Source organism: Bombina bombina, chromosome 11 (assembly GCF_027579735.1).
Source record: "Bombina bombina isolate aBomBom1 chromosome 11, aBomBom1.pri, whole genome shotgun sequence".
In the NCBI taxonomy this organism is placed as follows: Eukaryota; Metazoa; Chordata; class Amphibia; order Anura; family Bombinatoridae; genus Bombina; species Bombina bombina.
The window spans coordinates 33221155-33285544 of NC_069509.1; the positions used below are offsets into that span (position 1 = coordinate 33221155).

The window sequence follows — 64390 nt, forward strand, 5'->3', positions numbered from 1 at the left end:
AGTGTCTGTACGTGAGAGTGTGTGTGTGTCTTTGTGTGGGAGCGTGTCTGTGTGTAAGTGTCTTTGTACGTGAGAGTGTGTGTGTCTTTGTGTGGGAGCGTGTCTGTATGTGAGAGTGTGTGTGTCTTTGTGTGGGAGCACGTCTGTGTGTAAGTGTCTGTACGTGAGAGTGTGTGTGTGTCTTTGTGTGGGAGCGTGTCTGTGTGTAAGTGTCTTTGTACGTGAGAGTGTGTGTGTCTTTGTGTGGGAGCGTGTCTGTATGTGAGAGTGTGTGTGTCTTTGTGTGGGAGTGTGTCTGTGTGTAAGTGTCTTTGTACGTGAGTGTGTGTGTCTTTGTGTGGGAGCGTGTCTGTGTGTAAGTGTCTTTGTACGAGAGAGTGTGTGTGTGTCTTTGTGTGGGAGCGTGTCTGTGTGTAAGTGTCTTTGTACGAGAGAGTGTGTGTGTGTCTTTGTGTGGGAGTGTGTCTGTGTGTAAGTGTCTTTGTACGTGAGTGTGTGTGTCTTTGTGTGGGAGCATGACTGTGTGTAAGTGTTTGTACATGAGAGTGTGTGTGTCTTTGTGTGGGAGCGTGTCTGTGTGTAAGTGTCTTTGTACATGAGAGTGTGTGTGTCTTTGTGTGGGAGCGTGTCTGTGTGTAAGTCTCTTTGTACGTGAGAGAGTGTGTGTCTGTGTGTGGGAGCGCGTCTATGTGTAAGTGTCTTTGTACGTGAGAGTTTGTGTGTCTTTGTGTGGGAGCGCATCTGTATGTAAGTGTCTTTGTACATGAGAGTGTGTGTGTCTTTGTGTGGGAGCACGTCTGTGTGTAAGTGTATTTGTATGTGAGAATGTGTGTGTCTTTGTGTAAGAACGCGTCTGTGTGTAAGTGTCTTTGTATGTGAGAGTGTGTGTGTCTTTGTGTGGGAGTGTGTCTGAGTGTGTCTGTACATGAGAGTGTGTGTGTCTTTGTGTGGGAGCGCGTCTGTGTGTTAGTGTCTTTGTACATGACAGTGTGTGTGTCTTTGTGTGGGAGCGTGTCTGTGTGTAAGTGTCTGTACGTGAGAGTGTGTGTGTCTTTGTGTGGGAGCGTGTCTGTATGTGAGAGTGTGTGTGTCTTTGTGTGGGAGTGTGTCTGTGTGTAAGTGTCTGTACGTGAGAGTGTGTGTGTGTCTTTGTGTGGGAGCGTGTCTGTGTGTAAGTGTCTTTGTACGTGAGAGTGTGTGTGTCTTTGTGTGGGAGCGTGTCTGTATGTGAGAGTGTGTGTGTCTTTGTGTGGGAGCACGTCTGTGTGTAAGTGTCTGTACGTGAGAGTGTGTGTGTGTCTTTGTGTGGGAGCGTGTCTGTGTGTAAGTGTCTTTGTACGTGAGAGTGTGTGTGTCTTTGTGTGGGAGCGTGTCTGTATGTGAGAGTGTGTGTGTCTTTGTGTGGGAGCGTGTCTGTATGTGAGAGTGTGTGTGTCTTTGTGTGGGAGCGTGTCTGTATGTGAGAGTGTGTGTGTCTTTGTGTGGGAGCGTGTCTGTATGTGAGAGTGTGTGTGTCTTTGTGTGGGAGTGTGTCTGTGTGTAAGTGTCTGTACGTGAGAGTGTGTGTGTGTCTTTGTGTGGGAGCGTGTCTGTGTGTAAGTGTCTTTGTACGTGAGAGTGTGTGTGTGTCTTTGTGTGGGAGCGTGTCTGTGTGTAAGTGTCTGTACGTGAGAGTGTGTGTGTCTGTTTGGGAGCATGTCTGTGTAAGTGTCTGTACTTGAGAGTGTGTGTGTCTTTGTGTGGGAGCACGTCTGTGTGTAAGTGTCTTTGTACATGAGAGTGTGTGTGTCTTTGTGTGGGAGCGTGTCTGTGTGTAAGTGTCTTTGTACGTGAGTGTGTGTGTCTTTGTGTGGCAGCGCGTTTGTGTAAGTGTCTGTACATGAGAGTGTGTGTCTTTGTGTGGGAGCGTGTCTGTGTGTAAGTGTCTTTGTACATGAGAGTGTGTGTGTCTTTGTGTGGGACCGTGTCTGTGTGTAAGTGTCTTTGTACATGAGAGTGTGTGTGTGTCTTTGTGTGGGAGCACGTCTGTGTGTAAGTGTCTTTGTACATGAGAGTGTGTGTGTCTTTGCGTGGGACCGTGTCTGTGTGTAAGTGTCTTTGTACATGAGTGTGTGTGTGTCTTTGTGTGGGAGCGCGTCTGTGTGTAAGTGTCTGAACGTGAGAGTGTGTGTGTGTCTTTGTGTGGGAGCGTGTCTGTGTGTAAGTGTCTTTGTACGTGAGAGCGGGTGTGTCTTTGTGTGGGAGTGTGTCTATGTGTAAGTGTCTTTGTACGTGAGAGTGTGTGTGTCTTTGTGTATGAGCGTGTCTGTGTGTAAGTGTTTTTGTACGTGAGAGTGTGTGTGTTTTTCTGTGGGAGCATGACTGTGTGTAAGTGTCTTTGTACGTGAGAGTGTGTGTGTCTTTGTGTGGCAGCGTGTCTGTGTGTAAGTGTCTTTGTACATGAGAGTGTGTGTGTCTTTGTGTGGGAGCGTGTCTGTGTGTAAGTGTCTTTGTACGTGAGAGTGTGTGTGTCTTTGTGTGGGAGCATGACTGTGTGCAAGTTTCTTTGTACTTGCGAGTGTGTGTGTCTTTGTGTGGTAGCGTATCTGTGTGTAAGTGTCTGTACGTGAGAGTGTGTGTGTGTCTTTGTGTGGGAGCGTGTCTGTGTGTAAGTGTCTTTGTACGTGAGAGTGTGTGTGTCTTTGTGTGGGAGCGTGTCTGTATGTGAGAGTGTGTGTGTCTTTGTGTGGGAGTGTGTCTGTGTGTAAGTGTCTGTACGTGAGAGTGTGTGTGTGTGTCTTTGTGTGGGAGCGTGTCTGTGTGTAAGTGTCTTTGTACGTGAGAGTGTGTGTGTCTTTGTGTGGGAGCGTGTCTGTATGTGAGAGTGTGTGTGTCTTTGTGTGGGAGCACGTCTGTGTGTAAGTGTCTGTACGTGAGAGTGTGTGTGTGTCTTTGTGTGGGAGCGTGTCTGTGTGTAAGTGTCTTTGTACGTGAGAGTGTGTGTGTCTTTGTGTGGGAGCGTGTCTGTATGTGAGAGTGTGTGTGTCTTTGTGTGGGAGTGTGTCTGTGTGTAAGTGTCTTTGTACGTGAGTGTGTGTGTCTTTGTGTGGGAGCGTGTCTGTGTGTAAGTGTCTTTGTACGAGAGAGTGTGTGTGTGTCTTTGTGTGGGAGCGTGTCTGTGTGTAAGTGACTTTGTACGAGAGAGTGTGTGTGTGTCTTTGTGTGGGAGTGTGTCTGTGTGTAAGTGTCTTTGTACGTGAGTGTGTGTGTCTTTGTGTGGGAGCATGACTGTGTGTAAGTGTTTGTACATGAGAGTGTGTGTGTCTTTGTGTGGGAGCGTGTCTGTGTGTAAGTGTCTTTGTACATGAGAGTGTGTGTGTCTTTGTGTGGGAGCGTGTCTGTGTGTAAGTCTCTTTGTACGTGAGAGAGTGTGTGTCTGTGTGTGGGAGCGCGTCTATGTGTAAGTGTCTTTGTACGTGAGAGTTTGTGTGTCTTTGTGTGGGAGCGCATCTGTATGTAAGTGTCTTTGTACATGAGAGTGTGTGTGTCTTTGTGTGGGAGCACGTCTGTGTGTAAGTGTATTTGTATGTGAGAGTGTGTGTGTCTTTGTGTAAGAACGCGTCTGTGTGTAAGTGTCTTTGTATGTGAGAGTGTGTGTGTCTTTGTGTGGGAGTGTGTCTGAGTGTAAGTGTCTGTACATGAGAGTGTGTGTGTCTTTGTGTGGGAGCGCGTCTGTGTGTTAGTGTCTTTGTACATGACAGTGTGTGTGTCTTTGTGTGGGAGCGTGTCTGTGTGTAAGTGTCTGTACGTGAGAGTGTGTGTGTCTTTGTGTGTAAGTGTCTGTGTGTAAGTGTCTTTGTACGTGAGTGTGTGTGTGTGTGTGTCTTTGTGTTGGAGTGCGTCTGTGTGTAAGTGTCTGTACGTGAGAGTGTGTGTGTCTTTGTGTGGGAGCGTGTCTGTGTGTAAGTCTCTTTGTACGTGAGAGTGTGTGTGTCTTTGTGTGGGGGCGCACATACACAGATAGTGTGTGAGAGATAGTGTTTGTTAGTGTGTGAGAGCTTGTGTTAGTGTGTGAGAGCTCTTGTTAGTGTGTGAGAGATAGTGTGTGTTTGTGTGTGAGAGCTTGTGTTAGTGTGTGAGAGATAGAGCTCGTGTTAGTGTGTGAGAGCTTGTGTTAGTGTGTGAGAGATAGTGTGTGAGAGCTTGTGTTTGTGTGTGTGAGAGCTTGTGTTAGTGTGAGAGAGCTAGTGTTAGTGTGTGAGAGATAGTGTTAGTGTGTGAGAGATAGTGTTAGTGTGTGAGAGATAGTGTGTGTTAGTGTGTGAGAGCTAGGGTTAGTGTGTGAGAGATAGTGTGTGTGAGAGATAGTGTGTGTTAGTGTGTGAGAGATAGTGTGTGTAATCACAGAGGTTAAAAAGTGCATTAATATAACTGCGTTGGTTATGCAAAACTGGGGAATGGGTAATAAAGGGATTGTCTATCTTTTTAAACAATAACAATTCTGGTGTAGACTGTCCCTTTAATAAAATGAATAAATAAACATTTAAAAAGAGAGGGAATGTATAATGCCATAGAACTCCCTCCCCATTCTACAGCCCTAGGCCTAGGCCACAATACACCCCAGCCTGTGCTAGAAGATGCTGCCGCGTGTTGGAGTTAGAACATATCTCGTGGATAATAAACTTCTCTTCTTGTAGAAGACATGTTAGAGCTATGAGAATACTCATGCAAGTCATTTTACAGGAAGCCGGTGCAGTTTTACTTCCTCTTCTGTGATTACGTGAGCTGCAGTGTTTTTATAATCTGTACGGATTTAAGTATATTCTGTCTACACAGACACCAGGGCATGTACCTCTCACCTCCTAATACACAGACACCAGGGCACGTACCGCTCACCTCCTCCTAATACACAGACACCAGGGCACGTACCTCTCACCTCCTAATACACAGACACCAGGGCACGTACCGCTCACCTCCTCCTAATACACAGACACCAGGACTTGTTCCGCTCACCTCTTCCTAATAGACAGACACCAGGGCACGTACCTCTCACCTCCTAATACACAGACACCAGGGCATGTACCTCTCACCTCCTCCTAATACACAGACACCAGGGTACGTACCTCTTATCTCATCCCAATACACAGACACCAGGGCACGTACCTCTCACCTCTTCCTAATACACAGACACCAGGGCACGTACCTCTCACCTCCTAATATACAGACACCAAGGCACGTACCTCTCACCTCCTAATACACAGACACCAGGGCAGATACCTCTCACCTCTTCCTAATACACAGACACCAGGACTTGTTCCGCTCACCTCTTCCTAATAGACAGACACCAGGGCACGTACCTCTCACCTCCTAATACACAGACACCAGGGCATGTACCTCTCACCTCCTCCTAATACACAGACACCAGGGTACGTACCTCTTATCTCATCCCAATACACAGACACCAGGGCACGTACCTCTCACCTCTTCCTAATACACAGACACCAGGGCACGTACATCTCACCTCCTAATATACAGACACCAAGGCACGTACCTCTCACCTCCTAATACACAGACACCAGGGCACATACCTCTCACCTCCTCCTAATACACAGACACCAAGGCATGTACCTCTAACCTTCCCCTAATACACAGACACCAGGGCACGTACCTCTCACCTCCTCCTAATACACAGACAGCAGGGCACATACCTCTCACCTCCTCCTAATACACAGACACCAGGGCAAATACCTCTCACCTCCTCCTAATACACAGACACCAGGGCGTGTACCTCTCACCTAATACACAGACACCAGGACTTGTTCCGCTCACCTCTTCCTAATAGACAGACACCAGGGCACGTACCTCTCACCTCCTAATACACAAATACTTTATACACAGACACCAGGAAATGTACCTGTCAGTGTATGTAGCTCTGACCTCCCCAATACAGAATTTAACCTACATCCCTTTAGCTACAATGTATTATTACAATGAATTAAGAAACAAAACACTACCAGTTTAAATCTACAGTAGAAAAAGGCACCAGTTCATTTTCTGAATTAAACTGCAAAGCATTATGTGAAATAAATACACGCCAGATGGTCTCTGATTTGCTGGCTACTGACATGTGCCAGATTACTACGGTGACTTTCTACTTTTGCACGGGCGATTCATAAGTAGCCTAGATTAGAAGCTTCGACCACTTGGTTGCCAACGTTATGTAATGAGCTCCAGTTTATTGTGGCAGAATAAAACAATATATAAGGGTGTTGCTAAGGAGTCTGAGATGCACAGGGATCTCTATAGCTGTCATATGGTCACTACGTATTAAAATAAACAGTTGTCTGTTATCCTGTATAAGGGATCTGTTAACAAATCAGCTTAGTCTAACAAGTATATTACACCAGGCTGTTATCCTCCCACGTATCTTAAACACAGTATTGCATTAAAGGACTGTTCTACATTCTGTTGTATCCTTCCTGAGCCAGTCCTGATCATCTGTAATTAAATGATTAACCTGCATTACCTACAAACCTGTCCTCATAATCTCAAGTCAGAAGGTTATCCTCAACCAGTCCTGTCTGAGCTAATGTTCAAAGGGAAAGTCCCAGCAATGCCCAAGCCTGTCCTGATAATGTGCAGTCAGGATGTCACCCAATACCCAGCACTATCTCTGCATTTACTGTTGATCTTCAGTCAGGAGGTCACTATACACTAGACACCCAGCACTGCATGAGCCTGTCCTGATAGGAGTTCATCCTATATTAGACACCCAGCACTGCATGAGCCTGTCCTGATAGGAGCTCATCCTATATTAGACACCCAGCACTGCTTAAACCTGTCCTGATAGGAGCTCACCCTATATTAGACACCCAGCACTGCTTGAGTCTGTCCTGGTAGGAGATCACTCTATATTAGACACCCAGCACTGCATGAGCCTGTCCTGATATGAGCTCATCCTATATTAGACACCCAGCACTGCTTAAACCTGTCCTGATAGGAGCTCACCCTATATTAGACACCCAGCACTGCTTGAGTCTGTCCTGGTAGGAGATCACTCTATATTAGACACCCAGCACTGCTTGAGCCTGTCCTGGTAGGAGCTCACTCTATATTAGACACCAAGCACTGCTTGAGCCTGTCCTGGTAGGAGATCACTCTATATTAGACACCCAGCACTGCTTGAGCCTGTCCTGGTAGGAGATCACTCTATATTAGACACCCAGCACTGCTTGAGCCTGTCCTGGTAGGAGCTCACTCTATATTAGACACCAAGCACTGCTTGAGCCTGTCCTGGTAGGAGATCACTCTATATTAGATACCCAGCACTGCTTGAGCCTGTCCTGGTAGGAGATCACTCTATATTAGACACCCAGCACTGCTTGAGCCTGTCCTGATAGGAGCTCACTCTATATTAGACACCAAGCACTGCTTGAGCCTGTCCTGATAGGAGCTCACTCTATATTATACACCTAGCACTGCCTGAGCCTGTCCTGGTAGGAGCTCACTCTATATTAGACACCTAGCACTGCTCTATATTAGATACACACCCAGTACTGCCTGAGCCTGTTCTGACTGGAGGTCACCCTATAATCAGACAGATACTCAGTACTGCCTGGGATACCTTATAGTGAACACCATCACTGCCTGGTATTGTCCTGATAACAGGTCACCTTATGTTATACATCCATGTGTGCCTGAGCCTGTCCTGATAACAGGTCACCTTATGTTATACATCTATATGTGCCTGAGCCTGTCCTGATAACAGGTCACCTTATGTTATACATCTATATGTGCCTGAGCCTGTCCTGATAACAGGTCACCTTATGTTATACATCTATATGTGCCTGAGCCTGTCCTGATAAAAGGTCACCTTATGTTATACATCTATATGTGCCTGAGCCTGTCCTGATAACAGGTCACCTTATGTTATACATCTATATGTGCCAGAGCCTGTCCTGATAACAGGTCACCTTATGTTACACGTCTATATGTGCCTGAGCCTGTCCTGATAAGAGGTCACCTAATATGTGACAAACACCCAATACTGCCTGAGCCTGTCCTGATAGCAGGTCCCACAATATGTGACATAACACCCAATATTGCCTGAGCCTGTCCTGATAGCAGGTTACTCAATATGTGACAAACACCCAATACTAACTGAGCCTGTCCTGATAGCAGGTCACCCAATATGTGACAAACACCCAATACTGCCTGAGCCTGTCCTGATAGCAGGTCACCTAATATGTGACAAACACCCAATACTGCCTGAGCCTGTCCTGATAGCAGGTTACTCAATATGTGACAAACACCCAATACTGCCTGAGCCTGTCCTGATAGCAGGTCACCCAATATGTGACAAACAACTTATACTGCCTGAGCCTGTCCTGATAGCAGGTCACCCAATATGTGACAAACAACTTATACTGCCGTAGCCTGTCCTGATAGCAGATCACCCAACAGGTCACCTTATGTTACACATCTATATGTGCCTGAGCCTGTCCTGATAGGAAGTCACCCAATATGTGACAAACACCCTATACTGCCTGATCCTGTCCTGATAACAAGACACCAAATATGTGACAAACACCCATTACTGCATGAGCCTGTCCTGATAGGAGGACACCCTATATCAGACAAGACCAGGTACTGTCTCAGCCGGTCCTGATAGGAGGACACCGTATATCAGACAAGCACCAGTACTGTCTGAGCCAGTCCTGATAGGAGGATACAGTATATCAGACAAGCACCAGTAATGTCTGAGCCGGTCCTGATAGGAGGACACCCTATATCAGACAAGCACCAGTAATGCCTGAGCCAGTCCTGATAGGAGAACACCCTATATCAGACAAGCACCAGTAATGCCTGAGCCTGTCCTGATAGGAGGACACCCTATATCAGACAAGCACCAGTACTGCCTGAGCCTGTCCTGATAGGAGGAAACCCTATATCAGACAAGCACCAATACTGTCTGAGCCAGTCCTGATAGGAGGACACCCTATATCAGACAAGCACCAGTACTGCCTGAGCCTGTCCTGATAGGAGAACACCCTATATCAGACAAGCACCAATACTGTCTGAGCCAGTCCTGATAGGAGGACGCCCTATATCAGACAAGCACCAGTACTGTCTGAGCCAGTCCTGATAGGAGGACGCCCTATATCAGACAAGCACCAATACTGTCTGAGCCAGTCCTGATAGGAGGACGCCCTATATCAGACAAGCACCAATACTGTCTGAGCCTGTCCTGATAGGAGAACACCCTATATCAGACAAGCACCAATACTGTCTGAGCCTGTCCTGATAGGAGGACACCCTATATCAGACAAGCACCAGCAATGCCTGAGCCAGTCCTGATTGGAGAACACCCTATATCAGACAAGCACCAATACTGTCTGAGCCAGTCCTGATAGGAGGACACCCTATATCAGACAAGCACCATAATGTCTGAGCCTATCCTGATAGGAGGACGCCCTATATCAGACAAGCACCATAATGTCTGAGCCTATCCTGATAGGAGGACGCCCTATATCAGACAAGCACCATACTGTCTGAGCCTGTCCTGATAGGAGGACACCCTATATCAGACAAGCACCAGTAATGCCTGAGCCAGTCCTGATTGGAGAACACCCTATATCAGACAAGCACCAATACTGTCTGAGCCAGTCCTGATAGGAGGACACCCTATATCAGACAAGCACCAATACTGTCTGAGCCAGTCCTGATAGGAGGACACAGTATATCAGACAAGCACCATACTGTCTGAGCCTGTCCTGATAGGAGGACACAGTATATCAGACAAGCACCATACTGTCTGAGCCTGTCCTGATAGGAGGACACCCTATATCAGACAAGCACCAGTACTGCCTCAGATGACCATATATTGAACATCTAGCAATGCTGAGATTGTCACTAGCTGTCACACTATGTTACACATCTATTGTGCTATGCTTGAAAATGAACCAGTCCTGGCAGTAGCTAGCAGACAAGACGTGCAATGACACTTGACTTCACTAGGGGGAAGTCGAATTCCTCTACTCATCAAATAACCAATAGGAAGCCCTGTTTTCACTGACCAATAAGAAGCGTTGTCACATGTACCGGCTCCTTGTGCAGCTGCTGAAACCCCACCTACACATTGTCCAATCAGAATCCTTATTAGCAGTGACGTTACGACAGGTATAAATACGCTCCGCCAGAGCTTTCTTTCTTCTTTCTGCTCCTATTTGTGTAATAGAAAGCGAGGTGTGTGCAGCGGTGCATGCTGGGTAGTACAGGGAGTCGCTATGGGGTTTGGCTGGATGTGCATTTTTAGAGCTAGTGGGGTGGGGGTTCCTGCAGGTTTTAGGGTACCCTCCATGCTTATAAAGTGCCTTCACATTGCCTGTGGGGCAAAAGGGTTGAGGCTCCCAGAATGCTCATGGGTATAGTGTGCTGAACATGTGAGCACAGGTATATGGGGCCCCTAAAGGTTTGTGCTTGTTGGGTTTTGGGGGTCCTAGTATGTCTATGGATGCCTGAGCCCATTCATTGCTTTTGGGGTCACCAGTATGTCTTGTAACTTTGGGGGTATAGGGCCTATTTTAGTGCTTTGCTGCCTTCCCATAACCATTCTCTGCTCCCTTTGTAGGATGGCCGCCGCTAACAAGGAGCGTACCTTCATTGCTATCAAACCAGATGGGGTCCAGCGCGGTCTGATCGGTGAAATCATCAAACGCTTTGAGCAGAAAGGATTCCGTCTGGTGGCCATGAAATATGTGCAGGTCACTCCCATTCCCACTTCATTTAGTTCTTGTGCCTTGGGCTGTAACTTTCCATCACTCTCCTTCCTCATTATTCTGACTCTATGGAAACTGACATTTACTTGTGACCTTGTCAGTCAATCCTGTCTGCCATAGGGCTATGCTGGAGAATACCCTTGTTATAACTAAAGTCTAGTGTCCTGCATTTCTCACCCACACCCCTCACTCTTTATAGTCCATTTAATTCATAACAGAGCTGACCCATTGGTGGCCATATGGGAAGATAGGAGATTAAATTTCAGTTCACGCCCGTGCCAGAAAGTTAACGTGGTTCTTCCTGTTTAATGCCTGCAAATCTATTAACCCTTGGCTGACGGGCTACTAAAGCACATGGAGTGTGTTTTCACAACTGAATGCCTTGTTTCTCTATCCCCAGGCTTCCGAGGATCACCTGAAGCAGCACTATATTGACCTGAAAGATCGCCCGTTTTACGCTGGGCTAGTAAAATACATGGGATCAGGACCAATTGTGGCCACCGTGAGTACCAGAATGTGCTTATCTGCATTAGATAGCTGGGTAGGATTTTACTTAGCTTGTAGAACTATCTAGAAAGGGAATAGCCGGCAATAAAACTAAGGACAGTGGCTTCTGGGATTTATCAAGCTTAGACTTAGCTTTTGACCCCTTGGCAAACCTTACACTGCACAGATGCACTAGATTAATAGTACTGACTCAAATTGCCATATAATAAGCTACATTTGCTGAGCAGAGTTGGCTACTATCATATGGTGATTTGATTGTCCTTTTGATTTCTCTGATGTGGTGGGATGGAGGGAAGTAACAATCTAGTAGGGGGAGATTGTGCACTAGAGTGCTGGTTGATGGTGATTATATAGCTGTTGGACAAAGAACAAGCCTGGTAAGACCTATCCATAGCCATGTCTTGCACATTGTCTTATAATGCCAGTTTAAAAACCTTTTGTTGCAGCTGTGCTTTGGATCAAGGGTACTTGAGTATAAAGCATTAATACTTTTACTTTATGCACATTTAAGTATCATGCTGTAAATAAGGTACATGAGAATACCACAACTTGTCATACTACTTTAACCTATGGGAAGTGCATTCTATACATGTTCCAGTCTCCCCTGGGGCCTTTATTGGTTGGCTTCAAATGTAGTTGAGACCTTTTTTTATTTCTGCAGGTCTGGGAGGGTCTTGGTGTGGTCAAGACTGGTCGTGTGATGCTGGGAGAGACCAACCCTGCTGACTCCAAGCCTGGCACTATCCGTGGGGATTTCTCCATCCAGGTTGGCAGGTGAGTAGTGAACTGACTAGTGGCTGAGCCTGTGCCACTGCCGGCTATGTTGGGTACTGTGCAACACTGCAAAATGCAATTCTATGCTGTGATTTGAAGTATTGCTTTTTATCCCTTGGTGGTTAGTGATGGTAACATACCTGTGCTTTGTGTAACAACAAAGGGGTTAAATGGTTAACTTGGCTAAATGCAAATGTATTTTGCACCAGGGCATTAGTGTTGGGGTAAGAACTGGGTTAGCGTATTTGCTTCTGAGGCACAAGATGCCTAGCGTCAGTTTGCTTTACTAGTCTAACGTGCATTTTGTCCTGAGTTGCAGTGTTTAGTTCATGTTCAGCTGTCATTGCTGGAGTAGATTCTGATCTTAAAGGGACATTACACTTAAAAATATTATAAAATTTTTATATTGCAAAGCTGTTTCATGTAATTTACGTTTCCTGATTGCTCTCTGATTATTGTGGGCTTTCCAATTTGAACATGGAAGTTCAGACGCAGCTATATTGCAGTCATTGGTTGCACACTAGTATGTAATTTATAACCCTAACTGTCAGCAGAAAAAGTAACCTAAGTTACAATATGGTGGTGCCCACTTATGTATGGAGATTTACTTTACCAGTTTTTTTTCTTTTTCAATGTTTAAACTAAAATATAATTTAAAAATTCTAAGGTTCATTTTTGCTCAAAATGCATAATTCAAGCAATTTGTTTAATGTTCCTTTAAAGGGACACTGAACCCAAATTTTTTTTTCGTGATTCAGAGAGCAGAAATTTTAAGCAACTTTCTAATTTACTCCTATTAAATTTTCTTCATTCTCTTGGTATCTTTATTTGAAATGTAAGTTTAGATGCCGGCCCATTTTTGGTGGACACACTGTTCTTGCTGATTGGTGGATAAATTCACCCACCAATAAACGAGTGCTTTATTTTCAAATAAAGAAAGCAAGAGAATGAAGAAATTGATAATAGGAGTAAATTAGAAAGTTGCTTAAATTTGCTGCTCTCTGAATCATGAGAAATAATTTGGGTTCAGTGTCCCTTTAATTCCTGCTTTTTGCATGAAGCAAATCTTTTCTGTAAGAACAAAGGCCCTAACAAGTTCTTCCTATAAACGACTTCTCTCTAAGCTACAATAGGCTTTAGAAGCAAACTCCTAGTTCATAGGGCTCAGAGTCTCATAAACAGAATATGACCCAATCTTAGCAAGTTGCAAACTTGCTTTCATTTTAGTAAGCCGCCCTAGTATCTGCAGTATTGTAAACTTGATCTTGTATACCACCTAGTGGCGTCTCATAGGAATGCAGAAATCTAATCAAGCTGTAACTAGGCAGATACATAGTGATTAATAATGAAAGTACTTTACTATGCATAATCCTGATTAGCCTTCCCTGTAATTAATCTTAAACATTTCTTCCACTGCAAGCAAAGCAGCTGCGGGGGTGCATGCTGAATGATTGAGCCATGACTCTATAATGCTTAGTGATATGTGCTGAAGCGGTTAACACCTGGGCTAAGGGCTGATGCCTTATAATGAACAATGCAATATTGTGCAGTATGTTCCTTTAATGCCTTCAGGTTATTGACACAAGTTCCAGTCAATGCAGAAGTGAACTAGATTTTATTTTGCTTACTTGTTCCTTAGAGGACTACACCCCAAATTATTAAAATAGTCATGGGACTCGTACATCAAATACTGGTTTGCCTTAAGGCTATTTAGCTGAATAGGAGACAGGTGGTGGTGGTTCGGTTTCCTTAATGCTGTAACATAAGGCAAACGGGTAACCCTAGAGCATATTAAATAAACCTGCATTTCAGAAATTCAGATGGACACTGCCCCGGTCTCCTGAACAGACTTTTTGCTTTGGTCACTCAAACTTAAAGGAACGGTCTACTCCAGAATTGTTTAAAAAGAGAGAATCCCTTTATTACCCAGTTCCCCGTTTTGCATAACCAACAGTTATATTAAAGGGATAGTCTAGTCAAAAGGACTTTCATAATTCAGATGGAGCATGCAACTTTCTAATTTACTCCTATTCTTTGTTCTCTTGGTATCTTTATTTGAATGTAAACTTGGGACCCGGCCCATTTTTGGTTCAGAACCTGGATAGCGATTGCTGTCAAAATGTAGCCACCAATCGGCAAGCACTACCCAGGTGCTGAACTAAAAATGGGCCGGCTCCTAAGATTAAATTATTGCCTTTTTCAAATAAAGATACCAAGAGAACAAATTGATAATAGGAGATTAGAAAATTGATTTAAAAATGCATGCTCTCTGAATCATGAAAGTTTCATTTTGCCTAAACTATCCCTTTAATACATGTTTTACCTGATTACTTGTATCGAAGCCTCTGCAGTCTGCCCCTTATTTCAGTTCCATTTGACAGACTTGCATTTTAGCCAATCAGTGCCATCTTAGTAACTCCATGGGTGTGATCAGTTTTCTATATGGCACACGAACTAACACCCTCTAGCTGTGAAACTGTCAAATGCATTCAGATAAGAGGGGACCTTTAAGGGCTTAGACATTGGCATATGAGCCTCCTAGGTTTAGCTTTAAATTTAAATACCAAAAGAACAAAGCAAATTTGATAAAAGTAAATTGATAAGTTTTTTTTTTTTTTTAAATTCATTTGCCTACTTTTTTTTTTTTTTTTTTAATGCAATTGTCCATTTAACCACTTGCTTGCAAAGATACACGATGGCTTAGTTATGTAAACCTACTTCCCCTGCCAGGAGGCTTCAAGTCTGTAGGCATCTGAGATGCAAAGAAATATTACTTTATAAATAATATTTCTTCACATGGGGAACCTATGTCATGTCTCTTTAAGAATCTTGTAGATGCTCAATTTACTGCAGCGATTGGTGGCTTGAAGTCACAAGACTGCTTGGAGGATGTTGACTTACTATTTAATGCTGTTTGTTCCAGCTGTAAGATCGTCCCACATTCATTGGCTCAGAGTTAAGTTGTCAGGTGGTATAATACAGTAGCTTAGATCACAGTGCTTTTGTATTTATATTCTGATGTCGTCACTGCTTGGCTGCTGTTGCAGAATTAGCCCAGGTTGCTTTGCCATAGTTTGCAGATACGTTGGTGCTCAATACCATACATTTACGTAAGGCCAAACGCTTTTATCTGTAGATACGCTAATCACAAATACTGCAGCATCCTGCTGACCCTGCTTAATCTTCCCACAGGAACATCGTTCATGGCAGTGACTCCGTCGAAAGTGCCAAGAAGGAAATCGCCCTTTGGTTCAATGAGAATGAGTTGGTAGAATACAAAAGCTGTGCAAAAGACTGGCTGTACGAATAGTGATGCTTACTGCTTTTCTACTTCATTCCGTTAAACCTCCAAATAAAGTATTAAACTAAATCGTCTATTGTGAAGTTTTTTTTATCATCTAGGGCAGGGTGTCAGCTCAAACCTTCAATCTATTGAGCTTGCGTATTTTACAGGTCGGTTACTGTAAAGGGACATTTGTGCTTATGAAGAGCAGTTGTGCTGGGGGGGGGGGAAGCTAAATAAAAACGGTTTAAGCAAGTAAATATTAGCCAGAAGAACTGATACTACAGTAGCAGTTTAAAGTGATATAAAACTGTGATCTGTGCATATCCTGAAAGGGCTATTTAAGTAAATAGTTTACAAATTGCTGGTAAGTATTTTAAAAATGTCAAAGCAAAATTACTTGCATAGCCATGCTGTCGGAAGTAGTCTGATCCACCCCCTTATCAGTATTTAGCATCAAACACAGGCATTGTATTTCAAAGCAGCTTATTTGTTTCTAGTTATCCAGCAGATAATGACTGCTTCTGTAAGAATACAGCCCTGTACAAAGGTAGATACAACCATAGAAGAAAATGTGTGGGGAGTTAGAGCTGTACAATTCAGAAACTTAAAGGGTCGATGGCAAGGCACTGCAGTATAAATTTGCAGGTAAAGTATATATCTATCCCAACTTGTTTTATGTCCCTTTAAAGGGACAGTTTACTCTGTCTCCCCTTTAATTTGTTCTCAATGATCCACTACCTGCTGGAGTGTATTAAATTGTTTAGAAATATTTCCATTACCCTTATGTTGGCATTTGAAAGTTTTATGTAGCCTGTGGTATCCCTCACGTATTCTGAAAGGTTTCTTGGCCTTGGTTAACACAGCCCCCACAATGATACACATGGAGGCCTGGGAGAGGGACCTACAACTGACATACACACCAGGAACAGGGCAATTAGCCTAACGAAAAAGCTACTCATTGTGTAGTAGCAGACTTGTAGCAACCTAGCAGACTTGTAGCAACCTAGCAGACTTGTAGCAACCTAGCAGACTTGTAGCAACCTAGCAGACTTGTAGCAACCTAGCAGACTTGTAGCAACCTAGCAGACTTGTAGCAACCTAGCAGACTTGTAGCAACCTAGCAGACTTGTAGCAACCTAGCAGACTTGTAGCAACCTAGCAGACTTGTAGCAACCTAGCAGACTTGTAGCAACCTAGCAGACTTGTAGCAACCTAGCAGACTTGTAGCAACCTAGCAGACTTGTAGCAACCTAGCAGACTTGTAGCAACCTAGCAGACTTGTAGCAACCTAGCAGACTTGTAGCAACCTAGCAGACTTGTAGCAACCTAGCAGACTTGTAGCAACCTAGCAGACTTGTAGCAACCTAGCAGACTTGTAGCAACCTAGCAGACTTGTAGCAACCTAGCAGACTTGTAGCAACCTAGCAGACTTGTAGCAACCTAGCAGACTTGTAGCAACCTAGCAGACTTGTAGCAACCTAGCAGACTTGTAGCAACCTAGCAGACTTGTAGCAACCTAGCAGACTTGTAGCAACCTAGCAGACTTGTAGCAACCTAGCAGACTTGTAGCAACCTAGCAGACTTGTAGCAACCTAGCAGACTTGTAGCAACCTAGCAGACTTGTAGCAACCTAGCAGACTTGTAGCAACCTAGCAGACTTGTAGCAACCTAGCAGACTTGTAGCAACCTAGCAGACTTGTAGCAACCTAGCAGACTTGTAGCTTCTCATCTCCACTAAATTGCTTATTGCTAGAAATTGGAAAAAGAGCCAACTCCCCAGATGGTAGGGAGTAGTGGACACTGTAAACTGTATAAAAAAAAATATGGAAAACTATGTCTTTACAGAACGCAGACAAATGACTACTGCCTTATATGGGACCTGTAAAAATTCCAAAGTTGGGTTGACCAGACGGATTAGAATAGTTGCCAACAGATGAGACCCCCTACCCCTTATGCTGTATCAGACCCTAGATTCCCGATATGCGACCTTTCAACACCCCCCCCCCCCCCCGACAAGCCAGGTGCGTAGGAAGCTGGACTATCACACAGTATTAATATATTTAAGCAGAGGGGAGACTTGACATCCCCCCCCCCCACGAGACCGCAATACTGTACTGATGAGGTGCCTTAGACTAAACTTATCTCGAAGGTCATGCCTTTATTGTGGAACAGTCAGAAGACCTATAGAATGAAAATATGTAAACAAAAGGGGACCTCTGTAAAAATGAGGTTTTAAGAGAGGAGGTACTTTTCAGCGTCCCCTTGCAAAGTTTTTGTATTTTTGAGTGTGATGCTAAATCTTTATATTATATATTCATTTTACATCGTATAAGCTGTACCACACACAACCTCAATAAAAATTATTCAATAAAAAAATTTACACTCCCAGTGGGTTATATTAGAGATTAAGTAATACAATGTTAATTTTCCATTGTTCTCTCCAAGTATTGATGGTTGGTTTATGGACAGCTTTAAGATAAATAAGCAGGTTTATGTACACAATGTGATTACATAGAGATCTCATTACTTTATTACATTGTGCACGTATACATGTGTATCTTATATCTGTAGGTATAATCAGATCTCATTACTTTATCACATTGTGTACATATACATGTGTCTTTGTCTTCTATCTGTAGGTATAATCAGATCTCATTACTTTATCACACTGTGTACATATACATGTGTCTGTATCTTATATCTATAGGTATAATCAGATCTCATTACTTTATCACACTGTGTACATATACATGTGTCTCTTATATCCGTAGGTATAATCAGATCTCATTACTGTATCACATTGTGTACATATACATGTGTCTATCTTATATCTGTAGGTATAATCAGATCTCATTATTTTATTACATTGTGTACATATACATGTGTCTTTATCTTATATAGGTATAATGTACACAATGTGATAATGTAATGGTATCTGATTATACCTAGATATAAGATACACATGTATATGTACACAATGTGATACAGTAATGAGATCTGATTATACCTACAGATATAAGATAAAGACACATGTATATGTACACAATGTGATACAGTAATAAGATCTGATTATACCTACAGATATAAGATAAAGACACATGTATATGTACACAATGTGATAAATTAAAGAGATCTGATTATACCTACATATATAAGATACAGACACATGTATATGTACACAGTGTGATAAAGTAATGAGATCTGATTATACCTACAGATATAAGATAAAGACACATGTATATGTACACAATGTGATACAGTAATGAGATCTGATTATACCTGGATATAAGATACACATGTATATTTACACAGGGCTTAGAAATTAGCATATCAACCTCCAAGTTTAGGGTTCAACTAAGAATACCAAGAGAACAAAGCAAAATTGGTAAAAGTAAATTTGAAAATTACATTCTCTATCTGAATCATGAAAGCTCATTTTGGACTAGACTGTCCCTTTAAGGGCACATTACATAGCTCCATTGCTGGAGATGGATGACCCTTTGCAAGTCAGTCCCAACCTTTCAGGACATGATCCTTTTTGCTGGATTTATTACAAAGAAATACTTTTGCATGATCCTTAAAACTTCATATAGCAAAACTAAATACTGAGGTGACTCACTGCTGTAAACAACTTTAGCATAAGGCATATTCCTTTAATCATACTTCAGTCTGCATTGAGAATGTATAGATCTTTGCTGGACTGCTGCAGTCTGTAATCTACCTTGTAACTTTGTTTTAATCTTAACACCTCAGTAAGTATTATGGAATCTTTTCGGACAGACCAAAAACTGCTCCTAAAAGGATGCTTATTTAGCAACTTTTTTTAAGCTTAGATTAAAAAAAGTAATATACTAAATTAATGGGGGGGTTCCAAAAAGTAGTGGCTATTTTGAATGGTCTTAATTCAATTAAATACTTGAGTTAAAGGGACAGTCAAGTCCAAAAAATACTTTCATGTTTCAAATAGGGCATGTCATTTTACACAACTTTCCAATTTACTTTTATCACCAATTTTGCTTTGTTCTTTTGGTATTCTTAGTTGAAAGCTAAACCTAGGAGGTTCATATGCTAATTTCTTACACCTTGATGGCCGCCTCTAATCTAAATGCATTTTGATAGTTTTTCACCACTAGAGGGCATTAGTTCACGTGTTTCATATAGATAACATTGAGCTCATGCACACAAATTTACAATGGAGACAGCTCTGATTGGCTAAAATGCAAGTCTGTAAAAAGAACTGAAATAAGGGGGCAGTCTGCTGAGGCTTAGATACAAGGTAATCACAGAGGTAAAACGTGTATTATTATAACTGTGTTGGTTATGCAAAACTGGGGAATTGGTAATTAAGGGATTATCTAGCTTTTAAAACAACAAAAATTCTGGTGTTGACTGTCCCTTTAAACTTTAATACTACAGGTAATTAAAATCAAGATACTGTCCCTTGTGCAGAAGTTTTAATACATTGAATTGTACTCAAATTGGCAGGGGTAGACAGATTTTGTTCAGCCAGGGATGTGTTTCTAAAAGCTTATTTAGTACTAACTTTCTTTCCATTCAGCTTTGTAGTTGGAGCAACAGAATAAATGTTACTATAATTACTCATGACCTTTGAGGTTAAACGTAAATTCAAGTTCTAACTAGAAACACTTGTGTAAAATTACATTTAATCTGTTTATCCCACAACAGCCAGAATAAAGCTGAAACTAATCAAATTAGGACCAGCCCAAACTGGTAAAAGTAATTGCACCTATATTTTTTTTTTTTTGGGGGGGGGGGAGGGTGCACCTATATTTTTCTGGGGGGAGGTGGGTTGTATAGGGAATAAAATAAAAAAACTTTGATACAACAGAACTAATGTGCCCTTTTGGAATTACATTTTTTGAAGTCTTCTGATTGCTTTTTGGGTTAATTAAAATCTTGTGAGGTGTTTTAATAGTCTCTGTGCAGGAATCTCATAACCACATTTAATCATTTACTATTCAAAAAATTGCTAATGGGATGAATAGGTTTTAAGTTAAAGGGACATACACAGATTTTCTTTACATAAAATGTTTTGTAGATGATCCAGTTATATAGTGTATACAGGTTTTTTGTATATAAAAATGTATAGTTTTGCTTATTTTTAAATGACATTGCTCTGATTTTCAGACTCCTAACCAAGCCCCAAAGTTTTAGGAGAATACCGACGTATACCTACTCCAGCTTGCTCCTGTTTGTGTAAAGGGTGTCTTCATATGCAAGGGGAGGGGGTGTCTGTTTTTCCCCCTTGCAGTGGGCTTTCCAGCTACCTTTTTAACAGAGCTAAATTGGGAGCTTCTAAGTAAGTTTTAAATGGTTTTATACTGTGTTTTTATAGATGAGTCTTTAAAGGGACACTGAACCCAATTTTTTTCTTTCATGATTTAGATAGAGCATGCAATTTTAAGCAACTTTCTAATTTACTTCTATTATCAATTTTTCTTCTTTCTCTTGCTATCATTTGAAAAAGAAGGCATCTAAGCTAAGGAGCCAGCAAATGTTTGGTTCAGACCATGGACAGCACTTGTTTATTGGTGCTGTCCAATCAGCAAGGACAACCCAGGTTGTTCACCAAAATAAGGCCGGCATATAAACTTACATTCTTGCTTTTCAAATAAAGATACCAAGAGAATGAAGAAAATTTGATAATAGGAGTAAATTAGAAAGTTGCTTAAAATTGCATGCTCTATCTGAATCACGAAAGAAAAAAATTGGGTTCAGTGTCCCTTTAATCATCACATTCTGAAACTTTTTCTGAGCATAGATGTAAAACTGCACCAATAAACCTTATGGGATGTATTTCGTTTTCCTGTGTTATGTAGTGCACAATACACAGATTCATTCTGATGACAGACTCAAAAAAAACTTCCCAAGATGACTGCCAAGCTAATCAGACAAGCACAACAGGTGTGTTGTGCTTCCTGCTACTACACAGTAATCACATACTCTGCCGTTTGTTAACAATACTTTTAACCTCTTAAGGACATATGATGGGATTTTTCCTTCATAAAACAATTGAGCAAACTGAAAGCTGTGTCCTTAAAGGGTTAAAGAATGCAAGTCTTCTGTAGAAGGACAATATATTGCTGAAAAAGACAATTTATAAAAGCGGCGACCCTTAAATACAAAGTTAAAAAAAAAACTTATAGTTATGCTTCCACTCTTTGTCTACTAGCATCTCCTAGGGTAATCTCAGCACCACCTCTTCTACCTATTTGTGCCCCCTTGGTCATCCTGTACCTCCCCAGAGCAGGTAACATCCTCTTTGGGAACTGCTGCAATTGGTTATCATCAGAGTCTATTAGAGAATGACACCTTTGTTTGTTTTTTTTTATGGTAAAGCTCCACCCACTGCTTTTTATTTGGTGGTGTCAATCTGGACTTCTTCTTGGAGAAGACTGAGTTTACCACTGTCATTGTGTTAACAAATTCTAGATTGTTTCAGCAGAAATGATCAGATAAACTGCAATTTAGGGACATATCTGTGGCAGGGTTGGGCTTCTGATACTTGTAATGTGCTCTTTCAGTTTTCAGAGCTAGAAAATCCATTTTTTTAAAGAATTAAATTATAGAAAAAACTGACAAAATAATAATGAATAAAGTGTAGTGCAGATTCAGATAGAGTATGCAATTTTAAGCAACTTTCTAATTTACTCCTATTATCAATTTTTCTTCATTCTCTTGCTATCTTTATTTGAAAAAGAAGGCATCTAAGCTAAAGAGCCAGACAATTTTTGGTTCATACTCTGGACAGCACTTGTTTATTAGTCTGTGAATTTATCCACCAATCAGCAAGAACAACCCAGGTTGTTCATCAAAATGGGCCGGCATCTAAACTTACATTCTTGTTTTCAAATAAAGATACCAAGAGTGAAGAAAAATTGATAGGAGTAAATTAGAAAGTTGCTTAAAATTGCATGCTCTATCTGAATCATGAAAGAAAGAATTTGGGTTCAGTGTCCCTTTAAAGATTTAAGCGGTCCCTATCTCTTTAAAAGTATTGTCCAATTATGGTTAAGTGACTGATTTTTAAACACTGTTTTAAAGGGATAGTAAACACCAAAAAGGCTAGCTTTGAAAGAAAGATAATCCCTTTATTTACCATTCCCCCATTTTGCATAACCAACACTGTTATAGAAATATACTTTTTACCTCTGTAATTACCTTGTATCTAAGCCTCTGCTGACTGCCTCCTTATCTCAGATCTTTTGTCAGACTTGCATTTCAGGCAATTTGTGCTGACTATAATAACTCCACGTGCGTGAGCACAGTGTTAATAAATAACGGCCTCTAGCTATGAAAAACTCAAATGTATTCAGATGAGAGGCGGCCTTCAAGGGCTTAGAAATTAGCATATGAGCCTACCTAGGTTTAGCTTCCAACTAAGAATATCAAAAGAACCAGGCAAATTTGATGCTAAAAGTAAATTAGAAAGTTGTTTAAAATTGCACGCCCTATCCGAATCAAGAAAGTTTAATTTTGACTTTACTATCCCTTTAAGGCATGTTTTATAGGCTAAGACTACGGTGTGTATCCTTCGGCATATGTGACACAGCCCTCTCGTGGCTCTCTTCCTACCTGTCAAACCGTACCTTTAGTGTAGCCTTCTCTGGGGCCTCCTCTGCCCCGTCACCACTTTCTGTCGGAGTGCCGCAAGGCTCTGTCCTGGGTCCCCTTTTCTTCTCAATCTACACATCATTACTAGGTTCCCTAATAAAGTCCCACGGTTTACAATATCATTTGTATGCCGATGACACCCAAATCTACTTCTCTGCACCAGACCTATCACCTTCCTTGCTAACCCGTGTCACTAACTGTCTTTCTCACATCTCCAACTGGATGTCCTCTCACTACCTCAAGCTAAATCTCTCCAAAACTGAGCTCCTTATTTTCCCCCCTTCTTCTAAACTCTCCACCCCCAATCTCTCTATAACTGTCAACAACTCCATCATTACCCCTACCCCGCATGCTCGATGTCTCGGGGTCACATTTGACTCAGATCTTTCACTCCTCACATTCAGTCATTGGCTAAAGCCTGCCGCTTCCACCTTAAAAACATCTCCAAAATTAGACACTTCCTTACACAAGACACAACTAAGATTTTAATCCACTCTCTCATTCTCTCCCGCCTCGATTACTGCAATTCTGTCTTCTCTGGTCTCCCCACCTACCGCCTAGCTCCTTTACAATCCATAATGAATTCCTCTGCCAGACTCATCTTCCTTACACGTTTCTCTTCATCTGCTGCACCTCTCTGCCAATCCCTTCACTGGCTTCCTCTTGCCTCTAGGATCAAACACAAAATTCTCATTCTGACATACAAAGCCCTCAACTGCACTGCTCCCCCCTATATCTCAGACCTTGTCTCCAGATACTCTCCCTCCCGTCCCCTTCGCTCTGCTCACGACCTCCTACTCTCCTCCTCTCTTGTTACCTCCTCACACTCCCGCTTACAGGACTTCTCCAGACGGGCTTCCATCTTGTGGAGCTCTCTGCCTCACTCTACAAGACTCTCTTCTAGTTTTAAAAGCTTCAAGTGCTCCCTTAAGACTCTACTGTTCAGGGACGCATACAACCTACGCTAACCTTTCTTTATACCAGTTCCTCTCCTCCAATGCTATCCCCTGAACCCCCTTAGCATGTAAGCCTAAGAGTCCAGCTGTTTGTTGATCACCTTCTCAAGAGCTGACTACAACAGTGCAACTCTTGGCAGGGCCCGCTACCCATTTGATTCCTATAATTGTTTTGTTGTACTCCGTCTTTGTTAATAGAGCTGCGGAATCTGTTGGCGCTCTACAAATAACCGATAATAATAGTGTGTAGGCGAAACGCTGATTAAGTGACTTTCTTGCTCCATGAGTCCCCTGTACATGTTTTATTGTCTATGGAATACAAGTTATGTTTTCCCTGTCACTTTAGGTCTTCATCAGACCCTTGGACCCTGCCGCTTACGTATTCTATATTCCCAGATCAGACCTTAGTTCTGACATTACATGCATCCCTTCTCAGTTAAGCCAATCTATATCAGAGCTAATCACAGCCATCATCCTGAAGCCCCCTGTTAGCCATATTTCTAAACAAGCTCATCATGGGCCCCTGATGACCCCATAGCCAGTCCCTGTTGGCCATATTCCCAAATCTGAACTAGGCTCACCCAATAGCGTGTATAACCTGTTATAACAAGCTCATCATGGGCCCCTGATGACCCCATAGCCAGTCCCTGTTGGCCATATTCCCAAATCTTTCTTAGATCACCAGCTTGGCTGTAGTTCTTGTTAGCTAAAAGTGTGCATTTTTTTAACACATTCTTTGAAATATTGCCTCAAACATTAAAGGGACAGTCTAGTCCAAAATAAACTTTCATGATTCAGATAAGGCATGTAATTTTCCAATTTACTTTTATCACCAATTTTGCTTTGTTCTCTTGTTATTCTTAGTTGAAAGCTAAACCTAGGTAGGCTCATATGCTAATTTCTAAGACCTTGAAGGCCGCCTCTTATCTAAATGCATTTTGACAGTTTTTCACCAGTAGAGGACATTAGTTCATGTGTGTTATATAGATAACATTGTGCTCACGCGCGTGGAGTTAACTAGGAGTCAGCACTGACTGGCTAAAATGCAAGTCTGTCAAAAGAACTGAAATAAGGGGGCAGTCTGCAGAGGCTTAGATACAAGGTAATTACAGAGGCAAAAGTGTGTTAATATAACAGTGTTGGTTAAGCAAAACTGGGCAAATGGGTAATAAAGGGATTATCTATCTTTTTAAACAATAAAAATTCTGGTGTAGCCTGTCCCTTTAATGCGCACACTGCAGATAACACTCTCGGCTCCAGCAGTAAAGTGAGTCCATGAATATAAATTAGTAAAAGAGCTTACCAGAATGTTAATCTTTCTCAGAACTTGTTGAAACAGGTGTGCAATAAGCTTATAATACAAATTCTGCACAAAATTAAAAAGTAGCTTCTCAGTAAAGCTAGATATTAAATATAGTTCTGTGCAACCTCGTGCCCCCAGTTTTAGAACTACACGGCAGCCTAAAGAGTGTCTCAGCATCATGGGAAATGTAGTTCCAAAACATCTGGGGGCCCGAGGTAGCTGACCCTTGTGTTACATTATAGAGCACACTGACATAAAACGCCTGTAATGTGCTGAATGTAAACATAACACTTGATTTAAAGGGACACTGCACTGTAAAGTTGATTTCCACTTAATGTGCTTCTAGTAACTTATTATAGCAGCAGAGTATAAAATGTATGCACATACACTCATTTAGGTTTGGTTAATTTTTGTATGTGAAATAGCAGCCTTTTGACACCACAACCCATTCAAATTAACTGAGCTTGCATGGAAATCAGATTTTCTAATTTTAGCACCTTTTTATTTACACACGTCTTCATCATTTTGTCTCTGTTCATACACCGAAGCCTAATATTTAAAAAAATTAACATTTTATTACTGCTCTCTCCTACCTTCCACCAGAAGTGTAATTCATTCTGCTTGCTATGTTTACATAGCTTTTCTATAACCAATACTTAAAGGGATATGAAACAAAAAAACATTTTCGTGATACAGACAGAACTTCCAATTTATTTCCATAATCAAATTTGCTTAATTCCCATGGTATTCTGTGTTGAAGAGATACCTCGTTAGGCATCTGGAGCAATAAATGGCAGGAAATAGTGCTGCCATATAGTGCTCTTGCAAACTGATGATACCTTGACGTGCGCATGCTCACAATTACGTAATCACAATCCACATATGTTTGAAAGGAATGTATGCAATGCAAAGCCCCCCCTTGTAAACCTCATTCCCCAAGGTTCTCTTGTGGTGGATGCCAGAGGATCCCCGGGGCGCTGCGCCGATCCTGCATCCACGCCAAGTGAACTTCGGGGAATGAGGTTTACAAAAGGGGGGCTTTGACGAACTAAAATAAAAGTGGAGATGGGGATCACCGGTAGTTACAGCCAATCAGCTGCCAACACATTCTGTTGAGTGGGATCATGGAAATGCGGTCCTATTGTTGTTTTTTCCTTTGTCAAGGTTTGCTACCTGCATGTGCGCATGCTCGTCATTACATAATTGCATTCCACACATTCCTTTCAAACATGTGGAGTGAGATTACGTAATTGTGAGCATGTGCACGTTGAGGTAGCAAATCTCAACAAAGTAGCTATATTTGACAACACTGGCTCCTAAGCATACATCCCTGCTTTTCAACATAAGATACCAAAACAACATATAAAAATTGATAATAGGAGTCAATAAGAAGTTGTTTAAAATCACATGCTCTATCTGAATCATGAAATACATTTTGGGTTTCAAATCCCATTAGGGTTATTTATGCTTCTTTTGTGCAGTTGGAATGTTAAACACATATATGATCTCTTTACCTGATCGTAAATGCTTCTTTTTATAAAAAAATTAAAATTCGTAAAAAATAAATTTATTTTCACAAAACCTTAATAAAAGAACTATACACATCAATAGTTTTTTTTTTATTCAGCTCTAGCAAAAATCTAACAATGACTGCTGGCAGTATGATACAAATATAACAATGACTGCTAGCAGTATCATACAAATATAACAAAAGACGAAAAACGAAGTAAACTTTATCAATGAGTAATATGGCAGTTTATTTATGTCACTGCAATGATCAAGCAACCATATATAGTCAGGTTCGCTTTCATAAAAAATTGTTTAAAACACGTGGGATTTATATATATATATATATATATATATATATATATATATATATATATATATATATATATATATACACATATACAGTTGTATTCAAAAGTTTAGGCACCCCTGAAAATTTCCATGATTTTCATTTATAAATTATTAATTGTTTGGATCAGCAATTTTATTTTGATCTATCAAATAACTGAAGGACACAGCAATATTTCAGTAGTGAAATGAGGTTTATTGGATTAACAGAAAATGTGCAATATGCATCAAAATGAAATTAGACAGGTGCATAAATGTGGGCACCCTTGTCATTTTGTTGATTTGAATACTGTCCTGTAACTACCTAGCACTGATTAATTGGAACACACAATTGATTTGGTGAGCCCATTAAGCCTTGCACTTCATAGACAGGTGCATCCAATCATGAGAAAAGGTTTTTAAGGTTGCCAATTGCAAGTTGTTCTCTTTGACTCTCCTCTGAAGTGTGGCAACATGGGGGCCTCAAAACAACTCTCAAATAACCTGAAAACAAATATTGTTCAACATTATGGTTTAGGGGAAGGCTACAAAAAGCTATTGCAGAGATTTAAGCTGTCAGTGTCCACTGTGAGGAAATAGAAGACCACAGGCACAGTTCTTGTTAAGGCCAGAAGGGGCAGGCCAAGTAAAATATCGGAGCGGCAAAGGATGGTGAGAACTGTCAAAAACAACCCCCAGGGGGGAGCGGAGCCAGCAGCCGATGCAGCAAGACGTGCCATTTCAGAGCTTCTGTCATCTACTCAATAAATCTCATAATTTTGGCACTTTGAACATCCTTATACTACGAGACCTGGTTCTCAATCAGTCTGGGAATACAGGATAAAAGATTTGAGACAATAATACATAATAGCTGACAAAATCAACAGTACAAAGGCCTCCCAGTTTGTCTGCCGCATGGAGCAAGCCGCCATATTAGAGGACTCTTACGCATCATCTCTTTTACTAGAGATACATCTCTAAAATGTAACCTCTTAAGCTACTCTATGGAGGGGCAAATCATCTCTGTGCTCCGCAACTTAATGCTCTCCCTAGATAACCAGCAACAGGCTCTTATTCAAGCACTGAGAGCTCCTTGGGATCCGCAACTACACGCTCTGCTGGCAGGAGAAGCTGAGGGGACGGCTAGTCGTTGTGAACTAATATCACCACACTTGAGAGGAGACACACCTCAGGATACAGAGGATGTTTGCGGGACTGAGATCTGGAACCTCAAGCCTGTGAGGGAGGTACAATTAGATATCTGCAAGCAGTATAATACCCTCCAGTCCTCCACCATTCACACTGGACCTGCGCAACATAGCGAAGCTCACCTAGAGGCGTCACAGATAAAATTGAGGGGATCTAGTAGATGCAATGACCTAAAGACGACAACCCACACTACCATCAATACTGAGGAGCATGACAACAGTGGAGGTCCTACTTCAACTCACCAGGCCCCGTCAAGTCCGACAATAGAGACTGTGATTTGGTTCAAATGCTCTAAGGGCCATCTATGCTCTGCCAGAGAGGAGCGTATTGATGTGCGAGCCTGTATAGGGTAAGACACTCTTGTCAGCACTGAGCAGTACATAGATGCTTTCCGTTGTCTCAGACTTTGCTTTGCGTGTCACCTATAACTTAACCTGTTGTGTCTTGGAGAAAGCTTGGGTTTTAAGCATAATCTCTTAACACAGTTATACATCCCCTCAGCTAACGGATAAAACCTCTCTACATGAGCCTGCTGCGAACATGAGTTTATACGGGCTTAACAGTTGAGGCACTGCACTGAGAATGACTATACTACAACGGCCATAGCTGGACTGCTTTCAGGTTTATGATGACATTTTCAAAGCTTTTTGTAGATTATTTTAATTTACAGCTATGTGTACATCCTAATATACATAGATATGTACCCCAGTTTCATAACGTAAGGTTCACTATCTGGTGACCTCTGCTCCCCAATCTTACTGCTAAGCTTTGTATGTCACTGTCATGGGCTATATATAGGTCCAAATAACAGTAGTTAGTTATACACACCCACCTATCTCCATACTGTTCAAAGCACTGCCCTGTGGTAGTCTTATCAACTGCAGGTTCTCATTTATAATGATATAATGCCATGTTAAATGGGTAGTGATGCTGGATCTACTATGTAATGGGCCTTTCTGCATTATATCCCTAAAGAGAGCTGTGTGATACAATAGATATGAGACAGCAGTTCTCTGATGTATCTGTTTACTACCTCAAGGCTCACTATATAACAACGGTAGATGGGGAATATGTAATCTCCATTTGCATTAATTTACTAGTTCACGTTACAATTTTATGTTAGGAAACCATAAGCCACAAACCTTGCGGTTAGCACGATGTCACATTTAAGAGCAGGTTTACTCAAGCCATATGCAGGTAGATTCTTACATTGGAATAATTAGGCATAATCTTTGTGTTTTAACAACCCACCAGTCTACTGCTTGGGATACCTCTAGGCTTAGTATTTTATAGCTCTCCCTATATTACACTGACCAGCACATACCCCATGATTACTCCCTACCATTAAGGAATACTACACATTTCCTATTTATGTTTAAAATTTACCTGATGGGCTTATTATTCATTAATTTAACATATTGCTATACAGGGAGTGCAGAATTATTAGGCAAATGAGTATTTTGACCACATCATCCTCTTTATGCATGTTGTCTTACTCCAAGCTGTATAGGCTCGAAAGCCTTCTACCAATTAAGCATATTAGGTGATGTACATCTCTGTACTGAGAAGGGGTGTGGTCTAATGACATCAACACCCTATATCAGGTGTGCATAATTATTAGGCAACTTCCTTTCCTTTGGCAAAATGGGTCAAAAGAAGGACTTGACAGGCTCAGAAAAGTCAAAAATAGTGAGATATCTTGCAGAGGGATGCAGCACTCTTAAAATTGCAAAGCTTCTGAAGCGTGATCATCGAACAATCAAGCGTTTCATTCAAAATAGTCAACAGGGTCGCAAGAAGCGTGTGGAAAAACCAAGGCGCAAAATAACTGCCCATGAACTGAGAAAAGTCAAGCGTGCAGCTGCCAAGATGCCACTTGCCACCAGTTTGGCCATATTTCAGAGCTGCAACATCACTGGAGTGCCCAAAAGCACAAGGTGTGCAATACTCAGAGACATGGCCAAGGTAAGAAAGGCTGAAAGACGACCACCACTGAACAAGACACACAAGCTGAAACGTCAAGACTGGGCCAAGAAATATCTCAAGACTGATTTTTCTAAGGTTTTATGGACTGATGAAATGAGAGTGAGTCTTGATGGGCCGGATGGATGGGCCCGTGGCTGGATTGGTAAAGGGCAGAGAGCTCCAGTCCGACTCAGACGCCAGCAAGGTGGAGGTGGAGTACTGGTTTGGGCTGGTATCATCAAAGATGAGCTTGTGGGGCCTTTTCGGGTTGAGGATGGAGTCAAGCTCAACTCCCAGTCCTACTGCCAGTTTCTGAAAGACACCTTCTTCAAGCAGTGGTACAGGAAGAAGTCTGCATCCTTCAAGAAAAACATGATTTTCATGCAGGACAATGCTCCATCACATGCGTCCAAGTACTCCACAGCGTGGCTGGCAAGAAAGGGTATAAAAGAAGAAAATCTAATAACATGGCCTCCATGTTCACCTGATCTGAACCCCATTGAGAACCTGTGGTCCATCATCAAATGTGAGATTTACAAGGAGGGAAAACAGTACACCTCTCTGAACATTGTCTGGGAGGCTGTGGTTGCTGCTGCACGCAATGTTGATGGTGAACAGATCAAAACACTGACAGAATCCATGGATGGCAGGCTTTTGAGTGTCCTTGCAAAGAAAGGTGGCTATATTGGTCACTGATTTGTTTTTGTTTTGTTTTTGAATGTCAGAAATGTATATTTGTGAATGTTGAGATGTTATATTGGTTTCACTGGTAAAAATAAATAATTGAAATGGGTATATATTTGTTTTTTGTTAAGTTGCCTAATAATTATGCACAGTAATAGTCACCTGCACACACAGATATCCCCCTAAAATAGCTATAACTAAAAACAAACTAAAAACTACTTCCAAAACTATTCAGCTTTGATAATAATGAGTTTTTTGGGTTCATTGAGAACATGGTTGTTGTTCAATAATAAAATTAATCCTCAAAAATACAACTTGCCTAATAATTCTGCACTCCCTGTATGTATGCAGTATATATATACATATCATTCCTCGATACCTTAACAATATGCTTTTATGAGCATAATCTTGAATCTGTTACATGAGCAGCCAAAGATGTATAGCACCACCTTTTCCCTATGGAATTGTAATGATGATGACCTTTACGCTTGATTGCTACACCAGGGGTAAATGGTATTGGGAGAGCCTTCTTATGTGTACACTGACCAGCATATACCTCATGATTACTTTATACCATTGAGGAATTCCCTTGGTTTTTTATAGGTCTTCCTATATATCTGTCTACTACTGAGCTGATGGGCTTATTATTATTAATCAACTTAACATTCTGCTATAAATATGAATGTCATGCCTCTGTACCTTCACAATATGTTGATATGAGCACAATTTTGACCCAATTACATGAGTGGCCAAAGATGTATGGTGACACCTTTTTCCTATGGAATTGTTTTGATGATGACCGTCAGGTTTGATTATTGCACCATTGGTAACTCATACCAGGAGAGTCATCCTGTGCGATGACCAGCATCCACTTATTTCGCCTCATAACCTGTTGTAGCTATGTTTATTCTGTTGTCTTTTATTCACCCATGCCATATGTTCCCATATCACTCTCCTTATTCCTTCCCTGAATTACCTCAATAGGCTCCACCCCCTTCCCCTCTTTATTTTGAGCGGCTGAACTCCCCCCCCCACATACTTTGGCCCAAGAGTGGCTGGAACATAAGCCAACCAGTGGCGTAGCGTGGGTTGTCAGCGCCCAGGCCAAGGTAAGAATTGCGCCCCCCTAACCCATTATAATTATTATATTATAACTTTTACATGCTATGGCAGTGGCTGATATATTGCAGTCAATAGGGTTGGCATCAGTTATCAGTATCTCTGCCACCTTCTAACACTGCGTTTTCCTGCATTGTACTTTCAGATCTTTTCTGTTATAAGATATCTTTTTTTAGAATTAAGCATGCAATTGTTTTCCCTATAAAAGAAGGTATCATCTGTCTGTGTGTTTCTTTTGTTATTCTATTTGCTACCCTTTTTCTACATGTTTATTCTGCATACTTGCAGCTTGCTCCTGCTTATAATAAAATAAAAAAAGCACCAGACTCCGCTACACTAACTTTGCAACATTTATCTTATGTCTGTCTCATGGGAAGAGAGAAGTCTGGTGCTTTTTTATTTTATTAAAAGCAGGAGCAAGCTGCAAGTATGCTCACTGTGTGTGTGTGTGTGGGGGGGGGGCTCGGTTTATGAGTTCCTTACCACATGACCAAAGAACATTCCATGATTCCAGTCAGACCTTTGTTTCCCTTTTTTTAGTGTTTTATTTTTGTGAGACAGTGAGACAAACTATTTACCTTAAAGTCGGGGGCGGCACAACGCGCTAGAAGAGACAGTCTTCCTCCACTTCTTGCTCCCTCCTGAACTGCGCTGTGGGAGTGGGAGGAGACTGGACGGTGGAACCGCCGTGCTAAGTGATGTAAACCAACGCTAGTCAGCAGGTAACAGTCTGATTACACTTACAGTCACAGACTCTCAGGCATCGCTTGACTTACAATTGAAGTTCACACTTGGCTTGAGACTCAAGACAGAACAGCAGGGCGCCTGTTAGAATGTTTATCCTCCCTCCCTGTTCCCTTTGCTTGCCAAAGCACCGCTGGAGTCTGGGACTGTCTAATGTCTGGTAAAGGCTGTGAACCAAGCGCTTTGCGCCCCCCATAATTATGCGCCCGGGGCAACCGCCCCTGTGGCCCCCCCCACGCTACGCCACTGAAGCCAACTCCCCACATTCTGACATCATTAGCTCGCATAATGAAGACGTTTTTTTCTGACGTTGTGGGGAACATATGTTATATATTATATTATAAAATGAAGTTCAATTTTAATTCATCTACGCCTTCTCTCACATTCCATTAGAACATGATATGCTACTGTTATATGTACTTAGCTCGAATGTCATTCTTATCTTTGGACGAATTTTGTATGTTATTTACCTATGTTTGTAATCAGGGCCGCCATCAGGGGGGGACAGGGGTGACTCCTGTCAGGGGCCCCATGGGCCAGGGGGGCCCCATGAGGCAAGAACTAAAAAAAAAAAAAAAAAAAAATTTTTTTTTTTTTTTTTTTTTTTTTTTTAATTTTGGCAGCCACCAGTGGGTACTACAGCAGAGTGCTAATTGAGCATGGGAGATGTTATTACAAGGAGTAAAGTATTAGCATTTGAGAGGATTTCTGAGTGTGCACTCAACCACTATGCACAGTGTGAGAAAGACTAGGCACTTTGTTTGTACAGTGTAGATCACTTTAATTTGCAGAGGAGGTAGGAGTTACTTAGCAAATGTTTTTTTTATTTCTTTGTGCAATTTCAGATTGTAACTTCAGTGTGGTAGCCACTGCATGCCGTTGGCATCATTTAGTTGGCATCTTCCTTTACAAAAAGATAATCAGAACTCCATATTTTGTTTTCTAAATCTCCTTTTTTTACAAAACTGTAGTTTACCTCATTACTTGTCAGGTCAATGTAAACAAGTGCTGAGTGTCTGTTTGGGTGTCTGTGTCTGAGTGTGTTTCTAGAGTGTCTATATGTGAATCCTTATGTGTGAGTGTGTGTGTGTGTTTCAGTGTATGAGTGTGTCTGTGTGTTTGTATGTTACTACCTTTACAACATTTCCAAGTTTAAATAGACACTTAAGAATAAAGTGCATATACGTTTTAGTCACTTGGTCAAAAATTGCACATGTCAAAGGGGGGGGGGGGGCCCTGATCAATGGTTAAGTCAGGGGCCCCAAAATTTCTAGTGGCGGCCCTGTTTGTAATTCTTACAACTTCAATTAAAATAATAAAAAAAAAAAACAGCCCACAGACCATCTCCAAAGACCTACAACATCATCTTGCAGCAGATGGTGTCACTGTGCATCGTTCAACAATTCAGTGCACTTTGCACAAGGAGAAGCTGTATGGGAGAGTGATGTGGAAGAAGCCTTTTCTGCACACACGCCACAAACGCACATTTGGACAAGCCAGCTTCATTTTGGAAGCAGGTGCTGTGGACTGATGAAACAAACAGTGAGTTATTTGGTCAAGGGGCAGTATGCATGGCGGCAAAAGAACACAGCGTTCCAAGACAAACACTTGCTACCCACAGTAAAATTTGGTGGATATTCCATCATGCTGTGTGGCCAGTGCTGGTACTGGGAATCTTGCTAAAGGTGAGGGTCGCATGGATTCCATTCAATATCAGCAGATACTTGAGAATAATGTTGAGGAATCAGTCACAAAGTTGACGTTACGCCGGGGCTGGATATTTCAACAAGACAACGACCCAAAACACTGCTCAAAATCTACTCTGGCATTTATGCAGAGGAACAAGTACAATGTTCTGGAATGGCCATCCCAGTCCCCAGACCTGAATATCATTGAAAATCTGTGGGGTGATTTGAAGCGGGCTGTTCATGCTCAGCAACCATCAAACCTAACTGAACTGGAAATGTTTTGCAAGGAGGAATGGTCCAAAATACCTTCATCCAGAATCCAGACACTGATTACAGGCTATAGGAAGCATCTTGAGGCTGTTATTTCTGCTAAAGGAGGCTCTACTAAATATTTATGCAATATTTCTGTTGGGGCGCCCAAATTTATGCACCTGTCTAATTTTGTTTTGATGCATATTGCACATTTTCTGTTAATCCAATAAACCTAATTTCACTACTGAAATATTACTGTGTCCTTCAGTTATCTGATAGTTCAAAATGAAATTTCGTAAAATCAATGTGATATACCGTTGTTTGGTTAACCCAACTTTTTCACAGTATTCCTGTTACATACAGGTGAACAAAATGTATGCAAGATATAGAAACAATAAAATAGAAAATAAAAATGAAAGCAAAATAAAACTTAAAAAATCTCTACATACAGAGAGCGATTATCATAGAACACCTGGCCAGACCTATGTTTGTTCGTTACCACTTCTTTTTATAAGTGTTGGGCAGACAATACTATCGGAGGTTAGCTACAACTGCTTAAATGTGACAGATATTTGTCTCATATGTCAGCAGGACATTGTCTTAAAACACAATTTTTTTGTGATACTTTAACCAATTTATGTCATTCATGTAGGTTACACAAGTGGGACCTGTATTGATCTCAGATTCCACAATCCTTTGGACCCTGGAGGTTACTAATGGTGGCTTATATGACAGCTGAAAGTTCATCGATACTTGTTCAATACCTGGGTGAGTTCCATTATATGTATTGTATTCATTGTACATAGTGCAATTTGTGACTTATAAGGGGTCAGATGCAGGTAGTTTATACAAGAATTTCGCTGCAGTATCACTTTTATGTTCCTGGACGGACCTAAGTTTTATATTATAGTAACTATTAGGATTTTGCCCTCCATTTTGTAATTTGTTAGAGAATGTCATTTTAAGAGTAGTAAACTGTAAATAGGGATGCCCTCATGTGTCACAAAACAAACTTAAATGGACATTAAACACTTTGAGATGTTAATATAAAATAATAAATTGCATATATATATAAATAAGTCTGCAATATACTTTCATTATTTATTGTGTCCCCTTTTCATGTAATTCCACTCACTGAAATTGTGAGCTTTTCAGTTCCCTTTAGAAATGGAAGTGCAGAACTCTGTTATATCCCACACAGCCATTGGCTGCACACTCTAGTGACCTATTTATAACTGTCCTTAATTGGCCACAGCAGAGAAGGTAACCTAAGTTACAACATGGCAGCTCCCATGGTGTTAAAGGGACATTAAACGCTAAATAAATTGGTTGGAATGAGTGACAATGAAACATTATCCTGTTGTAGAGATAAGTAACAATAGAATGTTGTTCACACAATATGAATATGTAATATAAAAGTTCAGTGTTTCAGATCTAGAACTTTCAGGAGTGATTGTACCAGTTCCAATTCTGGAACAGGGTCTAAGTTTTTATTCGAATCTATTCATTGTCCCGAAAAAGGAAAATTCTTTCAGACCAGTTCCAGATCTGAAGTTTTTGAATCATTTTGTAAGAGTCCCAACTTTCAAGATGGTGACTATAAGGACTATTCTGCCTTTTGTTCAGCAAGGTCATTACATGTCCTCAATAGACTTATAGGATGCGTATCCTTATATTCCGATTCATCCAGACCACTATCGGTTTTTGAGATTCTATTTTCTAGAAAAGCATTACCGGTTTGTTGTTCTTCCATTTGGCCTAGCAACAGCTCCAAGAATCTTTTCGAAGGTTCTCGGTGCCCTTCTATCTGTAATCAGAGAGCAGGGTATTGCGGTGTTTCCTTATTTGGACGATATCTTGGTACTGGCTGAATCTTTTCATTTATCAGAATCTCACACAAATCAACTTGTGTTATTTATTCGAAGACATGGTTGGGGGATCAATTTACCAAAGAGTTCCTTGATTCCTCAGACAAAGGTCACCTTTTTAGGTTTCCAGATAGATTCAGTGTCCATGACTTTGTCTTTAACAGACAAGAGACGAATGAAATTGGTTTCTGCCTGTCGAAACCTTCAGTCTCGATCATTCCCTTCAGTGGCTATGTGCATGGAAGTTTTAGGTCTCATGACTGCAGCATCGGACGCGATCCCCTTTGCTTGTTTTCATATGAGACCTCTGCAGATTTGCATGCTGAATCAATGGCGCAGGGATTATTCTCGGATATCCCAATTGATATACTTAAATACCAACATTCAACTCTCTCTGTCCTGGTGGTTAGTCCATCATCAGATTATTCAAGGGGCCTCTTTTGTTCGTCCTGCCTGGACTGTGATTTTAACAGATGCAATTCTCACAGGTTGGGGAGCTGTCTGGGGGTCTCTGACAGCACAAGGAGTTTGGAATCCTCAAGAGACGAGGTTACCAATCAATGTTTTAGAACTCCGTAATTTTTTAAGGGCTCTTCAGGCTTGGCCACTATTAAAGAGAGAATTATTCATTCATTTTCAGACAGACAATATCCCAACTGTGGCATATGTCATTCATCAAGAGGGGACTCGCAGTCCTTTAGTGATGAAAGAAGTATCTTGGATACTTTCTTGGGCGGAATCCAACTCCTGTCTAATTTTTGCAATACATATTCCAGGTGTAGACATTTGGGAAGCGGATTATCTCAGTCATCAGCCTTTACATCCAGGGGAGTGGTCTCTCCATCCAGATGTATTTTGTCAGATTGTACAGATGTGGGGTCTCCCTGAAATAGATCTGATGGCTTCCCATCTAAACAAGAAGCTTCCCAGGTACCTTTCCAGGTCCAGGGATCCTCAGGTGGAAATGGTGGATGCATTAGCAGTTCCTTGGTTTTACCAACCTGCTTACATTTTTCCGTCTCTAGATCTCCTTCCAAGGGTGAGCTCCAAGATCATATTAGAACAATCGCATGTGTTTCTGATAGCACCAGGATGGCCTCACAGGTTTTGGTATGCGGACCTTGTCCGGATGTCCAGTTGCCAACCTTGGCCACTTCCTTTAAGGCCAGACCTTCTGTCTCAAGGGCAGTTTTTCCATCAGGATCTCAAGTGCTTAGTCATAGAGGTTTCTCTGACTCAGTTATTAATACTATGCTACAGACTCATAAGTCTGTTTCAAGAAAGATTTATTATCGGGTTTGGTAAACCTATATTTCATGGTGTTTTTCTCATAAATTCTCTTGGCATTCTTTTAGAATTCCTACTTTTCTAATTTTACAGTTTCTTCAGGATGGTTTGGATAAAGGTTTGTCTGCAAGTACTTTGAAGGGACAAATCTCTGCTCTTTCTGTTTTATTTCACAGAAAAATCGCTAATCTTCCTGATATTCACTGTTTTGTTTAGGATTTAGTTCGTATCAAGCCTGTTATTAAATCAATCTCTCCTCCTCTGAGTCTTAATTTGGTTTTGAAGGCTTTGCAGGTTCCTCCTTTTGAGCCTATGCATTCTTTGGATAGTAAACTACTTTCTTGGAAAATGTTGTTCCTTTTGGCTATCTCTTCAGCTCAAAGAGTTTCTGAATTGTCTGCTCTCTCTTGTGAGTCTCCTTTTCTGATTTTCCATTAGGATAAGGCTATTTTGCTGACTTTGTTTAAATTTCTTCCTAAGGTTGTGAATTCTAACAACATTAGTAGGGAAATTGTTGTTCCTTCCTTGTGTCCTAATCCCAAGAATACTCTTGAAAGCTCTCTACATTCTTTAGATGTTGTAAGAGCTTTGAAATATTATGTCGAAGCTACTAAAGATTTCAGGAAGACTTCTAGTCTATTTGTTGTTTTTTCTGGTCCTAGGAAAGGTCAGAAAGTATCTGCCATTTATTTGGCATTTTGGTTAAAGCTTTTGATTCACAAGGCTTATTTGGAGGCGGTACAGTCTCCGCCTCAGAGAATTACAGCTCATTCTACTAGATCAGTCGCCACTTCTTGGGCTTTTAAGAATGAAGCTTCGGTTGATCAGACTTGCAAAGCAGCAACTTGGTCTTCTTTGCATACATTTACTAAATTTTACCATTTTTATGTATTTGCTTCTTCTGAAGCAGTCTTTGGTAGAAAAGTTCTTCAGACAGATGTTTCAGTTTGATTCTTCTGCTTATGATTTAAGTTTTTTTCTTGAAATTTATGGGAATTGTTTTAAGAAAGACTTATTTTTTTTATGGCTATATTTTTTTCAGTGGAAAAAACGCTTAACAATTACATGAAAGAAAACATAATTTATGTAAGAACTTACCTGATAAATTAATTTATTTCATATTGGCAAGAGTCCATGAGGCCCACCCCTTTTTTATGGTGGTTATGATTTTTGTATAAAAAGCACAATTTTATTTCCAGTTCCTCTTCTTGTATGCTTTTTTTCTCCTTATTTTATCACCCCACTACTTGGCTATTCGTTAAACTGAATTGTGGGTGTGGTGAGGGGTGTATTTATAGGCATTTTGAGGTTTGGGAAACTTTGCCCCTCCTGGTAGGATTGTATATCCCATACGTCACTAGCTCATGGACTCTTGCCAATATGAAAGAAATTAATTTATCAGGTAAGTTCTTACATAAATTATGTTTTAAAAAGAAGGAATGTAAAGCTTTAGAGCCAGCCCATTTTTGGTTCAGAACCTGGGTTTTCCTTGCTTATTGGTGGCTAAATGTCAGCCACCAATAAGCAAGTGCTATCCAGGGTGCTGAACCGAAAATTGGCAGGCTCCTTAGCTTTAAATTCCTGCTTTTAAATAAAGATTGCAAGAGAACAAAGAAATATTGATGATAGGAGTAAATGAGAAAGTTTAAAAAATTGCTGCTCTATCGTAATCATGAAAGAAAAAAATTGGGTTTAGTATCCCTTTAATTATGCACCGTGCACCAGCATTTTAAACACAGCACTTGCTCAGAAAGCCTAAGGTGTTTTTACCATCTGGTAATGACTCAATTTGTTAATTGCTGACATGATACCAACCCCATTAGCTTTCCGAGCAGCTGCAGTATTTAAAATGCTGGTGCACTGAGAATATCTAGCTATGCTTCACATGCACATGGGGGGAAAAATGTTAACACTAAAACATCCATAAGTTTTACTAGAAGCATTTTGCCAATACATGTAAAATATATGCAAATATGTTTCTATTAAAAGATGTAATTAATCTATGTGCATTTCAATTTTTACTGGAAAGTCCCTTTAAATATTGGCATAAGTGTGTATGCCATATGGGAACAAACATGTCTGGCTAAAATGTATTGGTTTAGGCTTATAATTATGACCACAGACTTATGTATCAGGAATTACTGTCATTACAGGGTGCAGTGTTTTGTTTCTAAGGGCCCAATGATATGGATTTGTACATGAGCTTAATGTTATTTATATGAAACACATGAACTAACGCCCTCTAGTGGTGAAAAACCTGTCAAAATGCATTTAGATTAGAGGCAGCCTTTAAGGTCTAACAAATTATCATATGAACCTCCTAGGTTTAGGTTTCAACTAAGAATACCAAGAGAACAAAGCAAACTTAGTGATAAAAGTAAATTGGAAAGTTGTTTAAAATTACATGCCCTGTTTGAATCATGAAAGTTTTTTTGGACTTGACTGTCCCTTTAAATATTGAAATAATTTTTTTTAGCCACCAATCAGCCAGCGCTACCCAGGTACTGAACCAAAAATGGGCCAGCTCCTAAGCTTTACATTCCTGCTTTTTAAAAAAAAAAAAAAAAAAATACCAAGAGAACCAAGGAAAATTGATAATAGAAGATTAAATTAGAAAGTTGCTTAAAATTGCTTCTCTATCCGAATCATGAGATTTTAATTTTGACTTGACTTTCCCTTTAAGATAGTGGTCAGGAGTGTGGGTGTGGGAGGGGAGGGATCAGGGAGATAGGAGGGCAATCTCTGTATTACAATACTATTACCCTTACCAACTAAATAATTAACCCCTTCACTCTTGGGAATTTCAGAAGTGTGGTGCCCAGCTGCAGTTAGCAGTCTTCTAATTGCTAAAATCTAATTGCAAAGCCGTGCATGTCGGCTATTTCTCAACAAACAGGACCCCAGGGAAGCTTTTACAACCATTTGTCTCATGACTTCAGTAATTGTATGTAAATAATTTCAGTCAGAAACTCAAAGTTTGTGAAAAAGTTAACAATTTGTGTTAATATAATCGTATCTGATGGTCAAATACCAAAATAGGCCTAGATGATTGGTTTTCAAACCTGTCCTCAGACCTCCCTAACAGGGCACATTTTGAGGATATCTGAACTAGAACACAGGTGAAATAATCAGCTGATTAGTAAACATGGTTATTTTATCTGCTCTCACACAAGGTAATCCTGAAAACCTGGCCTGTTGGGGAGGTCTGAGGACAGGTTTGAAAAACAGTGGCCTAGATCAATAACTAGGGTTGTCTACTTTAAAAATATATAACCTTTTCATAGGTAAATTAAAATCTCTATTTCTGTTTAATCAGAGTGATAGCAACAATGCGATTAGTTCACCTGATGTGTTCAGCTAGCTCACAGTTGTGCATTGCTTGCAACTCCTTCAACATAGGATACCAAGAGAATGAAGCAAATTTGATAAAAGAAGTCAATTGGAAAGTTGTTTGGAATTGTATGTTCTAGCTGAATCAAAATAAAATTCTGGGTTTTATTTCCCTTTAACAGAATGTCTGTCTGTTGGGACTAAATAGGTCTGTTTCCTGCAGATGTTGGGTGTCTTTCCTCATTGTCATTTTTATAGTTAAAAAACTGGAATAGAACCAGATTCCCACAGAAATAAGTTATGTAAAAAGTTTATCTGAAATTAAATAAAAAAAATATATATTTCATGATTCAGATAGAACAGCAATTTTCAGCAACTTTCTAATTTACTCCTATAATCATTTTTTCTTCGTTCTCTTGCTATCTTTATTTAAAAAGCAGTAATGTAAGCTTATTTGCCGACCCATTTTTGGTTGAGAACCTGGGTTATGGTTGCTTATTGCTGGCAAAAATGTAGCCACCAATAAGAAAACTCTATCCAGGGGGCTGACCTTAAAATGGGCCGGCTTGTAAGGTTTATCTTTCTGATTTTTAAATAAAGATAGCAAGAGAACGAAGAAATATTGATAATAGGAGTAAATTAGAAAGTTGTGGGTTTAGTAATTTAGTTACATTGTAATTGTGATTGCCACAATTGCAAAGTAAAGGGGGTGGTGTCTTTTTTTCCAAAACCTCGGTATGATTTGTTTAATACTGTTTATAGCTCCTTGCAATAGGGGGGAATGTAGTTTTGAGGTTAATTTTGATACCGCATTAAATACAAATATCAAAGGGTCAGGCTCTAGGCTGCTGTTGAGTATTTATGTAGTTAAAAACATCCTCCCAGAATTTTATGATTGTTTGGCCATGTCCACCACAAGTAGTATAAAGACCCAGTCTGGAAAAAGATACTCCAGTCTTTGTGGCGTGAGATTCCACCTTAGCCAAAATTTGTAATTTGTTTCTAAGAGGGAGGTGAAATGTGCAAATTTGGCAGTTTTAATGATTTATAGTATAGCACTCTTTACATGACAAAACAGGAAGTAGGTCTTTCTCCCAAGAAGCTATATAGGAATAGAGAATTGTAGGGGGGCAGTTGTTAAGAGTCAGTGAACGATTGAAACAATATGTTGTATCGGCCTCTCTGATCAGCACACTTTCTCATAAACTACAATGTTTTGTTAGGGAAGCTCTTACTCTATGTTAGTAGTTTCCAAAGTGTGAGGTGGCCCTCCCCAGTGGGGCACTAAAGCATATACAAATACATTTTACAATTTTCTTTAAAGAGAAAACATAAAGAATATATTATGGGGGAGGGGGGGCATTGTCTTGTAAATGTTGTCAGAGGGGAGGCCCACCGCCTATGACTTTGAAAACCACTGCTCTACGTGTAATGATAAAATATTGCAGTTGAGTATATCAAAACCAGTGAGAGAAAAGGCCTTCACCAATGTCAGGCATTTGAGGATTAGGTAGTTATTTCAAAGAGTCCGTTAAAGTATAAAATGTGAGTAGACTGAGTAATGTGTATCTGACGGGACCCATGGAAGTCCTGCCAGAAAATCTAAACTATACAGAATAGAAATTAGTGGAGAGGAACTTGAAAATTACATGAGGAATTTATTTACAAGCTTAAACCATACTTCATATGGGTACTCTGCCACTTGAGATGGGCGATGAGATGCCGGTTGTGGCCCTCGGGGAATAGAATGTACCAATTTAACCAACATTATCTGAGTTCTAACTAAAACAATCCATTTTCTTATGCAGAAAAAACACTGACTGATATTTATCTAAGTCAGGGACCCAGAAAAAAATACTGACTGATATTTATCAAAGTCTGGGACCACCAACCTACCTGACTTGGGTAGTCATCTTCTTCAGATGTAAGACTTTATAATGGTTTAGATTAGATTCGGGGAGAGTGATAGAATTGGTTTGGAATATATACAGAAAAGGATCTAATTTTTAAAATACGCCACCTGCTAACTTTGCTCTCCCTGCAAAGTTTCCCTTTCATTCAAACTCCATTATATTCTATGGGATACATTTTGCCAATTTTTTTTTTTGTCTTGCCCATCAAAGTTTTGATCATTGGGCGCTGAGTTACCATGACAACATGCCAAGTCTCTCTGAAAGCTGTCGGGGACCCAATGGTCATGTTGTTTGAACTTTGAATGGTCTCCTTATACTGTTGGCGGAACAACTCACACCTTAAAACAAGCAACGGAAGTTATTTTATTGGACTCTTTGCCACCAGTTGCTTAATGGCTGCATCCACCATAATATAAATACAATAAGTATTTGGAGTGCATATCACTTTTAAGACTATTTTATTACTGGACTTTTGCTTGAATATAACTATGTTTAACTCCTGGAAAAGATTAAACTCATAGTTAAAGCTCCATAGCAGCAATGCACTACTGGGAGCTGGCTGAGCATATCTGGTGAGTCACTGACAAGAGGCATTTGTGTGTAGTCACCAGCTGGCTCCCAGCAGTGCATTGCTGCTCCTGCCCTGACCCCACCTATTCATGCTTTTCAACAAAGGATACCAAGAGAACACAGTAAAACTGATATTAAAAGTAAAACTAAGAATTGCAGGTTCTTTCTGATGCATGAAAGTTACATTTTGACTTTTATCTCCATTTGAACAGTGTCAGTACCCAGAAATCCCTCTGAGGCTACTTGGTTTTATTTTGAAGCTGTGACTGCCCCACACCTGCAAAACATACAAGTCATGAAAGCAATTGTATGATTCTTATGTATAGTATTACCTAACTACAGCCCCAATGACATATCAAGCATGTGACAAAATAGATGTTATGCTCAAATTACTGTCGTTTTGTCTGTTTTCTGCTCTTTACAATATTTGAACACCAGAATTTTCACCAAGTTAAGAAACATATAGTGTTCAGCTGGTTCCTTAGCAATCTATTTATGTCCTGTGTTTCTATGGAAACTATATTTCAACACGCATATGATGTAAGGACGCAGCGCCACAGTGCAGAATGTAAGGGTCACCAAGTTACTTTACCTCTTGCTCTATGTTTCTATAGCAACTGTATTTCCTTTGTTTTTTTTTACATCACGGCACAAAATGATGTCACTTGTCAGATGCCATTTTCAAGTTTCCTGAGCAGGAAATGCCTTATTATTGGTTGTGATAGATATAGGGTATTTGGTGATGTCAGTACTTACTTCTAGTTTATAGGAGTGTTATACTGCGGTTTAATTCAAGCAATTAAGAACAAATGGTAGGGACTCACATACTATACTCCAGCTCTGGGATTAAAGATATATAAAACTCCCCAAAAATGTGTGTTTAAATTAAAATTTGCTGCAGTGCAATTTTTTCATCAAATACATGTCTGTAATAAAGTTCTATTGTTTTCTTTAAATTTTTGATTAAAAAATATACATTTTTCAAACCCCCCCCCCCGTAGGACTCATTATGCGAGTCCATTCACAGTGGTCTACCTGGGTAGTACAAGCCAATGCACATGCGTGTGTTCGGCTGGTGATGTCACTCTCAGTGCTCCAGTGTCCGCAAGAGTACAAAACATTTTCTTATTGCAGGATTCACGATTTTTTTGGCGTGCTGATGAAGTGAAACTGCAGCACACTAAGGGCTAGATTTATGAAGCCCCTACGGCAGCAAGTTCTCACAAGAACTTGCTCGCCGTGATTTATCAAGCAGCGGTCACCAGACCGCTGCTTGATAACGCTCTTTGCCACCTCTAAACTGGCGAAATTCAATCATTGACAGCTCCTGCCTGCGTGTGATTGGCTGTGCGCGGGCAGGGGGCGGGATTGCACGCGAGCGCAAAATTGCGCTCATGTGTAATGCCAAATACCTGCGGGTAATTTCGCCAAGCCACAGGCGAGCTGAGGCGTACAGGGGCACGTATATGCGCCCCTGTACGCCTCAGCTATAATAAATCTAGCCCTAAATGTACCTAAAATTGGGCAAGTTCGACTAAATTTCTCCTAATCTGTTCCCATTCTCCTTAGAGAACATGTGCTCCAAAAAAGGGTTAATTAATTCTCCTAGTTACAAATTTATAATTTAGATTCTCCTATAGAGAGCTAAAAACTCTACTGCAAACACCTGCATTAAAGTTCTCCATAACTACTGTGGCGCGAATAGCTTTAGAAAATACTCTACCAGTTGTAGATGCAATGTTACAAAAAAAGGGCTCTACAAGATGCAAAAGTAATACAGGTGTATATATCAAAGTGCAATAATGTTTATTAGAATTAAAAAATAATACGTATTGGGATGATAAAAAATATAACAGAGCGCAAAAATAATATATAACAGAGCATAAAAATGATATCTATTGAGGCATAAAAATAAGCTATAAAAGAAGCGCTAAAATAGAAGTATAAAAACGATGAATATTTAGATGTATTTCCTTACATGACAGTTTGTTGGAGAGGGGTGTTAAAGCTACAAGGAAGGCTGTATAAATATTTCTATTGGTTTATATATAACTTACATGGAGAATAGTTGCTTATATTCAGTGATAAATAAGGCGCAGATACTAATCCGACTACAGAAATGTATCGTTAGTTCTCAGCTCTCCTATAGAGAAGCGCAAAGAAAAAACAACATATTTTTTATAAATTGCACAGACTTTTCTAAAGGAGAACTGAGAACACATAGGAGAATTACAAGGAGAATTCTCCTTTTATGAGTCCTAGGTAAGTATATAAGTTGCATTCAAATCATTACCCCATGACTAATGAGCAATCAGTGAATGAAAATATATTACTATTAACATTATTTCATTATAAATGTCACTCAAACTATCAAAATAGCTTTAGGATGAGTTTGTGACTCCGCTATTTCACAATACACGGATCTGAATTAAAGTCTTTGGGTTGGATTTATTAAGCAGCGGATGCTGCCTTCTACCACTATCGTCAGTACTTTACTCCCATGAATCACCCCTTTAACAAGTTAAATATTACTGCTAAGGGGCATTGTCCTTTTCTCTGGCCTCATACACATAAAATGTTCCTTTAACACCTCGACTGCTAGAGAGGGAGTCACATAGTGCACAGCAGCGCACTGCTCTTGTGAATGTGTTTTCTGTAATCAGAACCACATGTATGTGTAGTCAATTATCTCCTTGTACACAAAAACAAACAGACAGGTGTGTCATCACAAGTTAATTGCCTTATTACTCGTCCTACGTCTGACATTCTCTATGCCTGGTGAGCGCCTCAATCTGCCTTGTAATTTAAATTGTTCTCTCCCTATTCTAGTTGAGCTTTTGCCTAGGATTTATATGGTGACAAAATGACCCTCATATACCTGTGACGCCCATGCACATAATCATCTCTGGGGAAGCGTGTCCCTAATTTGTCATCATCTTCCCCACTATACCAATGGCTGTATCTATACATAAATGTTAATATATATTTCTAATACTCAGGTCTTGGGCATTGGTGATTATTATTGCCCCCCCCCCCCTACTTTTAACTTATATGGTTTCTGGAGATGCCACTGCCCTGGTATTATCACACTTCCCTTTAAAACCACAGACTGACATTGAGTGATCAGAGATGTCCCTTATGTTTAACAGCGCTAAATACATCATATGTGTATGCTAAATATCATATGCTATCTCCATGCCCATGTCAGCTCATACAAGGTCCTCTGCACCAGTGACTTTCCCCAGAAATTTCTTAAGGGGGGCACTTCCAGGAGGCCCATGGTTGATTTGTGGGCTGGGCCTCAGCATGAGGACAAAACTGGGCGTGTCACAGGAACTGCGATATTGCATGGGAAGTATGGGGGTGGGAAGCCACTGTTGGGGGGGTAGTGCTTCTCTGCTCCCTCACCACTTTCTGCACTATGTAAGTATGTATGTATTGGGTACTTGTAAAGTGCGGCTAATCACCCGTAAGCGTCTCAAGGCGCTGCTCATTTTATTAACCTCGGAAGAATGAAAGGCTGAGTGGACCTCGCCGGGGATCGAACTTGCAACCCTTGGATTGCTACAGAGCTCAGCCACAGTGCCTTAGCACTACATGTTGTACATTCTGTTTTCATTCTTTAGCTTTACATGACATTCTGCTTTATAACTTTTTTCATGCTACATCTGGCAGATTCAGTTATTTCTTGAAATGTATTACTTATAGTAAGTTTTGTCTTTTGAACGTGTTGTTGTTAAAGGGACAGTCAACACCAGAATTTTTGCTGTTTTAAAAGATAGATAATCCCTTAATTACCCATTCCTTAGTTTTGCATAACCAACACAGTTGTAATATTACACGTTTTACCTCTGTTATTACCTTGTATCTAAACCTCTGCAGACTGCCCCTTAATTCAATTCTTTTGACAGACTTGCATTTTAGCCAATCAATGCTAACTCCTCAGTAAATTCACATGTATGAGCTCAATGTTATCTATATGAAACGCATGAACTAACACCCTCTAGTGGTGAAAAACTGCAAATGCAGAGGTGGCCTTCAAGGTCTAAGAAATTAGCATATGAGCCTCCTAGATTTAGCTTTCAACTAAGAATACCAAGAGAACAAAGCAAAATTGGTGATAAAAGTAAATTGGAAAGTTGTTTAAAATTACATGCCCTGTTTGAATCATGAAAGTTTTGTTTGGACATGACTGTCCCTTTAAATTTACATTCTCTTACTGAAATGACCTGTTTTAATTTGTCAGAGCATATGATTTATGCATTTATGCAACATTCAGTATCTAGGATTAGTAATATAAAAATAAGATGCTCTAATAAAATAGAGTTTGTGACTTTTGCAGCAGACTGTCCCTTTAACTACATTGATACATCTAGGGGTAATTTTTATAGTTTATTCCTCTGAATAAAGAAGTAAATTTGCCTCTGTTCTGCAGGGGGAAACATTTATTGTGTTATCTTATCAGCAACTCTTTTTATCGTCATAACAAACTGCCAATCAACATAATCAGTGCTACACTCACACCTAGTTTTACTGTGATTTAAATTTGTATCTATATTATTTCTAATGTATTTTTACCTTTTTTTTAAATGTTATTAGGGTTACCAGGTGTCCAGTATTTAACCGGACTGTCAAGTCATTTAACTATCTACGATCACACTCTCCTCGCCGCTACAGATCCTATGATTAAGTTCTCATTGAGGGCACAAAACTATTAAGGATTGTTGTGCTATGTGCCTTTGTTTTTTAATCATGCTTTAATAAAGTCAGTTTTTATTTTTACAGCCCTTTTTTTTTTGGTGCCTTTTGTTGTGTGACTGTTTGTCATGATTTTGTATTTTAACTGTCTGTCCAGTAAATTCCATACAAAAATACTGAACACTAAGGGGCTGATTTATCAAGGGCCGAATGGCCCCTGTTTCTGTGCGAACCTTCAGTCTTAAGATCGCTGCTCCATAACTGGTCTGCCGCCTCTAAGGCTGCGGTCTGCAATCCGTCCGATCCTATACGATCGGGTTGATTGACACCCTCTGCTAGCAGCCGATTATCCGTGAATCTGCAGGGGGCGGCATTGCACAAGCAGTTCTTAAAGTTCTCCATAACTACTGTGGCGAATAGCTTTAGAAAATACTCTACCAGTTGTAGATGCAATGTTACAAAAAAAGGGCTCTACAAGATGCAACAGTAATATATATAAGCGCAATAATGTTTATTAGAATTAAAAAATAATACGTATTGGGATGATAAAAAATATAACAGAGCGCAAAAATAATATATAACAGAGCATAAAAATTATATCTATTGGGGCATAAAAATAAGCTATAAAAGAAGCTCTAAAATAGAAGTATAAAAACGATGAATATTTAGATGTATTTCCTTACATGACAGTTTGTTGGAGAGGGGTGTTAAAGCTACAAGGAAGGCTGTATAAATATTTCTATTGGTTTATATATAACTTACATGGAGAATAGTTGCTTATATTCAGTGATAAATAAGGCGCAGATACTAATCTGACTACAGAAATGTATCGTTAGTTCTCAGCTCTCCTATAGAGAAGCGCAAAGAAAAAACAACATATTTTTTATAAATTGCACAGATGCGCTTTTCTAAAGGAGAACTGAGAACACATAGGAGAATTACAAGGAGAATTCTCCTTTTATGAGTCCTAGGTAAGTATATAAGTTGCATTCAAATCATTACCCCATGACTAATGAGCAATCAGTGAATGAAAATATATTACTATTAACATTATTTCATTATAAATGTCACTCAAACTATCAAAATAGCTTTAGGATGAATTTGTGACTCCGCTATTTCACAATACACGGATCTGAATTAAAGTCTTTGGGTTGGATTTATTAAGCAGCGGATGCTGCCTTCTACCACTATCGTTTCAAGCTGACCTGAAACGTAAGTTAAAGGGACAGTCAAGTCCAAAATAAACTTTCATGATTTAGATAGGGCATGTCATTTTAAACAACTTTCCAATTTACTTTTATCACCAATTTTGCTTTGTTCTCTTGGTATTCTTAGTTGAAAGCTTAACCTATGTAGGCTCATATGCAAATTTCTTAGACCTTGAAGGCCGCCTCTCATCTAAATGCATTTTGACAGTTTTTCACAACTAGAGGACGTTAGTTCATGTGTGCCATATAGGTAACATTGTGCTCACGTCCGTGAAGTTACCTCGGGGTCAGCACTGATTGGCTAAAATATATGTCTGTCAAAAGAACTGAAATAAGGGGGCAGTCTGCAGAGGTTTAGATAAAAGGTAATCACAGAGGTAAAAAGTGTATAAATATAACTGTGTTGGTTGTGCAAAACTGGGGAATGGGTAATAAAGGGATTATATATCTTTTTAAACAACAAAAATTCTGGTGTTGACTGCTCCTTAACTTCTCCACCACATTTTAAGTGCCGGACTGAAATAATCCTGATCTGATACGATCGGGATGATGGACACCCCCATCCGGTAAGTGCCTCATCCTTCCCAATGACCTGCCTCAGTCTCATTTACTCCAATGCAGGGGCGTATTAAGGCATAGGCCAACAAGGCCGGTGCCTAGGGCAGCAGAGCCACTCTACTGAACTCAGGGCCGGGTGGCTAAATGAACCGGGGCCCGGCTATTGCTATCCTATGGGATTGTATGTGGGTGTGCGTGACAGTGGAGGCGGAGCTTACTTGCGCAGCCTGGCCTGGACTGAGAGGGAATGTGGTATTCTTCCTGGCTCCACCGCGTGATTGAGACTCACACGGACTACACAGTGCAGTGTGCACTACACCGTGACCACTGTGAAACAGCATAAGCCTTTCTCCCTTCAATACATCTTCATTAGGTATTAAAATACTTAAACGGATTAGTCACTAAATACTTGTACATTTACTGTTTGTCTATCTGTCATACATGCAAAGTATATACTTTATTATGATTGTATCATGTGACTTTATCCCCTAGGATACAATTCCTAAACCTATCATAACTAATGTTGTATTTTTTAAGTACTTTTAAAGGCCAGTTTGTATATTCATTACATATTTATCCAAGCAGATATTTTGCTTAAATAACTGTCAATCACCAAAGAAGATGTTTAAGGTTAAACAACTACCTACTGACAAACTATCAAACAGTGAAGGATATTTTTTTCTGCTATAAACACTTTAATCATCTGACTTGCAAAATAATGTCTTAATATATATATATATATATATATATATATATATATATATATATATATATATATATATATATATATATATACATATATATATATATGTATATATATGTATATGTATATGTGTGTGACCAGAGTGAATGCAAGCCCTGGTGAACATCTACTTAAAAAGACATTATTTTTTTAATTTCTTACACCCTGCCCCAAAAATATTATGTCTAAAAAAGGGCCTTAAACCTGGGGGGGGGGGGGCAGCAGAGTGGTTTTAGTGCCTAGCGCAGCACAAAACTTAAATACGCCCCTGCTCCAATGATCGTTTCAGCACTAATATGTGGCTTTTTCAAGGAAGATCATAAGAGCCTTTAAGCTTTGATGTCAGTACTTTACTCCCATGAATCACCCCTTTAACAAGTTAAATATTACTGCTAAGGGGCATTGTCCTTTTCTCTGGCCTCATACACATAAAATGTTCCTTTAACACCTCGACTGCTAGAGAGGGAGTCACATAGTGCACAGCAGCGCACTGCTCTTGTGAATGTGTTTTCTGTAATCAGAACCACATGTATGTGTAGTCAATTATCTCCTTGTACACAAAAACAAACAGACAGGTGTGTCATCACAAGTTAATTGCCTTATTACTCGTCCTACGTCTGACATTCTCTATGCCTGGTGAGCGCCTCAATCTGCCTTGTAAGTTAAATTGTTCTCTCCCTATTCTAGTTGAGCTTTTGCCTAGGATTTATATGGTGACAAAATGACCCTCATATACCTGTGACGCCCTTGCACATAATCATCTCTGGGGAAGCGTGTCCCTAATTTGTCATCATCTTCCCCACTATACCAATGGCTGTATCTATACATAAATGTTAATATATATTTATAATACTCAGGTCTTGGGCATTGGCGATTATTATTGCCCCCCTTGCTTTTAACTTATATGGTTTCTGGAGATGCCACTGCCCTGGCATTATCACACTTCCCTTAAAAACCACAGATTGACATTGAGTGATCAGAGATGTCCCTTATGTTTACTATTACATTTATTAACAGTGCTAAATACATCATATATGTATGCTAAATATCATATGCTATCTCCATGCCCATGTCAGCAAATACAAGGTCCTCTGCACCAGTGGCGTCCCCAGAAATTTCGCAAGGGGGGGCACTTCCAGGAGGCCCATGTAAGTATGTATGTATTGGGTACTTGTAAAGCGCCGCTAATCACCCGTATGGGTCTCAAGGCGCTGCTCATTTTATCAACCTCAGAAGGATGAAAGGCTGAGTGGACCTCGCCGGGGATCGAACTTGCAACCCTTGGATTGCTACAGAGCTCAGCCACAGTGCCTTAGCACTACATGTTGTACATTCTGTTTTCATTCTTTAGCTTTACATGACATTCTGCTTTATAACTTTTTTCATGCTACATCTGGCAGATTCAGTTATTTCTTGAAATGTATTACTTATAGTAAGTTTTGTCTTTTGAACGTGTTGTTGTTAAAGGGACAGTCAACACCAGAATTTTTGCTGTTTTAAAAGATAGATAATCCCTTAATTACCCATTCCTTAGTTTTGCATAACCAACACAGTTATAATTATACACGTTTTACCTCTGTTATTAGCTTGTATCTAAACCTCTGCAGACTGCCCCCTTATTTCAGTTCTTTTGACAGATTTGCATTTTAGCCAGTCAATGCTAACTCCTCTGTAAATTCACATGCATGAGCTCAATGTTATCTATATGAAACACATGAACTAACACCCTCTAGTGGTGAAAAACTGTCAAATGCAGAGGTGGGCTTCAAGGTCTAAGAAATTAGCATATGAACCTCCTAGATTTAGCTTTCAACTAAGAATACCAAGAGAACAAAGCAAAATTGGTGATAAAAGTAAATTGGAAAGTTGTTTACAATTACATGCCCTATTTGAATCATGAAAGTTTAGTTTGGACATGACTGTCCCTTTAAATTTACATCCTCTTTCTAAAATGACTGGTTCTAATTTGTCAGAGCATATGATTTATGGATTACAGGTCCAAGATAACTATGTGTTTAATTACTGAGAAGTTAAACACCTAGGTAAAATTGTGCTTATGAACTACAAGCAGAAGATGGCCAGTGATTTGTGGGGTTGTGCGACTCCTGCTTATGATTGGCTCATCAGCTATGTCCTACTTGAACCAAACAGTAGATTAGCTTTGTGGGTGTTAACCGCATGTATCTTATTATTATTTATCTTTATAGTGCCACAACATTCAGTATCTAGGATTAGTAATATAAAAATAAGATGCTCTAATAAAATAGAGTTTGTGACTTTTGCAGCAGACTGTCCCTTTAACTACATTGATACATCTAGGGGTAATTTTTATAGTTTATTCCTCTGAATAAAGAAGTAAATTTGCCTCTGTTCTGCAGGGGGAAACATTTATTGTGTTATCTTATCAGCAACTCTTTTTATCGTCATAACAAACTGCCAATCAACATAATCAGTGCTACACTCACACCTAGTTTTACTGTGATTTAAATTTGTATCTATATTATTTCTAATGTATTTTTACCTTTTTTTAAATGTTATTAGGGTTACCAGGTGTCCAGTATTTAACCGGACTGTCAAGTCATTTAACTATCTACGATCACACTCTCCTCGCCGCTACAGATCCTATGATTAAGTTCTCATTGAGGGCACAAAACTATTAAGGGTTGTTGTGCTACGTGCCTTTGTTTTTTAATCATGCTTTAATAAAGTCAGTTTTTATTTTTACAGCCCCTTTTTAAAAAAAAAATAATTTGTGCCTTTTGTTGTGTGGCTGTTTTTCATAATTTTGTATTTTAACTGTCTGTCCAGTAAATTCCATACAAAAATACTGAACACTAAGGGGCTGATTTATCAAGGGCTGAATGGCCCCTGTTTCCGTGCGAGCCTTCAGTCTTAAGACCGGTCTGCGGTCTGCAATCCGTCCGATCCTATACGATCGGGTTGATTGACACCCCCTGCTAGCGTCCGATTATCCGCAAATCTGCAGGGGGCGGCATTGCACAAGCAGTTATGGTGAACTGCTTGTGCAATGTTAAATGCTGTCGGCATTTAGCGATGTCTGTTGGACATGATACGCTACAGTGTATCATGTCGGGCAGACATTGATAAATCGGCCCCTAAATGTCCAGTTTATTTTATTTAAAGTCCCTTGAGTGGCAGCTAAATTTTAAAGGCTTTTAAAATGCCTCTCTGTGAAGCCACTGGGGTAACATTTCTGCTCTGTATGCACTGCGGGCAATTAATAGCGGATCAAATTACTAGTGTATGTGTCTGGCAGTGAAACAGGCATAATTATTTATTTGTATGTGACTGGCAGACAATGGGTTTGTTTATTTATATATATCATAGTGTCAACGGTGGGGTGTAAGGGAGAGTTTTGGAGAGGGGCCATTGTGTAACCCTCTGTGTATCACTTCTGCTCTGTGCTAACCCAAAATGCACAATACAGCTTTCAAAAAGCTGGCACCATCACTGAGAGGATTCAGTTTCAAGACGCCCAGCATGAAGATGTGCAGCTACACCAACCTGCTCCTTTAAGGGGTTAAAATAAAAATCAATACCATGGTGAGTTGTAACCAGCTGTTTAATGTCCCTTAAATATTTATAAACAGTAATTATAATTGCAGGTGACTCCCATCACGTTTCAAACCTTTTATCCTCATTAGTGTTACTGACTTCCTGTTAACCCTTTCTTGTCACAGAATAACTATCCCAGGCGGCCTTGATGGATATATCAATTATAGACCTTGTTGCTTCTACCTTATCTCTTACTATTTGTTTTAATTTAGGGAGAAGAGAGCGATTTGTTAAAAGGACATTAGTTTATTTATATATCTGCAGTGTGTATATCAGCAACCAAGTGCTGAATTAAAAAAGTACAAACTAACGGCTAGATTACAAATTTTGTTGGTAAAGCCGTGCGTTGCTAACGCTCAGTTCCAGCTCACCGATCACCTACAAACAACGCTGGTATTACAAGTTTTTTTCAACCTGGCGTTAGCCTCTAAAAAGTGAGTGGAGAGCAAAATTTAGCTCCACATCTCACCTCAATACCAGCGTTGCTTACGGTAGCGGTAAGCTGGCTAAACGTGCTTGTGCGCGATTTCCCCATAGGAAACAATGGGGCTGAGCTGGCTGAAAAAAAACTAACACCTGCAAAAATCAGCGTTCAGCTCCTAACGCAGCCCCATTGTTTTCTATAGGGAAACACTTTTAATGTCTACACCTAACACCCTAACAACAAACCCGAGTCTAAACACCCCTAATCTTACACTTATTAACCCCTACTCTGCCGTCCCGACATCGCCGACACCTGCATTATATTATTAACCCCTAATCTGCCGCTCCGTACACCGCCTCCCCCTACATTATACTTATGAACCCCTAATCTGCTGCCCCCAACATCGCCGACACCTACATTATATTTATTAACCCCTACTCTGCCCCCCCAACGTCGCCGCAACTATATTAAATGTATTAACCCCTAATCTGCCGCCACCAGCGTTTCCACCGCTATAATAAAGTTATTAACCCCTAAATCTAAGTCTAACCCTAACCCTAACACCCCCCTAACTTAAATATAATTGAAATAAATCTAAGTAAAATAACTACAATTAAATAAATTATTCCTATTTAAAACTAAATACTTACCTATAAAATAAACCCTAAGCTAGCTACAATATAACTAGGTAGAATAGTTACTAAATAGTTATTAACTATTTAATAAATACCTAGCTAAAATGAATACAAAAGTACCTGTAAAATAAAACCTAACCTAAGTTACAATTACACCTAACACTACACTATAATTAAATTAATTCCCTAAACTAACTACAATTAAATACAATTAAATTAAATAAACTAAATTACGGAACCCCCCCCCCCCCACTAAATTACAGAAAATAAAAAAATAATTACAAGAATTTCAAACTAATTACACCTAATCTAATCCCCATAATAAAATAAAAAAGCCCCCCAAAATAATAAAATTCCCTACCCTATACTAAATTACAAATAGCCCTTAAAAGGGCCTTTTGCGGGGCATTGCCCCAAAGTAATCCGCTCTTTTACCTGTAAAAAAAAATACAATACCCCCCCAACAATCAGCTAATAGGATTGAACTTCAATCCTATTGGCTGATCCAATCAGCCAATAGGATTGAGCTCGCATTCTATTGGCTGTTCCAATCAGCCAATAGAATGCAAGCACAATCCTATTGGCTGATTGCACCAGCCAATAGGATTTTTCCTACCTTAATTCCGATTGGCTGATAGAATCCTATCAGCCAATCAGAATTCAAGGGACGCCATCTTGGATGACGTCATTTAAAGGAACCTTCATTCATCGGGAGTCGTGGGAAGAAGAGGATGCTCCACGTTGGCTGGCTTCAAGATGGACCCGCTCCGCTCCGGATGGATAAAGATAGAAGATGCCGGCTGTATGAAGACTTCTGCCCGTCTGGATGTCCTCTTCTGCCCGGATCGGATGAAGACTTCTGCCCACTTGTGCCCGGCTGGGTGAAGATGTCTCAAGGTAGGGTGATCTTCAAGGGGTTAGTGTTAAGTTTAAGGGGCGATTGGGTGGGTTTTAGAGTAGGGTTGGGTGTGTGGGTTTTAATGTGGGGGGGTATTGGTTTTTTTTTTTTACAGGTAAAAGAGCTGATTACTTTGGGGCAATGCCCCGCAAAAGGCCCTTTTAAGGGCTATTTGTAATTTAGTATAGGGTAGGGATTTTTTATTATTTTGGGGGGCTTTTTTTATTTTATTAGGGGGATTAGAGTAGGTGTAATTAGTTTAAAATTCTTGTAATTATTTTTTTATTTTCTGTAATTTAGTTTATTTAATTTAATTGTATTTAATTGTAGTTAGTTTAGGGAATTAATTTAATTATAGTGTAGTGTTAGGTGTAATTGTAACTTAGGTTAGGTTTTATTTTACAGGTAAATTTGTATTTATTTTAACTAGGTAGTTATTAAATAGTTAATAACTATTTAATAACTATTGTACATAGTTAAAATAAATACAAACTTGCCTGTAAAATAAAAATAAAACCTAAGCTAGATACAATGTAACTATTAGTTATATTGTAGCTAGCTTAGGGTTTATTTTACAGGTAAGTATTTAGTTTTAAATAGGAATAATTTAGTTAATTGTAGTTATTTTATTTTGTTTTATTTAAATTATATTTAAGTTAGGGGGTGTTAGGGTTAGGTTTAGACTTAGGTTTAGGGGTTAATAAATTTAGTATAGTGTCAGCGACGTTGTGGGCGGCAGATTAGGGGTTAACAAATGTAGGTAGGTGTTGCGATGTTAGGGACGGCAGATTAGGGGTTAATAATATTTAACTAGTGTTTGCGAGACGGGAGTGCGGCGGTTTAGGGGTTAATATATTTATTTAAGTGGCGGCGATGTCCGGTCGGCAGATTATGGGTTAAAATTTGTATTTAAGTGTTTGCGATGTGGGGGGGGGGGGCCTCGGTTTAGGGGTTAATAGGTAGTTTATGGGTGTTAGTGTACTTTTTAGCACTTTAGTTAACAGTTTTATGTTACTGCGTTAGCCCATAAAACTCTTAACTACTGACTTTTAAATGCATTAGGAGTTTTGACTGGAGAGGGTCTACCGCTCACTTTCTCCAAGACTCATAAAACCGGCGTTAGGAAAATCCCATTAAAAAGATAGGATACGCAATTGACGTAAGGGGATTTGCAGTATGCTTGAGTCGCAGAGAAAAAGTGAGCGGTACACCTGTACCTGCCAGACTCGTAATACCAGCGGGTGTTAAAAAGCAGCGTTGGGACCTCTCAACGCTGCTTTTTAACCCTAACGCAAGACTCGTAATCTAGGCGTAAATGTACAAATCTTCAAATCCGGAATTCCAGAATCCAAACTTATTCTGAAATCCAAACTTTTAAAATTAATATTTTGTATAAAAAATACTCTGCTAGATTACGAGTTTTGCGTTATGAGGGTTGCGGTACTAACTTGCACGTTATTGTCACCGCTCACTTACCTACAGCGCTGGTATTACAGGTTTTTACAAACCCGGCGTTAAAAGGCAAGAAGTGAGCGTAGAGCAAAATTGAGCTCCATACCGCACTCCAATACCAGCGCTGCTTATGTCAGCGGTGAGTTGGTTATACGTGCTCGTGCGCGATTTACCCATAGACATCCATGGGGAGTGCCGGCTAAGAAAAAGTCTAACACCTGCAATAAAGCAGCGTAAAGCTCAGTAATGCAGCCCCATTGATTCCTATGGGGAAACTAAATTTATGTTTACACCTAACACCCTTACATGAACCCTGAGTCTAAACACCCCTAATCTTACACTTATTAACCCCTAATTTACCGCTCCGGACATCGCCGCCACTATAATAAACATATTAACCCCTAAACCGCCGCACTCCTGCCTCGCAAACACTAGTTAAATAGTATTAACACCTAATCTGCCGCCCCTAACATCGCCACCACCTACCTACATTTATTAACCCCTAATCTGCCGCCCCCAACATCGCCGCCACTATACTGAATTTATTAACCCCTAAATCTAAGTCTAACCCTAATCCTAACACCCCCTAACTTAAATATAATTAAAATAAATCTAAATCAAACCTACTATTAATAACTAAATAATTCATATTTAAAAATAAATACTTACCTGTAAAATAAACCCTAAGCTAGCTACAATATAACTAATAGTTACATTGTAGCTAGCTTAGGGTTTATTTTATTTTACAGGCAAGTTTGTATTTATTTTAACTAGGTAGAATAGTTACTAAATAGTTATTAACTATTTACTAACTACCTAGCTAAAATAAATACAAATTGACCTGTAAAATAAAACCTAACCTAAGTCACACTAACACCTAACACTACACTACAATTAAATAAATTACCTAAATTAAATACAATTAACTAAATTAAATACAATAACCTAAATTACAAAAAAACAAACAAACACTAAATTACACAAAATAAAAAACAAATTACAAGATATTTAAACTAATTACACCTAATCTTAATAGCCCTATAAAATAACCCCCCCCCCCCAAAATAAAAAACCTAGCCTAAACTAAACTACCAATAGCCCTTAAAAGGACCTTTTGCAGGGCATTGTCCCAAAGAAATCAGCTCTTTTACCTGAAACAAATAATACAAACAACTCCCCCAACAGTAAAACCCACCACCCACACAACCAACCCCCCAAATAAATCCCTAACTAAGAAACCTAAGCTCCCATTGCCCTGAAAAGTGCATTTGGATGGGCATTGCCCTTAAAAGGGCATTTAGCTCTATTGCTGCCCAAAGCCCTAACCTTAAAATAAAACCCACCCAACAAACCCTTAAAAAACCCTAATACTAACCCCTGAAGATCCACTTACAGTTTTGAAGATCCGACATCCATCCTCAACGAAGCCGGGAGAAGTCCTCATCGAAGCGGCAAGAAGTCTGCAACAAAGCCGGGAGAAGTCTTCATCCAAGCCAGGAGAAGTGGTTCTCCAGACGGACAGAAGTCTTCATGCATCCGGCGTGGAGCGGCTCCATCTTCAAGACATCCGGTGCAGAGCATCCTCTTCCAACGAAGTCTTTTTCCAGAATGAATATCTCTTTAAGTGACATCATCCAAGATGGAGTCCCTTAGATTCCGATTGGCTGATATAATTCTATCAGCCAATCGGAATTAAGGTTGAAAAAATCCTATTGGCTGATGCAATCAGCCAATAGGATTGAACTTCAATCCTATTGGCTGATCCAATCAGCCAATAGGATTGAGCTGGCATTCTATTGGCTGATTGGAACAGCACTTTAGTAAGGAGTTTTATGCTACAGCGTTGTAGTGTAAAGCTCATAACTACTGACTTTAGAATGTGTTACGAATCTTGACGGGATAGGGTGTACCACTCACTTTTTGGGCTTCCAGGACAAGCTTGTAATACCAGCGCTATTGAAGTCCCATTGAAAATAGACTATACGCAATTTGCGTAAGTTGATTTGCGGTAAGGCCAAAAAAGTGTGCAGTGCCCCTAAATCTGCAAGACTCGTAATACCAGCGTTAGTAAAAAAGCAGCGTTATGAGGCTTAACTCTGCTTTTTTACTCATAACGCAAGACTCGTAATCTAGCCGACTATTTGTTCTCACCTGTAAGCCACAATCTTCTCTGCCTATATCTTCGGTTCGTTTTTTGGTGTTCTAAAATGTAAATACTAATCTTTTTAAAACAACAAATATTACATTTCTGATTACAATACTGTACTATCTTTCTTAAGATACAATGTATACAAAAGTAATACAAATGATATAAAACTACCTTTAGCTTATATGTATAAGCTGTGTTATGACATTAAATATTGCTGATTGCACCTGGTCCCATCCCCTCTCTCAGTTGGCCCATTATACAGATGCAAATATTCCTAAATCCAAACCTTTTTCCGATCCCAAGCAATTTGGATAAAGGGTTTTCTACCTGTATTTAAAAGCATTTTAAACTGTTACTTTATTAATGATTTGTGAAACAACTTGAAAAGTCTGGCGAGTATGTTTATCCAGTTATGGTTAGCTTTAAATGAGTTTGTGCTCTGTGCTAAGCAAGCACTGTGTAGCATGTATCCAGGTCATGCAATTTGTAGTGTACTTAGGTACTGAGTTTGGGAGCATGGAACAAGCACAAAAAAAAGTATTTTACAGCAAACACAAGTAAAATAAAACCATGAATGTATATTGAAATATTTAATTTTCATTCATTAAATTAAATTAAATAATAATAAAATGTTTGAGGAATTGGAGTTTAACTTTATTGATGCGCGCCAAGTGCCAGAAGCCAAATCCTGTGTCAGCTTTTCTGGGTATAAACTGTGATGTGTAGATTAGATGGTTGGAGAAAAAAAGGAATCTGAAGTACAGGATACAAGGGTTCTTGTCCGGACTGTCTCCCCAGTGACATTATCATGGGAAAATATCACAGCTACAAGTTGTCATGACCACAATGCGCAGGAAAGTTGTAGACAAGGTTGTTGCAGAGGGGTCATACTCCATCTGACACCACAGAGAAGCCCTCTCTAGTAAACGGTTAACCAGAGACCCATCTTCAACCATAACTTTACTGTACAATCTTGCACTAGGATGCCACGGGCTCTAAGATCTCAGTTTAAGCAAGGTGTGCCGGGTAACACAATACCAACATTCCCATAACCTACCTACTTGAGAGCTCTGATGCAATTTGTCTGTGGATTTCTTTTCTTGCAAATGTTGGCAGCTATTCTCCTACATGTCTTGTTACACTGGCTGAAAACCACCGTGCCACATGCCAATGATGGGAATGACCAACAGGGTACCTTCTTACTATCATATTTCGGAGTGAGAGGGATTGAGGCTTTTGATTTTTTTTTATTAAAGGGATATTAAACACTAAGGGCCAGATTACAAGTGGAGCGCTAAATATCATTTTGATGAAAGCGATATTTGTGCTCCACTGTGTAATAACAGCGCACGATAATGTGTGCTGAAACTACAAATCTTCAGCGGTTTTTGCTGGGAAGCATTGTGCTCACGTGAGCGTGTCTCCATAGGCATCTTATGGGAGCCTTTTTGTGATGCTGTCAGAGACGTCATCAGAACTTCAGCGCCAGAGAAGGGGGTAAGTCGAGCATCGATGGCAGCAAATATAAATATATATGCTGTATATACACATGTTAACACATAAATATATATGTATATAAGCATATAGATATATATATTTACTGGGAACACAGTTCCCATAGACCGCAATGATTTTTCCAGTGCCGTTTTTTTTTTTCTAACACCCCACTCCCGCCAACTTTAACCCCAAAATACTGCCTAGTGACGTCATTTTATTAAAAAATAAAGATGCTGCCATCTCTGGTTAATTTTATAAGCCCTAATTGCATTTGAGAGCTTGTGGTAGCAATAACCAGTCACTTGTAATGGCTGATCAGTGATCAATTATCTCTCTCCACTTATAATCTTGCCCTAAGTAAAGCATCGCTTGAATTATGTATTCAAAGTAAAGATTAGCCTGTGAATAATCTGTGCATGTATTTTTTTTTAATGACATTAGTTTTTTTTAATAATGAATAAATAAAGGTAACAAGCAGTGGGTGCCGCCATATTGTAACTAAGGTTACCTGTTCTGCTGAGGCCATAAGTAATAATTATAAATGGCTTACTAGAGTGTGCAGCCAATGACTGTGCGGAATATAGCTGTGTCTGCACTTCCATGTTTAACATGATTTGGAAAGGCTACAATATTCAGAATTAAATGGATAGGAAGTCAAAAACAAGTTGCAAGAATTAGATAGAACATGTAATTTTAAGACACTTTTAAATTAACTTCTATTTTCAAATGTGCTTTGTTCGCTTGTTGAAAAAGAATACGCACATATCCGACACTAGAGGGGGATGGCTGCTGATAGGTGCCTGCACACATTTGTCTCTTGTGTTCAGCTAGCTGCCAGTAGTGCATTGTTGTTCCTTCAGTAAAGGATAAAAAGAGAATAAACAAATTTGATAATAGAAGTAAATTGGAAAGTTGTTTAAAATTGTATGTTCTATCTAAATCATGAAAGACAAATTTGGGGTTTTCTATCACTACATTGCAGGAAAGGAGAACAAAATAAATCATGAAAGTATATTGCAAAGTGGTTTTCTACATGTAATTAAACAATTTATATTAATATCTTGAGGTGTTCAATGCCCCTTTAAAAAACATTCATTGCCTTTTATTCATGACTTGAATCATCTGCGCCCACCATGGGTATCACAGGGGTTCTGTCCGGTGCAGCCAGGCTAGACTGGGTCGCTGTCTGATACAAGGGGTCAGTTTGCTTGTGGCTGATGGCTGAACTAAGTGCTATGACATAGCCTCATGCAAATCTCACTTTTGTGCTTTTGTTGCCAGTCGAATTGAGGTCAGCAGACCCCTCTGTGGGGGTCTTGTGCAGAGCTGACTGCAGAGCTCCTTAGTAGCAAATTAGCATCAGATCTGGGTTACACATCAACTGCCTGTAAATTATCAACAGCTATGGGTCTTCTCTTATTCCTAAATCAGTAAGATGTGACCAGGACACTTAAAGGGATAGTCTAGTCAAAAATAAACGTCCATGAATCAGACAGAGCATGCAATTTTAAGCAACTTTCTAATTTACTCCTATTATCAATTTTTCTTTGTTCTCTTGGTATCTTTATTTAAAAATGCTGGAAAGTAAGTCTAGGAGCCGGCCAATTTTTGGTTCAGAACCTGGGTAGCGTTTGCTGATTGGATGGCTACATTTAGACACTAATCAGTAAGCGCTATCCAGGTTCTGAACCAAAAAATGGGCCGTCTTCTAAGCTTACATTCCAACTTTATAAAAAAAAGATAGCAAGAGAACGAAGAAAAATTGATAATAGGAGTAAATTTGAAAATTGCTTAAAATTGCATGCTCTATCTGAATCATAAAAGTTTAATTTTGACTATACTATCCCTTTAAGTCAAAATTAAACTTTCATGATTCAGATAGAGCAGTAATTTTAAATAATTTTCCAATTTACTCCCATTAACAAATTGCGCACAGTATTTTTATATTTACACTTTCTGAGGCACCAGCTCCTACTGAGCATGTGCAAGAATTAATAGAATATAGGTATATGCATTTGTGATTGGCTGATGGCTGTCACATGATACAAGGGGGAGTGGAAATAGACCTAACTGAAATTTGTCAGAAAAAAAAATCTACTACCAATATGAAGTTCAGACTAAGTTCTGATGCATTGTCTTTTTATCATGGGTTTGTTGTTTATGCAAATATACTGTAGTTCCTGCTCCTTTAATTAAAGTATTTGTCCTTCAAACAATATCCCTTTTTTCTAAGTATGTATTTAACTCCTTCAGAATGGTTAAACATGTAGTCAAAGTTGGGCTCCTGTAACATACTGCTCCAGATGATTCAGTCACTGATTGGAGCATACTCACATATGCCTGCTTTTCATTGGCTCACAAGCTATATTCTCATCTAGAGTGGCACAGGAACAAAACTAAACCCATGCTATAATGGCAAATGACCATGTTTTACACTAGAGTGTCCGTCTGAATCATGAAATAAATATTTTGGGTTTCATGTCCCTTCAAACTAAAAAACAACATATCACATGTGAAATATATCTATTTAAAGGGACACTAAACCCATTTTTTATCTTTTATGATTCAGATAGGGCAGCAATTTTAAGCATTTTACTAATTTACTCCTATTATTAATTTTTCTTTTTTCACTTGGTATCTTTATTTGAAAAAGCAGAAATGTAAGCTTAGTAGTCGGCCCATTTTTGGTTCAGCACCCTGGATAGCGCTAGCTGATTGGTGGCTACATTTACCCACCAATCAGTAAGCCTTACCCAGGTGCTGAACCTAAAATGGTCCGGCTCCTACGTTTTCATTCCTTCTTTTCAAATAAAGATACCAAGAGAACAAAGAAAAAATCATAATAGGAGTAAATTAGAAAGTTGCTTAAAATT

At 39.8% G+C, this 64390-nt stretch overlaps 1 protein-coding gene and 1 long non-coding RNA gene across 3 annotated transcripts; both read left to right on the forward strand.

Moving 5' to 3' along the window:
- The first annotated feature begins 10164 nt into the window (after nt 1-10164).
- On the forward strand, nt 10165-33356 carry LOC128642504 (nucleoside diphosphate kinase A 1). Of its 2 annotated transcripts, XR_008399667.1 has the most exons (6): nt 10165-10224; nt 10610-10742; nt 11158-11259; nt 11926-12038; nt 15231-15401; nt 33332-33356. XR_008399667.1 is itself a non-coding variant. In XM_053695284.1 (5 exons), the coding sequence occupies exons 2-5, from the start codon at nt 10611-10613 to the stop codon at nt 15346-15348; spliced, it is 465 nt and encodes a 154-aa protein (XP_053551259.1). In that variant the 5' UTR covers nt 10165-10224; nt 10610; the 3' UTR covers nt 15349-15408. The 2 variants fall into 2 exon arrangements, 1 of the variants encoding a protein (XP_053551259.1); XM_053695284.1 differs by lacking the exon at nt 33332-33356 and having other exon boundaries at nt 15231-15408.
- A 2006-nt stretch (nt 33357-35362) lies between these two features.
- LOC128642000 (uncharacterized) lies at nt 35363-48474 on the forward strand. Its single transcript, XR_008399604.1, has 2 exons — nt 35363-35480; nt 48280-48474. It is a non-coding gene; the product is annotated as an uncharacterized LOC128642000 (long non-coding RNA).
- The last annotated feature ends 15916 nt before the right edge of the window (nt 48475-64390 follow it).

Bases quoted from the DNA above. Each gene is read 5' to 3' on its own strand.
- LOC128642504 (XM_053695284.1), top strand. From the start codon at position 10,611: ATGGCCGCCGCTAACAAGGAGCGTACCTTCATTGCTATCAAACCAGAT. The intron at 11,260-11,925 runs GTGAGTACCAGA...TTATTTCTGCAG, and splicing joins CAGGACCAATTGTGGCCACC to GTCTGGGAGGGTCTTGGTGT. The intron at 12,039-15,230 runs GTGAGTAGTGAA...ATCTTCCCACAG, and splicing joins TTCTCCATCCAGGTTGGCAG to GAACATCGTTCATGGCAGTG.